Genomic DNA, 72,089 nt, shown 5'->3' with positions numbered 1-72,089 from the left:
TATATTTTGTTAATGTTTTTTTTCTTTTTTCTTTGTATGTATATATATTTATATATGTCTATCTATTTTGTTAATGTTAACTTGTTTTGTTTTCTGTATGTATATATATTTATATGTGCTTGTCCATTTTGTCAATGTTAATTTGTTTTGTTGCTATGTATGTATATATATTTATATGTGTGTCTATTTTGTTAATGTTGATTTGTTTAGTTCCTTTTTATGTATGTATATTTATATATCTCTATCTATTTTGTTAATGTTAATTTGTTTTGTTTCTTTGTATGTACATACATTCATTGATGGCTATCTATTTTGATAAATTTATTTTTTTTTGTTTCTTTGTATGTATATATATTTATATTTGTCTATCTATTTTGATAATTTTAATTTTTTTTGTACGTATATAAATTTATATTTGTCTATCTATTTTGATAATTTTAATTTTTTTGTTTTTTGTATGTATATATATTTATATATGTCTATTTATTTTTTAATGTTAATTTGTTTTTCTTTTTGTATGTATATATATTTCTAAATGTCTATCCAATTTTGTCAAAGTTAATTTGTTTTTTCTTTGTATGTATGTATATTTATATATATGTCTATCTATTTTGTTAATGTTAATTAATTTTATTTTTTGTATGTATATATATTCATATAGTTATATGTATTTTGTTAATGTTAATTTTTTTTATTTCTTTGTGTGTATATATCTTTACATATGTCTATCTATTTTGTTGATGTTTTTTCTTTCTACGTATATATATTTATATATGTTTGTCTACTCTGTCAATGTTAATTTGTTTTGTTTCTTTTTATGTTTCTATATTTATATATGTCTATCTATTTTGTTAATGTTATTTTGTTTTTTCTTTGCATGTATATATATATGTCTTCCTTTTTTGTAATTGTTAATTTGTTGTGTTTCTTTGTATGTATATGTACTTATATAAGTATATCTATTTTGTTAATGTTAATTTGCTTTGTGTCTTTGTATGTATATAAATTTATATTTGTCTATCTATTTTGATAATTTTAATTTTTTTTATGTATATAAATTTATATTTGTCTATCTATTTTGATAATTTTAATTTTTTTCGTTTTTTGTATGTATATATACTCATATAGTTATATGTATTTTGTTAATGTTAATTTGTTTTGTTTCTTTGTATGTATATATCTTTACATATATCTATCTATTTTGTAAATGTTAATTTGTTTTTCTCTGTTGTATGTATATGTATCTCTATGTATTTTGTTATTTTTAATTTGTTTTGTTTTTTGTTTGTATATATATTTAGAAATGTTTGTCTATTTTGTTAATGTTAATTTTGCTGTTTTTTCTATGTATATATATTTATTTATGACTATTTATTTTGTTAATATTATTTTTTTGTTTCTTTGTATGTATATATATTTACATATATACATTTCGATAATGGAGTACCTTAGTTTTAAGTTTCTTAGTGTGTCTGTTTTCACAGATACAATGGGAAAATATCTTCAGAATGTATTCGCTTAATAATTTTGATAAGTTATGACATTTTCACATACTTTATATTTCCAACTATGCTTCAAACACTATAATAACATTAATTCCATAGAATTTATAACACATTTTATTAATTAGTGGTTCATGCTATGACAGTAGAATATTATGTTTCACGAAATATCTTATTCTTTTTCTCACAGGAGTTCTAAAATATATTATTTAGACCACGTGTATTTCGTAACGAGTCAAAATCTACTGGTGTTTTTCTTTATTAATGTTCAAATAATACCGTTTCAAGTTTCCCGAATTCCTATTTTTCCAAATTTAAACATACATTTTAACCGATTCTACATGGAGTTTACACTAAATTATTCAACTTTTATAATATATTTTTACGTTGTAATGGAAAATCGTTCAAGAATATTTAAAGAAAATATATATATAATTTTTTGGTAAACAACCGTTTGGCATTTATAAACTCATGAATGTGGTGTTAAGCAACACAAGTATATAATATGTGTTGTTGTTTTTTTAAAGAAAGAACAGTTTAGTATTTCGTGCTTTCAGTTATGATGAACGGTGATGACAGTTAATAATTTCTTTACACACAAGATACTATATATTCAAATATGCCAACCATTATCTTGAAGTTAAAAAAGAAGTGTTCTTTGTCATATTTTATTTTTTGTCCTAGTTCAGAAGTAATAGCTTATGCTCACTATGTATAGGATGAATAAAGATTATTGACGACCCTTACTTACAAGGCCTTAAGTCACTAAGTAATGTTGGTTGTTGGATTGGCCTGTATCAGAAAGCCATTAGGTGTGAGAAACCACCGCATGCTATCAGCAAACATTGGCCAAATGACATGTTAGGCTATAAATATACGTTAGCTGTGATAATGTTGTTGTTTTTTTCAAGTTTATTAGAATATTACAAAATGTGTTTGTTCATAATACAGGTTTAAAAATACCTGCTTTCTTTCAGATTTACTACAGTATTTCATAATACGTCTGTTTATGGTACATTTTTAAAAGTATGTTGCTATATATACAAATTTCGCTTTCTTGTTTTATAAATATGATGGAATAGTTATATATGTAGAACCACTGCGTTATTTTATTATATAGATACCGCGCGTTATGGTTTGTGCAACAGCTTAAAGCATAAAACATGCAACTGAATATTTGTGTTAAATGTATATGGCCTTAATATCTTTGTGCAACATAATAAAAATGAAACAATTGCAGAGATTCCAACTATTTCAAATGACTGAGCGTAATGATTGTAGACAGAGCCCGTACAGATGTCGTACAACCACTGGATACTGTACAACCACTGTTAGTAAATATGCTTGAAATCATTTTGTCATCTTCACAACCCAACATTTGTACAATGGCTGTAGTTTTGGTTCTAACACAGCCATATTTTTCGCTATATCAGAGTCTGGGAACATTTTTCTGAATACATGTCCAACATGATCGGCTACAGCTAGGGTAACTTATGAGCAATGACGAATTGCGCGAACATCACTTCTGCATTTATGATTTCATATTCTGAATTCTTACTCATAAATATCGCTATCTGCATTGTTTTGTCTTTGCCTCAGCCTTTTGTTGGTGAGATGCCAATTTTGCATGTCTGGAACAATTGTTTATCTCACCATGCGCCACAGAAAAATCGATGTGACCAACTGTACAAAATGCACGACTGTCACTGACTTTTGATGCAATGACTGGATATTTCGCACTATACTCTTTCCTAAATTTTTGATTCACAGTTTTAGCCATTTTAGATTTGCCAGAAACAAGACAATCTGGTAAACGAGGCCACTTTTTTCCAACTTGTGAACGATCGCATTGGTACAGCTTAGGAAACGAGAAATACCCATCTACGCGAGCGCTGATTGGCTGACAAGCACTGATGACGTAACTATGGATTCCCAACTTACCCAGTATGGAGAAGCACCGCACTCAAACTATTGGTAGACGTCGGAGATACATATATTTTTTTATTATTTCAAGCACAAACATGATTATCGCAAGTAGCCATTTGGCCTATGTCTTTTATTTATTATCAAAATTTATTTGTATCTCACTAGAAATTTTCTTTTCACCCCTTTCAAGCCCTGGGGGAACAATTTATCACTTTATCGTAATTTATACACCAAAATCGTAATGATTACACTCAAATCGTAATGGTTGGCATCTCTGAAATTGCAGAAAAGTTTTAGCATAAAATTTAGACTAAACATAAATATATCGTCAGTGATTTATAACGATAACCTTGAATTTTACCAACCACTATAGAAAGAGAAGTTATAATTTATCTTAAGATTTTTAAGTTGTGTTTGATCAATCTCTTTGATTTTATGTAAGATTATGTTATTACTTATGCACTAATAATGAATATAGTCATTTACCATATATCCTTTTACCATTTTGATATTATATAGTATATAATAAACTAAAACTAACATATAACGATAGGTTTCATGCTAGTTTGAGCCAACTGATTCAAAATTATTCCAGTAAAACGTTCTATACTATGGGCGTGTTTGCTAATCGGTAGAAAAGTTTTGTATGATCTGGAGAAATACCTATAAAAAATTCCCTTACTTGTTTTTAATTAGGACAAGCATCAATCATACACACATAAATCATATTATAAACACAATACTGGTATTCTGTACCGATATTGATGTTTGGTTATTGAATATTTTTTATTCTTTTTATGTCTCAGTGTAGCTTGAAAAATACGTCTATCAATCAACGCATGTTATTACCATGAGATCAATACACCGATATCATTTTAAAGTTTCAAAAATGTTCAAGTTTCTGAAATATAGCTGAATAGTCTAAATATGATAAAATTGATGACAGTTCAACTCCTTTTGTTTTTAAACTAATAATATATTACAACTTTCCAAAACTAGCACGTAAGAACAACTGTCTTATAAAGCTTTTTATATTTCAAGCATCTACTAATGATTTAAAGGCAACGTGTAATTTAAGAACAATTACTAGGTTTTCACTGACTTTAGGTCCATAATGTTGTACTATTAATTAACAACTATAAATATTTAAATTCTTATCAGATATAAATGACTCAACTTAAAACTTACTATTCTTCATAGTACTATAAAAAGATTGTAAAGAAACATATTTAAAACTATTACTAGAACAATATTTTTACTGTTAGATAAGAACTCATTTTCATTCATTTTGGAGAAGTCAAACTGTAATATGAACTTTAAAAATTGCTAGGATTTGTTTGTTTTTGAATTTCGTGCAAAGCTACAAGAGAGTTATTTGCGCTAGCCGTCTCAAATTTAACAGTGTAAGACTAGAGGGAAGGCAGCTACTCATCACCACCCACCGCCAACTCTTTTATAAACGAATAGTAGAACTGACAGCACATAACAAATCTCCCACAGCTAAAAGGGCGAACATGTTTAGTGTGACGAGAATTCGAACCCACAATCCTCAGATTACGAGTCAAGCGTCCTCACTACCTGGTCATGCTTGGAAGGACAGTGATTCGAACCTGCGATCAACTTGTCGGGAGACGATTGTCCCAACCACGTAGTCAAGCGAGGCCATTGTTAGGAAATGTAATAATAATTAGGTTGATATAAAACCTAGTTTTCATTTAAAAACTTGCTGAGAAATAGATAACATACACTACCATTGCACCTTGAACATACTAGATGGTCCACATGTATATTCTGAAAAGAAACTCAGTGAGTATAAACGAACACATGAGATAAATTTATTAAACATTACGTTAACGTAAGAAAATGTCATAAGTGACATAAAACCGAAAGATGAGGATGGTATCCTATGGCGAAAAATCAGTTCTTCAACTAATCAAAATGTTTAATCTTTGACAAAATACCGTGCACGAAATCGTTAAAGAACATCAAAATTTGGTAGCAAAACGGCAAAAAACAACAACAACAAACAAACGGGTTGGTTGGCTACGTTGACCTGAGATCATGACACATGCTCTATTGTTGAAATTGGAAAAGAAAAAAAAATCGCGATAGATTTGCATTGCAACTATATATAAATGGATAAGTATGGATGTTTGGAGCTAAGCTACACAACAAGCTATCTCTGCTCTACCCCTCCTCTCACACACCCCTGTATCGAAACCTAGTTTGTTTGTTTTTGCGGTATGAGTCCAGAGACATACCACTGCACCACTGGGAAACATTAAATGAACAACTATTGTTAAGAATATTTGCAAAGTGTGCGAGACTGAAAGAGGGAATTGTATGTAAGAGCTGAAATATGTAAGAATATGTATAACAAATCTAACTTAACACTTACCCATTTTGTGCAGAGTGATTAAGAATTTTATAAAGTAGTCGGAATTGCTTTACTCAGTTTTAAAATGACAGTAAAGGGCTAAAGGCAAGCAAATAGATAATTTAAACCAGTCATGGCAACTTTGGTGGATCGTGATGATGTTATGATGTGAGCTTCTACAATGTGGGTGTGGTTTGCTAATTGTGATATGTCTGAATATAAATCTGGTCACAGATATTTTCATACTTTAAAATAAATCATTTCAGAGAGTAAAATAGAATTTTGTCTTCTTAGCACTATACCGTGTTGTTCTGTCTACCATAGGTATCGACACCTGTTAATAGCGGTGTAGTGTTTGTCGAGCAGAATAAAGCTCATTATATGTTTCCAAAGTCACAAGTAGAACATATTTGGTCGTTGATCCAACATAGCCAGACGGTTAGAGCACTCGACTCCTAATCTGAGAGCCACTGATTCGAATCCCCGTCACACCAAACATGCTCGCCCTTTGAGCCATGTGACGGTCAATCCCTCTATTTGTTGGTAAAAGACTAGCACAAGAGTTAGTGTTGGGTGGTGACGGCTAGCTGCTTTCCCTCTAGCCTTATACTGTAAAGTATGAACGCTAATGCAAATAGGCCGTCGTGTAGCTTTGCGCGAAATAAAAAAAAAAAAACAGTCATTGATCGGTCTTCATAAAAGGCAGAGCTTAACTTTAGGTAACGTCTTTGAAGCAATGAAGAGTCAGTTGGTAAAACGACAAAGTTCTATTTTATATGAATTGTTCGAGTTGTTGAAACAACTATGAATATAAATAGTAACGTCACGCATTTGTAATTTGTAAGAGTATGTCACCTTAACCTGATTGATAATTATTAATTAATTTATATTAATATTTATCATATAATAATCGCTTTCGTGTTACAGTTTGATCCACTTTATTCAGGTAAGTTCCATTGGAATGTTCTATGTTGAAACGTTTATTGTATAATAATAGTTTCGTGCAACTCAAGTAGATTCTACTGAAACGTTATACACTGAAACTAATATTCATCATATAATGATAGGTTTCGTGCTAGTTTGAACCAATTGATTCAAATCGATTCCAGAGAAAAGTTCTTTATCTTCTATATTATTAAAACCTATTTGTCACCCTGGGAAATAACCACTCCATAAAATATTTACCAAATTCACTTTAAAATATTATTTCCTCAGTAACTGTTTGTCATGATACATCTGAAAATTAACATGGCAATTTTATGTGATAGGTTATAAAAGTTTTCAAACTGTTAGTGAATCTTCGGTGTTATTATGATATTATTTTCGTAGTAATTAATTTAATTTTGTGTTTGACAACAATTTTCTATAATATCTTCTATATTCAATATTTTCATGCTCTAACTGTCTTTATATGATAAACATAGTTCACCTTCACTGTTTGTCTGCTATAGTATCACTGCTTTAACGATTCTAATCCTATCTCTGTCTGACTTACACGTGTAACATAAAAGTGCATTAGTAAATTAACATAATAAGCTGAAAGCTTATTCTTTGTATTCACAGGAAACGTGGTTATTCGAGCGAAAGGATAAAAGCTGATGTAATAAAGTCCACGCTATTGCAAATTACATAAAATTTTCTTAAAATTTTGAATGTGATTGTTAGAGTTTTTTGTTGTTTTTTGCCAGTGCTAGTCACTATTGCTTAGCATTTAATACTAAATCTTCAGTCTCTGTTGTCGAAACTTTCCTCTTTTCTAACAACTGTTGGTATTTGTTATACCTTTAACAGAAATTTATCATTATTGAGTCACAACACTAACTAAAATGTATATACGAGGGCTGTTAAAAAAATACGCGAACTGACGTCATAAAACAAAATGTACTTTAAAGTTACAGGTCTGGTACCCCTTCAAAGTACTCTTCTCCCCAACGCACACACTTATCCCAACGCTGTTTCCACTTGTTCAAACAGTCCTGGTACGCTGCTTTTGTAATGTTCTCCAGCTCCTTCGTCGCATTTGCCTTAATCTCGGGAATCGTCTTAAATCTTCTTCCTTTCAAGGGTCTTTTGAGTTTGGAAAACAAGAAAAAATTGCAAGGAGCAAGGTCAGGTGAGTAGGGGGGGGTGGGGAAGAACAGTGATCGAGTGTTTGGCCAAAAACGCACGAGTTCTGAGGCACAAATGTCGCAGCAACGCGGTGCATCTTCAATTTTCGGTCAAAATCTCGAAACAAGATCCAACTGATATCCCACACTCTTCAGCAAGCTTCCTGACAGTCAGACGTCGATTTGTCCGCACCAGGGTGTTGAATTTGTCGACGTGTGGGTCGTCAGTTGACGTGAAATGACGTCCAGGACGCTCATCATCTTCAATGGACTGTCGACCATCCTTAAAACGTTCATGCCACTTGAAACATGCCGTACGATTCATAGCAACATCACCGTAAGCCGAGTTAAGCATAGCAAAAGTTTCAGTCGCAGATTTTTCAAGCTTAACACAAACTTTCACAGCAAGTCGTTGCTCCTTCAGGTCATTCATTCTGAAATCCGCCAAACGAAAAAATCGCACTTCACTTAGCTTCACGTAGCTAATACACAAATGAAGATATCTGCAATCGGGAAATGGCGTCGTAATCAACTGATTTGTGCGAACCTAGCGACACCAAGCGGATTCCCCTGGAACCAACTGGAGCCGCGCAATTCAAACAGTCCGCGTATTTTTTGAACAGATCTCGTATGGATAGCTCTCAACCGGTACTGTACTGAAGTCACGCGTCTATCATTTAACCACACCCAATTAATTTCCTTCCAGCGACTGTCATAGATAAAATATTAATAAGAAAATAGTGATATAATTTATTTTATTTATAGAAATTCAGAAAAAATATCCATTTGTACAAACAAAATAAATATTTATTCGCTATTACTTACTAATTACGTTGATTCCCAATGAAGAGATCATTCATATATGAAGAAATCTAGAGCAACATCAATACACAAAAGAAGAATGGATTAACTATCTAGTTACATTTAAATTTATTAACTTTATATGATGCAAATAACCTTCTGTGTAAGCATAAGAAACATTTATAAATAATATTTGTATTTTTCAAAATATTCATAAACATAAAAATGAATAATCAATATATTGCACAATTGTTACAAAATCTATCAGTTACTTTAGTTATGGTTTTTATATAACCTATTGTATTAACTATTTTTCTAAAATTTTGGTTTAAAAAAAGAGAAATTTGTTAATTATAAAAAAATCCTTTCTGTTGATAAATCGAATATTTCTATAATTTGTGTAACATTAAGCTGGTAAATGAAACATATTTAAATTATGAATGATCTCTCTGACATAATCATAAAAACAAACATCATTTCACATTAACACATATTAGACTACTAAGCAAATACATAATATTTTAGTATAAAACCCTATATAAAGTGCAACTGATTTACTGTTATACATTTATTTCAATACCTGCGTTTGTTTTAGTTTGATGCATGTGCCGTATGTTGTGGGATATGTATTGTGCATGTACAGCCTGTTTTCTAACTTCGTAGAAGATTCTCAGGAGCAAGAATGAACAATATATGTTTTATGAAAATACTAGCGTGTTTTCGAATATTGTTGAACATTAGAGAATCTCGCCTAATGAGTATATAAATCGACGTACCAAAGAGACAAAATAGAATATTATTTGTTCGCTACAGTCGCTATAATTGTAATTAACGTTTATTAATCAGAATACTACATAATTTGACCAAAAACGTTTACAGATTTCGAACATTATAAACTGCTCAATTTCAGTGAATTCGCTTCGGACGATAGTATTTCTACAAGGACATTGAATATCTTCATCAGTAAAAAGTCAGATAGCAAGCGATGTGAGTCCAGCCAAAGAAGGACAGCTAGCTGTCTTAAGCGAGTTGTACAAATATCAACTCAAAATTAATTTGCTCGTCGTGGACTTGGACCATCGATAAAATATTCAGTTCCAGACCAGACAGAAGATTCAGCTACTTTGTAAGTATGTAAAAGTCTTGAATATAAACCAATATTTGTGATAACTATTTGTAACAACCGTTATTATAAATTGTATTCTCATTTATATATTAAAATTCATTTGTGTTAAGAAAGAAAATTTATGTATCAATCTTGTTGGAAAATATAAATTTGATACTTATTGAAATTCAGTTAACTTCTAAATTAACATTAAAATGTCAGACCATTTGAAATCCTAATACGTAACATAATAAATCGGAAACTCGTCCGAGATAGACCGTAATACATAACAAAATAAATATCTCTAGATAATGTTGTTGTTTTTTTTATATTTCCAGCAAAGTTACACGAGGACTACTTAGGATAGCCGTCCCTAATTTAGCAGTGTAAGACTAGAGGGAAAGCAGCTAGTAATCATCACCCACCGCCAACTCTTGAGCTACTCTTTTATCAACGAATAGTGGGATTGACCATCACATTATAACGCCCCTTTGGCTGAAAGGGCGAGCATGTTTGATGTGATACAGGTTCGAACCCGCGACCCTCAGATTGTGAGTCGAGCGCCTCAACTACTTGGCCATGCTGGGCTGTCTAGATAATGAGACATTCAGTTACTCGTAATTATCAATAAAGTTTATTTTTATTAATAATATTATTTATTTACATTTAAGTAAGTAGCGATTGTGTTTAGTAAAGGGGAAACATCTATCTTACATTAAATATAGTTTATTATTCACCATCTTCGATGGGATTTTACAGACAGTACACATAAAATTCACTTAACTAGTATGTAATGAACCTAAAATAATATTTAGAAGTGTTAGAATTTACCACATCCTTGATCGACATGTTACTTCCTTCAGACCCCAAACAGTGAAACATTTTGATCAAATTACCATATGATAATGAAATAAACCTTGTCTGGGTGTGATACGTTGGCTATGGAAAGTCTTCCGGCGACTTCACCCCTGACAGAGGCAAACACCATCCATGTATCAGTGAATATCACCCACGATAGTAATTCATTGCCAATTCTAAATAATGGAAAAAAAAGCAAGACAGATTTCCATCAACATTCTCTGGTCGACAAAAAGACAAATTGACATTTAGAAGCATTATCCTAAATGGGGAATATTTTTCAATAAAGCAGTAATGAAACCTCACGAACTCACTGTGCAATGAAAATATGGGTAAATACATTTTTGTTTGTGTTTAAACAATAGATTATATATCACTTACCTACCATGGATATATTGAACTTTGATTTTTAGTGTTATAAACCATCAAACTCATCGTGAGTGTAGAGCGATCAAGCAATGAGGTATTTTACAAAACTTAATAAATTTTAAAGCATCTTCCATGCTAGAAAACTGATATTTTTTACACGTAATTACAATAACGAAACTACTACTTTACAAACTACGGGTCGTCAACAAAAGTGATTTTACCATAAGTACCGTTTTAGTGATGTATATTACAAGAGTACTTTCCTGACATGTGTCTCAACAATTGTATTTTCCCATCAAAACTTGATCAGCTTAAAAAAAAGCAATAAATCTAATAATAAACGTTTTATTGTTTGTTGCTGAAGTTGAGAAATAGGCTGCCTCTATTGTGTTCATGAACCGAGTTATAAACCCTGAAGTTACTGCTGAGCTACTGCGAGTAAGACATAAAGTTCTCATTATTAAAATAGAACTTCAAGGAAAAGTCAGTCCGCGTGTTTGATTGAGTTAATTCGAAGTGTATGAAATTTCATTTCTTTCGCAACAACTCAAGTTAACTACACTACACCTTTACTCGTGTAATGGATTTACAAATTGGCGATTAGATTTAAATGATCGTAACGTAATGTTTTGTTTAGAACATTGAATCTTAGATTTATACATACATATGGGCCTGCTGTACCTATTGAAATAATACTGTCTTACAAAATATGTCTTTTGCAAAAAAACATTCGGCTTGGCATGGCCAGGTGGTTAAAGAACTCGACTCGTAATCCGAGAGTAGCAGGCTCGAATCCCCGTCACACCAAACATGCTCGCCCTTTCAGCCGTGGGGGCGTTATAATGTGACTGTCAATCCCACTATTCGTTGGTAAAAGAGTAGCCCAAGAGTTGGCGGTGGGTGGTAATGACTAACTGCCTTCCTTCTAGTCTTACACTTCTAAATTAGAAACGGCTAGCACAGATAGCCTGTGAGTAGCTTGGCGCGAGATTCAAATGATTCAAAAACATTCATCTTAACGCATTTTTCTGCTACCCTAGGTCACCAGTGTGACATATAAAACGATCCCCACAATCTATAATTTGCTTCCATATATTGTTTACAAATATAAAAAATATAATAAGAAAAAACCATTATCAAGTGTCTCTTTAGCTCGTAGACGGTAACATTTGCCTTATTTTTGTTTGCTTGTTTGTTTCTAGAGTAAAATCACGTTCAGCTATCTGCTGTGTCCTCTGCTGGGAATTAAACCTGATATTTTAGTGTTGTCAGTTCGTAGGCCTACCGTTATCCCACTAGGAAACAACTTGCTATTATAATAGACTTGAGTTGGACCAATTTATGCATCGTGTGTTCCAATGCATTTTCATTTCACTTATAGAACAAGCTAAATGTTTGTTCATGTTTGTTTTCTTTTGTTTTAATTTGTGCAAATTTTCCTTTACCTAACCTATTTGAAAAAGAAACAACTTGTAATTTTTTTCTTTTATAACTTCTTTGTATTTACAAAATTTGAAGGTCCATGTAATTTTCATTAAAAACAATAGGAACACCTTTGGGAACTCATAGTTACTTTTCAGAAAGTAAATCAATGTTTTTCTCAGGCAAGAGAAATGACGCCATTAATTTAATTTTTTATAATTAACCTAATGTTTCCATATTTTTTCATAATCTAATTACGGTGCACTGAAATAAAAATATATATCAGCTACAAAGGGCAACAATGCACTCTTTTACATAGCGGTCATTAAAATATGTATGATTAATAATTTAAAATAAAGTTATATTTCATGAAAACAATCAACCATCTAGTTGTATATTGAAAAAAAAAACATTTATATGGTTACATTTGGATGAGAAGTTAAACAACAAGCCGACCGTTTAAATTAAATATATCAGTACATCAAGTCATCCGTTTAGTTTGAATTTCACGCAATGCTACATGAAGGCTGTTTGCGCTAGCCGTCCCTAATTTAGCAATGTGAGACTAGAGGGAAAGAAGATAGTCAACGGCCAACTCTCGGGCTACTCTTTTACCAATGAATAGTGGAACTGGCCATAGCATTATAACGCCCCCACGGCTGAGAGGGCGAGCATGTTTGGTGCGACGGGGATTCGAACTCGCGACCTTCGGATTACGAGTCCAATACCTTAACCACCTTAACCAGACATTGTAGTTAAATAGCATTTATTACACATTTAGAAAGTTTATGAATCTATAAAAACGATTTTATTTGCAGATAACTAAGTCAAATATTTATTTTACCGATTAATATTGAATTCTTAGCAGTAAATTGTTCTTGTTTCACTATATTTACGCAATTAGTTTCTATATTAAACCAATTTACCGTTATAATAACTTGTATCGCAAGTGCTACATTTATTGGTTTCTTTTATCCTATAGTAAGATCCTCAACTTATGTAGAAAAGAGGTTAAACTTATTAAAGAAGGATACAATATGGCGAACAGACATAATGTGTGCTTAAAGATTCTCCTTTTAAAATTCTGATAAAAATGTTTCCTCAGCATGTTTACCTAGTTACCACCTGTTATTGAACGTTAACAACAAAAACAAACTCATAGACTCGTTTGATCACATGCGGCGCTTTATTCGAGAGAAGTAGGTAGACCGAAAGAAACTCGGTTCCTTTAGAAACATACTATACACTTACTGGTCACCAGACAGTCTTGTAAAGAATGAACGCACGTAAATGTGGACTTTAGGGTGTATGCGTGAAAAATTCATATGGTTCTTAATTCGCGATTACTTGCAAGAGTTAAAAAACCGTTTTTGGGTAACTTAGATCGTGAAAACAATACGAGTATTATATACAAGTTGTTGGTTGAGTCTAAGTTTAACAAGGTTTGTTTTTTTAAAACGACTGGAACATCAACTATGTTTTCTAAAGTCACTTTTATTCACAATAGCAGTTTAAGGGTAGTATTATAAACTTTGTTTAAAAACTAGAACTATCATTGGATGCAAACTTTTTCCCCCATTCAGTATCTCGACGATCCCATCATTAGCAAGTGAATAAATGGTTGTATAGATCAGCACATGTAATAATTCTACTACATTTGTGATAGAAAATCTCAAATCATGTGACATTTTAACCACTCTTTAATCACGAGTGAAAAAAAAATTTATTAGGCACATATTGCAAACAACGGTTGTTATTTGTTAAATCGTATCGCGAAGATGTGGAGAAGACGCTATTATTTGCATTATTTACGTGATGGGTAAGAGAAAAAACTTAAAAACGATAGAATCCATATGACAAATGATGATACGACAATCAACTGTTCTTGGGCTGGTGTCAATGCTGACGTTTTTCTGGAGGTAAAAAAAAAATTAATTAATGCCTTTCTGTTTTTGTGTGTTAACTTAATTTTAATATATTGTCTAATCTATACATAGGATTTAATAATCGAAAGCATTACATATATTTAGTTATGTATTTATGTGTTTATAAAAATTATTCATTTTAAGATAAGGACTTTGCGAAAAGTTTGGATATTATATGGATTTTTTTTAACCAGTTGGGTGAGCTCATGTTTTACAGAACATTCTAAATTCACGCATCTCAAACTTGTTGAAGTAATAAAGAAATTAACAATATTAAAGCTTAAAAGAATTATTGTGAGAATAGAAGCCAACATAGGCATAAATATTGGCTTGTCCATTCTGATGTTTCTCTCTCCTAACCAAGGAGTTTTTAAAAGCATTATCACTCAAATAAATATTCAACTTAATAGCTTAGTTTCACACTAGAGTGTAGAAGAAAAACATATGTGCATAATACAACAGTTATTCTAGGTAGGAACCTAAAACTATAAAATTTATTTGAGATTCTAAGCTGATATGTATAAAGCGGCGAATGGTAAACAAACAGCATATTCAAAGAAATATATAAGTACAGTTGATATTATACAAATCTTTATTCCTAGAATGCTTATGTAATATTTTGTAAATTTATATAACAAATATGTTGCGTGATAACTTCTTCGAAAGAAGGTAGTTGGAAACTTCTTAGTGTATCTTGAAATTTCTGCCTAGTTTGGTAGACCTATAATGTTACATCTTACCTCACTCTCCGGTTAGTTAGCGTTAAGTCTGAGAGCTTATTTCGCTAAGAATGTAATATTAAACCCCACTGCGAGCAAAGCACAGATAGCCCATCGTTTAACTTTGCATTTTAAAACATACAGACGAAAGTTAGATACTAATTTATGTGTGTGTGTTGTTTTTCTTTTTTTTTCCCTCAACATATTGTTAAAAGGAGGTATAGTAAATGCTATAATTTTTTTCATTTCTTTTTTCTCTTTGGGTATTATTATTGTGAATCGGAAGTTTAACAATGATATCAATTTAAAAAATGATATCGGAGTGAAAAGTTTTGTTGTTTTTGTTTATAATTAAGTAGCACAAAGCTACACAATGGGCTAGATGGGGTCTGCCCACTTCTGGTATCAAAACACGGTTTCTAGCAGTGTAAGTCCGCTGTGCCACTGGGGGGAGTGGAAAGTTAAAAATGTATGGCAACATACACAGCAGAATGTAGGTATGTGCCATGTTAGTGAGAAACTGTGAGTATACATAATTTATCGAGCAATGAAAACAATATAAAGTGAAATTTATACATTACATACGGATATTAAAATATTAATTGGAATTACAAGCCTCTTTCCTGTGCCCCAGAAGTAAGTCTAAAGGCTTATAACGTTAAAAGTGGACTTTGATACCTGTCGTAGTCAGCACAGATAGTTCATTGTGTAGTTTTGCACTTAACACCAAATAAAACAAAAGTAAGTCCCTTCCAGAGGTAATCTTAGCTGTTAGTAATACTGGCATTTGTATCGTTTCAGTATATCTAAGTTTATTCTAAAAGCAATTTTTAATGAGCGCATGTAAAGAGCTAAGTTTTGTTTACACACGAACAACCATGTTGGCTCTCTGTAACTATAAATATATTGTTAAAACATTACACGCAATTGACTAGCATAGCTCAAACCTATATTATGTTATATTTTTGCTTCCGTAGGCTGGCTGACAGGCATGCATCTCTACAAAATAGAGAAACAAGACGTAAATATGCGTCTAAATTATATCGATATACGTATATAATAAAATAACAGAAACACCGTATAAATCATCGGGCCAATAGAAAGCAATATCTCTTCTTGCATTTATGCTTTCACTGGGCGTGTCTGTGACCAGACATCTGCGTTTAAAAGTAAAAAAGGAAAACTGCAAAAAAGACATAAAAAGTGTTCGAAGATATTACATCAAATTTGAAGCCCTGAGCAATGTCCTTCGGGAATAGACCACAAAAGAGGAAATGTCTTTATTAAGAAGGTATATAATACAGTTATATAACAGAGGAAGCTCAGACACATAAGAATAAACCAGCTCATCAGGAACTCTTTTGAAAGAGGCAAGTCAAATAATGCAATTCCTCCAACTGCTGGACCTTTGCGTCATCACATTGAAAGAGATGCATACCCGTTTGGACACTGTTGTAGATTGGCATTTGTGTTTTCTCTCCTCAGATATATTGTCCAACTGAATGAGGACAGAAGAGAGGATCTATACAGACATGGGGGCTTTTGTTGTGCTACACTTAAACGAACACCTGAGTCCTGCCGCGAGCTTTTAAAGTGTAAGATACAAATTTGATAAGAAGGGTAGTGGACACTGCAAATGTGTGGGCGAGAAGATATTTTGTGTACAGCACTCTACAAATGTCAAGGAGGTTGTGAACACAAATAAGTATCGGAAGAACAAAATACTGAATTATAGAATTACAATTGAAACACTATACATAAAGACATGCTCCATTCCTCAGTAAAATGCACTGTTTATCAATCAGTTACGATAGTCAAGGACATTAATTTTATTTAAAAAAAGGGTAAAAGCTACAGAGGGATAATTATCATAGAGTCGCGTATGATAAACCGGAATTTTCCAAAAAAATCAAACTTCATAATTTTAGAAAAATAATTAGAATGAAATATGCATCTTTCTTATTCGTTATAATGACACTATGAAACAAAATTTTTAATTTTTCTTGTTCCTGGGCAGAAAGTATTATTTCCCAATTGCTTATGCCTAAAGTAAATGAAAAAGACCTATTTTTCTCTTCAAACTTTGCTTTTGTGACCTGGGTAATGAAATTTTCAATTTACCCATTTTCCAGAATATTCCAGGTAGATTCAATGCTGAGTAGCTGATAGAGAATTTTCTCGAACTTACAATAATTTTTAAGAATTTTTTAAAATGTTGTATAACTTACAAGAATTTTCAGTAATGTTGTAGAACTTACGAGAATGCTCAAGAACTTTCCATAGTAATATATATATATATATAGGGGCTCACCACTTCCGTTTAGTTCTAGCTGCCTAAGTGAACACATTGATCTATTTGATTTTATCAGAGATGGAATAAAGAAGATGCAAGTATTCTCCAGACGCACTCTGCTATGTATATGGTCAATTTATCAAGACAAGAGCGAAAAATTACTCTGTTAAAGAGGAATACAACAGCGTCAAAACCTTGCTAGAAGCCTTGAAGTATGGTGAGTATGGTTGGGAGGCTATCGGAGACTTCAAAATAGTGGCATTCCTGATGGATCTCCAAGGAGGCTTTACCAAGTTTCCCTGTTATCTTTGCCTTTGGGACAGCAGGGACACTGCAGCCCACTACAACAGGAAGCACTTGCCACAACGGACCAGGTTCTCTGTGGGGAGGCACAATGTCAAGTGTGAGTCACTTGTGAACCTCCAGAAGGTGTTGTTCCCACTATTGCACATAAAATTGGGTCTTATGAAACAATTTGTCACAGCTCTTGATAAGGAGTTTGCAGCCTTCAAATACCTTCGAGACTTCTTCCCTAAGCTGTCTGAGGCAAAGTGTCTTTGTTGGACCACAAATAAAGAAGATTCTGGAGTGCACAAAAATCCCCAAGAAGCTCAGTAGGAAGGGAAAAAAGCTTGGGGCAGCTTTGTTGCAATAGTTCGGGGCTTCTTAGGCAATCACAAGGCCGAAAATTATGTGGAACTGGTTGAGGCTTTGGAGAAGAACTGCGGCAAAATGGGCTGCAGGATGTCCCTGAAAATCATATGCTCATCTTGATAAATTAAAGGAGAACATTGGAGCATACTCAGAGGAGCAAGGCGAGAGCTTCCACTAAGATATACTGGACTTTGAACGCCGCTACTAAGGAGAGTATAACAAAAAAATGATGGGAGACTATATTTGAGGGCTGATGCAGTCGCAAATCTCGCTTGACAAACTACTCAGTTCTAAACATATTTGTATTAATTTAGTACAAATACATGTAAATCGTGATTCATATGTTGTTTTATTCAGACCTTATGAAAATGAAAATGTGCAAATTTGCCCGTTTCTACGTATAAAATAGGTTAATTTCTAAATTTCTTTACCAAGGTCACAAAAGCAAAGTTTGAAGGGAATAATGGCCATTTTCTTTAATTTTACAACATAAGCAATTAAGAAGTAACACATACCATCCAGGAACTATGTGTTGCATAGTGTAATCATTGCTTTGCATATATGCAGTGTCCATGTTGAAAATAATAAAATGTGTCAATGTCAACATTTTACCAACAGTTCATGATCACCTGTGTGACACTTTAAACCAAATTTGGAATCATTACTGGATTTAAAACCAAACCCGGAATCCTGAGAATGTATAGCGGCCATTTTGAAAACTTTAAATTGGGTGCATAAGTAATATTGGCAAGTAGGTCAAAACTCATACATGTGTCTCATTTGGACTACATCTTTAACTTGAGCCTACAAAGCACTTGTAACCACAAATGTTGTTTGTATAACAGTGTCTTACAATCGGCTATTTCTGAGCAAAATAAAAAAAATATGCGAAATAAGAGTATTTATATCTTTACCCTTAGAATCTTCTGTATCTGTCTCTGAAAGGCAGTAAAGACATTGTAAAAGTCACTCCAAATAAACAGAAATAGAATGTGGTTTATAATAATTGCCCAATTTTATCACTAGGAAAGATACGTGAAATTTAATATCGTCCACAGTTTTAATACAAGTAATATCACTGTTTCCCTCGGTTTAATAAGTACAGTACTAAATTAATTTGCAGTGCTACTGAATTATTTTAGCTTTGTCCAGTATTTAAATGACTACAATTTTGTATCATTACATTGCATATAAACTAACAAATAGTGCTGAGACACCGATTACACTCTTGTTCTACAAGTACAAATTGAGATTAGAATTACGAAAAAATAACTCTTGTAAGTTTTATACAGTGAATTAAAATCATAATTATGACAGTAATCGTTTAGCGATAAAACAAACATGTTCTATTTTTATTATATAACATTTCTCTCAACATAGATCGCAAAAGTAAACAAGTTATTAACAACATATGTGCAGAGTAATAACCATTTCAGTCACTGTTGTTATTTTTAGTTCAAAGCTGCAGACTGAGCTACAGACATGTGAAAAAGTTAAAACACCCTATGAGAGCCTGTGTATTTTTGTAACATTTGTGGATATATAGATATTTAATCTCAATTTTAACAATACTGAGAGATTATAGGAATATAACTAAACAATTAAACCTGAAGAAAAGACTTTTCAAGATCTTCTTTAAATGTAATTATACAAAAATGCATATTCTACCTGAGGAAAAAGTTAGGACGCCCCCACATTTATTCCCACTTAAAATGGCTCAACTCACACACAGGTGTATCACACCTGGTGCACATGATTAGAAGATCGTTACTCAGCATTGTGAAGAATGAGACTTGCCCTATTTAAACTTCAGACATTTAGTTTGGTGTGCTCCTGACTGTTGAAGTGAGAGTGAGCACCATGGTGAAAGCAAAAGAGCTGTCCGAGGCCTTCAGAAAGAAAATTGTAGCAGCTTATGAGTCTGGTAAGGGATGTAAAAACATCCCAAAAGATTTTGATATCAGCCATCCCACTGTCCGGAAAAATAGTCAACAAGTGGAGGGTTTTCAAAACAACTGCCAACATGCCTAGGTTTGGTCCTCCAAGCAAGTTCACCCCAAGAGCAGACCGCAAGATGCTAAAAGAGGCCTTCAAACATCCTAACATGTCATCACAGGCTCTGGCTACTGTCGATGTGAACGTGGATACCTCTACAATCAGAAAGAGACTGCACAAGTTAAACTTCCATGGGAGGTGTGCAAGAAGAAAACCTTTGCTCTCTAAGAGAAACATCAAGGCCAGACTGAAGTTTGCCAGAGAGAATGTAAACAAAGAACAGGACTTCTGGAATAATGTTTTCTGGACAGATGAGTCCAAAATTGAATTACTTGGACACCAGAACAGAGGACATGTTTGGCGTAAACCAAATACAGCATACCAGGAAAAGAACCTCATACCATCTGTGAAGCATGGAGGTGGAAGTGTCATGGCTTGGGGCAGCTTTGCTGCAGCAGGACCTGGACAGCTCACAATCATAGAATTTACCATGAATTCCACTGTGTATCAGAGGGTGCTTGAGAATCATGTGAGACCATCTGTAAGAAAATTAAAGCTAAAGCGGAACTGGACCCTGCAACACGACAATGACCCAAAACATACCAGTAATTCCACTGGCTGAAAACTAAGAAATGGAGAGTCCAGGAATGGCCGAGTCAAAACCCAGATTTTAATCCCATTGAGATGCTGTGGGGTGACTTGAAACGGGCTGTACATGCAAGAAATCCCTCAAACATCTCACAGCTGAAAATATTCTGCATTGAGGAGTGGGGCAAACTTTTTTCAGATCGATGTCAGAGACTAGTAGATGGCTACAAGAAGCGTCTCACTGCAGTTATTTCAGCCAAAGTGGGTAACTCTAGCTATTAGGGGCTAGGGTGTCCTAACTTTTTCCTCAGTTAGAATATGCATTTGTGTAGAATTACACTTACAGAAGATCTTGGGGCCCGGCATGGCCTAGCGCGTAAGGCGTGCGACTCGTAATCCGAGGGTCGCGGGTTCGCGCCCCAGTCGCGCTAAACATGCTCGCCCTCCCAGCCGTGGGGGTGTATAATGTGACGGTCAATCCCACTATTCGTTGGTAAAAGAGTAGTCCAAGAGTTGGCGGTGGGTGGTGATGACTAGCTGCCTTCCCTCTAGTCTTACACTGCTAAATTAGGGACGGCTAGCACAGATAGCCCTCGAGTAGCTTTGTGCGAAATTCCAAAACAAACAAACAAACAAACAGAAGATCTTGAAAAGTCTTTTCTTCAAGTTTGATTGTTTAGTTATCCATGTATTTTTATAATCTCTCAGTATTGTTAAAATTGAGATTAAATATCTATACACTCAAGAATGTTACAAAAATACACAGGCTTTCATAGATGTCCTAACTTTTTCACATGACTGTATATATGCTCTGATCACCATGAGAAATCGAACCTCGAATATTAAACTTATATGCCAGCAAACTTACCGTTGACCTACTAGAGGATTATATCAGTTACTATCCACTTGTGGGTAATTAATTCCAAATATTATTAGCAGTCAGAAACTTTGCACTTTTTTAACACTCCCTAAATCACTTGCTGCAAATCAATATAATCACAATATTATACGTGAACTAAAACTATTTTTCTTTGTTCATATATATACCTTCAGCCAGCGTTTGTCAAAGCACCAAACCAAACTTGGTCCCACCCTTAACTTTTACAAAGATAAACAGTCATTAAACTTAGAGCTTCCGCTTTGAAACTCTGTGCTGTGTTGGAATGGTGATGAAAAACCATTTGGAAGGTTGCCGATTCCAATACAATTGTCAAGAAGTGATAAGGACAAAATTCAGCTCTTTTCAAAGTATTTTGTTGTTGAACTTTGAAACAGAAACATCGTGAAATATTTTAAACAATATAGTTATAATAATTTAATATAACAATAAAAGTAATTTAGTTTTATAGATAAATCTAATAAAGTTTTTAATTCTTTCCAATATCTAGCCGCGAAAAACGCCGAATAAATAATCAAACCATTCCAATTTTTCTTTCAATGTTTTTATATCAGTTTACAGTGCAGTTGAGTTGAGTTCTGAATGCCCTGACACTAATAGAAATATGTAAAAAATAAGATTAATAAACTTAGTAAAAATAATAAAGCCATCAATACAGTACTAAAGAACGGTGTTTTATTTACTTGTAAATAGAATAACTGTTGCATTATAATGCTTGCATATAAGCACCTAAAATATCTCCTGAAAATATACTAATGTATAAACTTGAGAATTAATATATATGCATATATTAAAAGGTGTTTTAGGTTGTTTTAGAGAACATCAGTTTTACGTTTACAATTTTGTTATTATTATTCATAGTAATAAAAACAAGAGCGATGTTGGTCATAAAATTTTTATTGAAAATTTCGTTTTGCTACAAGTATGAAAATAGTCTTTACGCAGCTTTGCACGAAGATTTTAAAACATATATTCCAATTAGTATTTCAAATATATTTTACAATACAGCGTGTGTACTGATATATTCAAATATATAATATAAAATTTAATTCCATATTAAAATTGCATTTTTGAGTAACACTTGCTTTATTCGTCTACCTAAATTATGCAACCTAAAGGTTTGTTTTAACACAAAGCTATACAGTAGACTATATTCGCTGTCCACTGCGGGAACTGTATAATTCTAAAACGTTTTATTAGAAGCAAGCAATATTATATAATAACGCAATACCGACGGTACATTTGTCATATACATTACTTAAGAAGCCTTTCGTCCACTACCAGAGGTCATCAAGCTGGTTAGGATACAACAGGTAGTAAAAGTTGATACGCTATTTGTTATCAATTTCATGAACAAGAATGTTATGGTGTGAACTGTATTAAGTAAGCGAATAACAGTTATTGTCAGTTTTCATTAAAGTAATTTACCAGTTAAGATGAAGACAAGGACTAATATCACATTATTATTTACGTATTGATTTTAAACATCGATTGTTTTATTTGAATTAACTTTGCTATCTATCATTCAGAAAATGTCACGAACTAGCAAGCTACTCTTCTAGATAAATTATCCTAAGAACGTATAAGATAAATCAGAGAACTGTGTATTAATTAGGATTAAACCAAATATAACACTTAGTAACTTAGTATAAAATAGGAAGGTAGCCCACCAGTAATGATATAGCAGAGAAACGTACATTATGCTATACAGAAAATAACTCTATACTGTCTCTTTAACAATTAATTAAGCTGTAGTTGATATAGACTGTACTCATGAAGTTAATCAAACATGTAGTATAAGATTTGATATAATTTTGTTTTGAATTTCGCGCAAAGCTGCACGAAAGCCATCTGCGCTAGCGTCTCTAATTTAGCAGTGTAAGACTAGAGGGAAAGCAGTTGGTCATCACCACCCACCGCCAACTCGTGGGCTACTTTTTTACCAACGAATAGCGAGATTGACCGTGACATTATAACGCTCCCATAGCTGAAAGGAAGAGCATGTTTGGTGTGGCGGGAATCTGAACCTTTCACACTCAGATCACGAGTCGAGTTCCTTGACCATCTGGCCATGTTCGGCCGGACAGTATAAGAAGAGTGTAAAATATTTCTACATTTCAAGTGATTTATACACAGAATGTTACACAGCTTATGAAATAGTTTGTTAGTTTATTGTTAAACAAAAAATATACAAGGGCTTTTTGTGCTTTGCTTACTGCGGGTATTAAGACCCTAATATTAGCATTATAAGTTCTCAGACTTAAGCTGAGCCACTGGGGACATTGAAATACAACTCAGAACAAGTTAGTTTTTATTATTTATTTCTATTTGTTAGTTTTTTTTAATGAAAAAAGAAGTTATATTAAACTTGACCTGTAAACTATTAGGAACGAGTTTTAACACGAAAGCTTGTTTGTTTTAAATTTTGCGCAAAGCTTCTCGAGGGCTATCTGCACTAGCCTTCCCTAATTTAGCAGTGTAAGACTAGAGGGAAGGCAGCTAGTCATCACCACCCACCGCCAACAATTGGGCTACTCTTTTACCAACGAATAGTGAGATTGACCGTCACATTATAACACTCCCACGGCTGAAAGGGCGAGCATATTTGGTGCGACCGGGATTCGAACCCGCGACTCTTGCATTAAGAGTCGAACGCCTTAACACGCTTAGCCATACCGGGCCTTAACACGACAGTAAATACTTTTAATAGATGAAATTAATCAGTTATGCTCTTAATTGTTGGGCGTTTTTTTAATGCATATGCATGAAACACAAAAAAATGTCGTTCAATAAAACAGACTGCTTAACAACCTACTATAATTAAAGACTTTTGAATCGATAAGCTTCATGTGGTTCGAAGGGCATTTTCCCAGAGGCTTTTCACGCTTATTATTGGTTTGAACAATACTTTCGTACTCAGCTACTAACCTTATCTTAATAGTTTTAGACGTTTTTCATGTTAGTTCTCCTCTTAGCTACTAGTAAGTCACCATTATCATACTCTGTTTACAGTCAGTTATGCATTTCTACATACACATTCAACCGATATCAATATATAGGAGTAAATTACTTATTACTTCTATAAATTAGCGTTCTTTTCAGGATAGAATTCCATCCATTACCTTTGAATTTCTTTATAAAATTGTTTATTTATGTCTTTCTCCTTTTGACCTACAACACGTCTTTATTTATATAAATTTTAGTTCTCATAACTGAATTAATTTGGAAAAGTTTGTTCGTTTATTTATTTCAGAATGTTGCCGAAAGACACAGAAAGACTATCTATACATGGGTTATAGAGTCAGACGTTCCCATATTTTAACTTATAAACTACAACAAAGGAAACTAGCCAACAGCACCCACCGTCAACTTTTGTCTAATTAAAAAGCAAGATTTGACTCTCACTCTTGTAAGGCATCCTTCACCTCAAAATTCGGAGATAATAAATTCACTCACATTTTTAACAGCTTTTACCAAAATTCGTTCATTGATCGAAACAATCAGAAACAAAATTTCTTCTATCACAATCTTTATTGTGTTGTATTTGTTTATCTTTTTCGTGATTATAATAAATATTGTCTAGTTGTATTACAATAATTTTGTGGTCGAAGGGTTCTCGTTCATAAAAATAACTTCCACTTTGCGAAAAAAAAAGAAAAAAGATTTAGTCTGCATTGCCTTGGAATACGGTTTTGAAATATAATGCCGTCATAAATGTTACACAGAATAAGTGCTACTGCTTTCTTGAAGGATATTGTAGGTTTTTTTTTTCTCCTCTGCATTTGTTTACAGTCTTGATACAGGGATATGATAAAAAGACTGAGACACATTATCATGGTGATATTGTATCAATCATACGTTTATCATGGTGATATTGTACCAATCATACGTTTATCATGGTGATATTGTACCAATTACACGTTTATCATGGCGTTATTGCACCAATCATACGTTTATCATGGTAGTTTTGTGCTAACAAATGGTAAAGAAGTTGTCATGAACCAAACATAAAGCTGCCAATTATTTCGCCAATGACAATGTTGTTTACATTTATTGCACCAAATCATTTCATCGCTATATACAGATCGTTTTTATAAATTTTGGTCTGTTTTGTTTTGAATTTCATACAAAACTACGTTCCTAATTTAGCAGTGAAAGACTAAAAGGAAGGCAGTTAGTCATAATCACCTATCTCCAACCCACGGCTAAAAGGGAGAGCATGTTTGCAGGACGAAGATTCGACCTGTGGACCACAGATTTCGAGTCAAGCGCCCTAACCACCTGACCACGCCAAACCCTGTTCTTATAAAGGGTGATAAACCACTTGTGTTACCTTTTGAAATTCTAGTTTTAGATCTCCTGTAAATTAATATCTTAATATCAAAAATACCTGAGTAAAAAGCAGCTTACGATTAGCTTTTTACTCAAGTTTTTAGCTTGTAACATGGCCCACGACCACTGAAAGATATTTAAAACATATTAATACCATAAACAAAATCCATAGCCATCGAAACTGATGCCAGAGCGCCCAGTTTAGGAATATAAAAACGAAATGTGAATAATATCTGAAATAACTACATGGTGCATTTACGTCTTTAACACTTTCAACGTGGCTAAACGCCAGCCAGCACATTTTGAGAGGTTTAGTAATGTGTTGTCGTCAGATATAGGTACAGTAGAAGAGCTGTAAAACACACATCATACGTCACTCCTAAAAGCGCTCAGCACACAATTTACTTGATGTACTGGTTGTCAGAATACTGTAGTTTGATCAAGGTTTTCTTAGAGTGTTTATTGTAGCTTCAGACACTTTTAAAGTTATGTCTACATTTGAGACTGATAATAGACAAAAACAAACTGATGTTAGTAATGTCGTGCCATTTAGATTTGTGATGGAGCTGTTGTGGTTTGTACTTGAATTTTGTGAAACCAATCTATGTAATATTTAGATGTGTAAATACCCAGGGCTGTTAAAATATCTTAAAGAAATATTTTTTTTATGGTTTGTTGACGAGACGTTTATTGTCATAAGCTCAGTGAATCGAATATCAGGTTCTAAACAACAATATCGATGTTTTGAAATGGAAAACTCACAGTTGAGACTTACAGAAGTATATATGGAATCACATAATAGTAAAGAAGGCCATTTCACAGGATTCCAATTAATTATTATCAACTCTCAAAACATCGATGGGAACGACTTGAATCAGAGACACCAACTGAAACATAGTTAAGATTGTGCCTAACAGAATAGAAGCAGTTATTCAGACAAAGAATGATTAGAACAATTATTAACAGGATTTTTGCTTTTATGACTACTTGTCCAGATTTTTGATATGTTTAAAGTGTTCAGAATGTTTTTACTATAACCTTACTTACAGGTTTCATGTGTAAATAACTATCGTTGTATCTCTTTACCTTAATCTTCCATTTTAATGTTCTCAGTGTAGTCTCCGCAAGAAGCAACAGATCAGAATGTTCAAATGGCAAAAATCCGTTTAGATTTGAGTATGACCAGAGTGATCTTCCACCTTTGCCAGAGAATGGTTAGTTGAAATAACTTACATTATGTACTTTCAGAAATATAGAAAATAATGTATTGATAACTTTTGCATTAAACAAACAAAAGTGTACCTTTTTTAAAGTTTAATAAGTTATTTGATTTTTCCCTAACACTTTGAGCTACAATATATTTCTATACGTAAAATGTGTATTTTCTTAACACTGTGGTAAAATATAACATTGTACATAATCGTAGAAGAAAGCACCATATCTCTCAGTACTTAATAAATATTTTTCTTATTTTTTACTATTTATAGATTCGCTGGCGTTGTATATTTTCTTTCAATATATATTCACGGTTTAAACAGAAGAAGGAATTATGAGAATAAAAAACTTGTAGCACTGGCAACTTTATATTGAGGAATATGTGAAAAATGTTAGAATAATAAATATCTGTTAAGTGATTGTATAGAACAATAATAAGATATTACATTACATTGCATTTATAATGTGTGTTTACACATGAAAAATATTACCAATGCATATAATTGTATTACTTGTTAAAGAAAGATAAAACGTTTTGTTTAGTAATAATATAAACTTTTTTAAAATAATGATTAAAAATTCAATAAAGAGTAATGGAAGTGATTCATTACAGAAGTTTTCTACATAAACACCTAATTTCAAAATTCAACTCGTGTTAAACATATAATGAATATTACAGCAGAGAATATATGCAAGAAATTGAAAGGGAATATAAGTTAAATATTTTATAAATTCAAGCGAAAAGAAAAAAAACAGCGCAGTGGTTTCGTGTGTTTGTGTGTTTTTTTTATAGCAAAGCCACATAGGGCTATCTGCTCAGCCCACCGAGGGGAATCGAACCCCTAAATTTAGCGTTGTAAATCCGGAGACATACCGCTGTACTAGCGGGGGGCCCGCAGTGGTTTCAACCAAGGTAAAGCAACAGCAAAATTCTTTACTGGTTAAAAAATACAACAACTATAGGTGCACGTAAGTTCTGACTTGTTTTGAGGTGAAATTCAGTACTTCATTTGTAACGCTGTTCTTTCGCGTTTTTTTTTCGGTTTCATTTACAAAAAAAAAATTACATTATAAGTCTTTACGTATTTATCATAAGACATCTACCTCAATGGTTTTCGCATAGAGTGCGATAGTTACTCGTCTTTAAAATTCCGATATTCCTTAGCATATGGCCCGGCATGATCAGGTGGTTAAGGCACTCGACTTGTAATCCGAGGGTCGCGGATTCGAATCCCCGTCGCACCAAACATACTCGCCATTTTAGCCGTGGGGGCGTTACAATGTGACAGTCAATCCCACTATTCGTTGGTAAAAGAGTAGCCCAAGAGTTGGCGGTGGGTGGTGATGACTAGTAGCCTTCCCTCTAGTCTTACATTGCTAAATTAGCGCAGACAGCATTCGTGTAGCTTTGCGCGAAATTCAAAATAAACCAAACCCTTCCGAAGAAGGGTGTTCCTATAGAAAAATCGAATTGAAATATTTGTAAATCTTGGAAAACAACAGTGTCAAGAAAGATTGTTTGGAGAACAGAAAACGGCAGTGGTAAGAAGACTGACACACCCATAGAAGGGAAGAAAAACACGTGAACAATATTCTACCAAATCAGAGGTTTTACTGTCATTCCCACGGCCTGGCATGGCCAAGCGTGTTAAGGCGTGCGACTCGTAATCTGAGGATCGCGGGTTTGCATCCCGGTCGCGCCAAACATGCTCGCCCTTTCAGGCGTGGGGACGTTATAATGTGACTGTCAATTCCACTATTCGTTGGTAAAAGAGTAACCCAAGAGTTGGCGGTGGGTGGTGATGACTAGTTGCCTTCCCTCTAGTCTTACACTACTAAATTAGGGACGGCTAGCACAGATAGCCCTCGAGTAGCTTTGTGCGAAATTCAAAAACAAACAAACAAACAAACAAGTCATTCCCACAGTTTGAAGATTGGTCCTTCATAAAAAGACTTCCCCACCCAGAAAGTGGTTATTCGCAAACTACAGAAATCTCAACTATCAAAGATTCTTCCTTTGTAAAAAACCAAAAACAACTAATGCACAATTTTTTTCTCTCGAGAACGCTTGGTGAGAGAAATACAATATATGTAAAACAAAGAACACAAAAATATTGTTATAAGAATATGGAAACTTGTTACAATAATAGACAAACGGTGAATGTACTTCAACTATGGGGAAAAATGGGCAGTTTTCCATCGACTACGGAGCATCACAGACTTCCCAATGTGGTACAGATAATGTAAAGAAAGTCTTCTCTCAAAAACAAACAAACAAACCTTAAGCATATAACATAACATGTATATTACAAGTTGTATTTTTAATGAACATATCTTAGTGCGACTATTCTATTTAAAGTTGATAACCCGATACAAGTAATCTGATATTTTATATGTTAAAATACATACAGCAGACAGGCTGAATAGATATTTTAAGAGAAATTTTCGACACGTTGTAACTTTGCATCAAGAAAGAATTATGAATTCTATTTAGTAATAAAGCTTGTAAAATATAAAAATAGATAGTCTTTCCCACGAGTATTCGACGTTTTTTCTTATATAGTACCTATTTCAACAAGGACTAGTTTAATGGGATGTAAAAAAAATGCTTACATATTCGCGAGTCTGTTGTAAGACTGTCTCTTTAAATAAGGCAGATTTTTAATTATTTTGTTTATTATGACGTTAAATGAGCAATGTGGACTGATTTATAAACATTATAATCGTTGGTTTGCAACTTTAGGCATAAAGAATTTTACAATAACATGTAAATTAAATTCACAGTGACTTTTCTACATCATTCGAGTCCCATCACGTGAGCGTTACCTATAAAGTGTATAAAGCTTGCTTTCTATAACACAGCATTAGACACTTGACAATCAGTTGAGCATTTTATACAGTTATGAGAGTTGCTTTATCCAGTTTGGAAATGATGGCTAAACATTTGTCTGGAAGTAGGCAACTGGACACTTCAACTATGATTGTATTGTTTCAACTGTAAAATATTGTGGTTGAGAAATTATGGTATTGGCTACCGTCTGCACCTTATGCGTCAAAACTATTTGTGAAATGACTTTACCTCAAAATACAAATGAATATTACGATATCACCTATGAATAAATCCCAGAAGAAATTATGTATTCGTTTTATGAGCAAGACAATGTTTCCTGCCACAAAACATGTTTACCCGTTGCGTAGTTTCAAAGAAATAACATGAAAATCACGAAAATGCTCGTTTAAAGCCTAAATATTTACACTATAGAATGTATCTGAGACCAATTAGAACTGCTAATTCGACAGGTTAGAGCATATATTTCCATTCGTCATAAACTAGTTAAGGCTATCAAGCAACAATCTCGCCAGTCAATGTAGGAACAAGAGCAGTTGTTCAAACATGTAACATTTGGACACGTGCAACACCTAACCCAAAAAAACAAACAGTTTTCAGAAGGTATATCTTTCTTCTTTAGAACAGTTAATCACTTTGGTTCCTCTGATCTAGAAAAACATGTCCGGATACTGCTTGTAGATAGTGTATCTTAATAAAACTAATTGATTAAAAGGAAGACAGTAATGACTGTTGAAAAAGAGATAATTGTCTACATATCAAATGTATGTTAAGTTCATAAGAAAACATGAGGTAGTTCATTGTGGTATTACAAGATTTGACTTAAAATATGTTAAAACAAATATCTCTCAGCGGTTTTTCCGTAAGTGAAATTTAGTTGGTTGTTATTAAGAACAAAGCTACACAATGGGCTCTCTTGGGTATACTACCACGATTATGAAAATGCGATTTATTTATTTTTTTATTTTAAAAGCTTGAACACTTATCGATGAGCCACTGGGTAACTACATGTAAATTAAAAAAAGGACGATAAAACAATTAAAATTACTTAAATGAGTGTCATCTATTATGAAATTCAATTTTGAAAACATTTTATTTGCTTCATGAGGTTAGAATAATATGTTTTTCAATGCGTTTCTTTTCCACTATTATGCGAATCAAACGTACAGTAGCTTCATAAATATTTTAATATTTCGTATTCAAAATAGGACCTCTTCGTATCAAGACGCAGTTGTATGTTGAAGACATCAATTCCATTAACGCTTTGGACATGGTAAGTATTTCACACGATTGCTATGTTGTTGGTGCACTTGTGATAACGTATTTCTAGATAATTTAAGCTGAAAATATATTAAATATAGCACACAAAGATTGGTATTAACATACACTACAGACAGAAAATATTTAGTTTAATTTCGAATAGTCTGAAAATATCTTTATGTTCACCTGAAGAGCAGTTAATTTTAAAACATATTTTGTGCCCAGTTTTCTGTTTATTTATTTGTTAATAAGCAAAAATCTACACAATTCCCACTATCCCACCACGGGTGTTGAAACCATGTTTTAGGGTATGAGCATTCAGACATGTTGTTGAGTCACTAAGGGATTACCTTGTAATGTGAAAAAACAAAATGGACACAAGTTAGTCTTGTATAGATCTAAATATCGGAACTTTCAAGCCGGATTCGAATTTGCGCGATGTCAAAAAATACTCTTCACATTTTAAGCTGTGAGCGCGTTCTAAGATTAATGCTCACTCAATTAACGTTAACAGTGGACGCTAGAGTGCTACTGAGCGGTTATCTTCCCTTTGGTCAATGGATTAAATTTGGGACTTTAACAAACAGTAATTAGTAGCTTTATCACGCTTTAAAATATTCTATGCAACTTTACACAAAATTTTGTGACACCTTGCTTCCATAGTTATTTATGTAAGGTTACGTGTTCTGATGTTTACACTCAATTATGTACATCAAGATACCAGCAACTGTTGTAACTGCAGACATCCAATATTTTCAAGCATACTTAAGTATAGAAAGGTATTCAGCCATGTATTTCAATCAAGGCAGAGATAAAAACGTAGTATGGAATTTTGTATACTTCCAAGAATGCATGTATAAAGCAATTTGTTCAAGATCTATTTAGCAATACAAAAAAATAAAAGCCAAAACCACTGTTATAAACTTCAAGTGGAAATAACAAAACAGTTAAATATCCAAGTTTGAAAGGTAGAAAAAATATTCAATTAGTTCATGATAAAACAACTGTTAATTGTAGCAAATACAAAATTATCACTGCTTAAACAGCAACGAAGTTCCAAAATGTAAAAATATTTAGGGTTCACTGGAAATTATGCAGCATTTTTCTAACAGTATAATGTATACTTTTTCCACCTTGAGAAGTACAGTGTTTGTTTATTTACACTTATACTAAAAGTTTCTCATGGATTAAAGTTTCATATATTGACAAAAAATTATACATCACAATCAACATTTTTAAACTCTGCAATTGCACCTAGAGTGTAGTACAAATAAGTATGAATAAATGAAATTACCTTTAACTATCTTTAGATGTGATAAAAAACACTTTTTAACAGGTCTAGGATACTACCAAAGAGTATGTGTGTGTTTCTTTTCCTCTTCTTTACACCTCCCCTTCCAGCGAAATGTCTGCTGAATTACAACGCTAAAATCAAGTAATTCCAGGATCCCCTTCCTGCGAAGGGGCGTTATCAATACTAACTATCATACATATTGCAATGTACAATTGACAAGTAGCTTATTGAAGGCTTATCAGTTTCGATACATATTTCTACGTAGTAACTACAACGCCAAACTAAATATCTTTAGTGATATTTCTCTATTTAATACGTACTAATTATTACTCAGACTCGATAATTCATGATAACATGTGGTGTGAGCTTGTATAAGAGTTTATTTCGCATTAGTATAATTTGATATCATTCCATAAGATCTTTTTCTGCAAGTTGCACAGTGAAAGATAACTAAAACAAATCTACTTTAAGGGACAATATTAATAATATGATGGCCCCATTATTACCGTTTTGGAAAAAAAAAAAAAAATGTTTCGTCATACAACTTAGACGTATAAGCTTATATATGCATTACTTGCACTCTTATGTATAAGGCAGGATGCAAATAAAAAACACAGAATTATAATGTTAACAAAAGCTTTCTGGTGATAAAACATGTACTAAGTTTGTCTGAAGACGTTTATTGGCTGTATTTTCTTTGTTCGAAGTTTCTAATAAAATGTCTTAGATACACAACAAATGGGTATTTGATATTTTTAATAACTATGACATTTAACCTTCATAATGCGGGTAACCATTAAGGACGTGAGTGAATGAAAGCACTAAGACGCTTTCGCTCATAATGATAACTAGATATGTGTAAATAGTAAATATTTATGGTCTAATCAATGTTATTATCGTAACAAAAATTGTTTTTATGCATTTAATAAACATTAACGTTAACATGATATTGTTAACACGAACCATACAGTTGGCGAGAAAGTCAGGTTATTCTTTGTACTTTCCTTTTTCTGTTAAATAAAAGTCACTTTGTTTCTTCATAATTCGAGTAGCTAATATCTAAAAGATTATGCTTTCAACTTTTAATGTGTATATTGTGTTAAGTATAAAATAGTAAAGCTGTCACTATTCAGTGAATGAGACGAGAAACTGTTTTTTTTTTTACACGCAAATAGCTTCAGTTCTTTGGAGAAATCAGAGTCTGTTGTTAAATGTGTAGCTGAAAAATGTAAATTAGATTCGATCACTTCGACCAAAATATTTACATACATGTAAACGTAAATGCACTCTAAAAGCGAGCTACAAATCCAATTACTTCAGTTTTAGTTATTTTTTATGGTATAATCCTTAAAAAATCGACAACGATGTCAACGAAGTCAAGGGTGTGATAATATTAGTTGAATGCAGTATAAAAAGTGACATTCTACTGACTGGATACAGTATAAAAAGTGACATTCTACTGACTAGATACAGTATAAAAAGTGACATTCTACTGACTAGATACGCCGCTAGACAGATCCATCATGTGCAAAGTTTTCTATGGTTGGAGTGTGTGTTTAAAGTTAAGCACGAAGCTACACAATGGGCTATCTGTGTTCTACCACCACGGGTATTGAAACCCGGTTTCTAGCACTGTAAGTCCGCAGACATACAACAGTGCCATTGGGGGCCTGTGATTGGATGATGTAAGGAAGTGTGATATATAGCAGCGTTAGTAAGAGCACTCAATAAAATTACTCAAAATATTCGTAAAATGAAATACTTTTTTCTTACAGTCCATATACATATAAATGTTTTTCATATTGACCCACACTATCTTGAACCGAAGAATGTTTGTTTTTTGAATTTCGCGCAAAGCTACTTGAGGGCTATCTGCGCTAGTCGTCCCTAATTTAGCAGTGTAAGACTTGAGGAAAGGCAGCTAGTCACCACCACCCACAGCTAACGCTTTTACCAACGAATAGTGGGATTGACCGTAATATTATAACGCCCCCACGGCTGAAAGGGCGAGCATGTTTGGTGCGACGGGGATTCGAACCCGCGACCCTCAGATTATGAGTCGAACACCTTAACTCGCCTTCTCTCTAGTCTTACATTGCTAAATTAGGGACGGCTAGCGCGGATAGCCTCGTGTAGCGTTGCACGAAATTCAAAACCAAACCAATCCATTTCGGGTTCAGCATAGCCAGGTGGTTAAGGCGTTCCACTCACAATCTGAGAATCGTGAGTTCGAATCCACGTTACCCTAAATACGTTCGTCCCTTCAGTTGTAGGGACGTTATAATGTGACATAAATCCCATTATTCTTTAGTAAAAGAGTAACCCATGAGTTGCCGGTGAGTGGTGATGACTATCTGCCTTCCCTCTTGTTTTACACTGCTAAATTAGAGACGGCTAGCGTAGATAGTTCTCGTGTGGATTTTTTTGAAATTCAAAACAAACTTTCCATTTTGTCCTATTTCGGCGTTTGTCGTCCATAACATCTTCCTCTTGATTTTTCATGCTCTTCTTTGCCCTGTTATTTATACTGCTCGCGTGTTCTCTTTTACTAGCGTTAGTCTTGTCTTATGTACTGCCAATTTCCATTTAGTCTCACCAAAAATCTTGATAATATATTTTATCTTTGTTTTTCTCTAACAATCGTTTTGATATTTTGTCTTTTAATGTATTGTTGGCATTTTTCTCTTACCTTTCCTCAAGTGATCCTTAATTTACTTTATGTTGTATCTAACATGGAGTGGTGTAGAGACAATACTTTTAAGGTACTGTTAATTACGAAAAAACAATAACTATATTTATTCAAAATTTACGACTTTTAAAGGCATAAATATATTTCTTCAAAATCTCCGAGTTTAACACATGTAAACCATTTTCGTCTAACGCCTCTCTCTTTAACTGAAATACACCTACGATTTTGTTCAAATTTTCTGACGCTGTATTTTTTTTCTCAATTTCAGGACTTTAGATTGGATTTCTTTATATGGCATGGCTGGAACGCAACTAAATCAATGTGCTGTACTTACAGAAACAGTCTGGAAAATCTGGGTATTTTAGATGTGAAAACAAGCGAATTCGACTATGCTATCATATCGAAAAATCATTTCAAGTTCTTCTGGATTCCAGACACGTACGTAGTCAACGCTAAAAAGGTAAACATGCCATCCAAAGCATCATCAACTGAAGTTCTGAAGGTAAAAGCTGGAGAGAGTAGAGAGTGTCAACTGGAGTATACTGTGAGGTGAACCTCTCATCCTTTTTACCCTAATTTCTAGTATTTTAACACAATACAAACCATAAAGACTTATTTATGTTCATTCATATGTTTTACAATGTTACATAATTTCATGATGGGAACTTTCGTATATTCTGACACTTTTTTGTCATTTATGTAGTGCTTTATTTCGATATTTAATTGATATGCGAGTGAGTAATGAAACCAAAAACCTTTGCTGAAGTTACACCTTTAATTATTTTTATTATATAGGCTTAAAACCATAAAAACTAAAAATAACAAAATGTGGGATTCATAGAATTTTGAAATGAAAGTGCTTATTTGTTAAAGTCGAACGTCAACAAAATTCTTAGAAACGCTAAGATAGTAATAATAATAACTGCTTACTTTCCTCTATTCATTCTAGATTAAGCTTTTTTGGCAACGATATATACTAAGCCTATTTGGTATATATTTTATATACGTATGTGGCAACGAGAAATGCTAAACCTACTTGGTGAAACCCACATGATAGCGAAAAATGCTAAGCCTACTTGGTAAAAATATGTGGTAGCCTATTTAGTGATGAAGGTAGTGAAGAAAAAAACTGCACATACAAAACTAGTTGTACTAACAGAGGCAGCAGAACCGAAGGTGCTGTGATGCCCTCACTTTTTAACATATCTAATTTATCTAGCAACTGCAAAGTTTATTATAATATTAATTTTCTGGGGTTAAAATGCCCTTAGACACCCCTAGATTGAGCACAGCAGTTCCTTAAACTTTCAGTGTCTCTCTGTATAGATATATGTTGTACATATATATGTACATTAAAGATTTCTTTTGTATCAGACGAGGTATCTTTAACACACATATACCATCATTAAACAGCTCCTTCACTGTATATCATCGAATAATGAATTCAAAGAAATGTTATAAAATCATTTACATACCTAAAGCAATTTAGGTTACTATATTTTAAAGTAAAATGGCTCAAAACTCCACAGATATTATATACATCAACATTATAAGAGGCTTAATAGAAGTTCTTTAATTTGCTGACTCAAACTGTGCTGATGAGCTTTGAATAAGCAAAATTACAGTCCACAGCAGAGGATATAGAGGATTAAAGAATGCATTAAGCCTTTACGACGTAGATTCTCGTTTTATTTTTACCTCTGATGGAAAAGGAAAGAAATCTTTAACATATATATACACATGTAGAAACAACATTGTTATTGTCACAACTTATCAGTAAAAGTGAAAAAAAAGAATACATATAACAATATTTTACCCATTCTACACTTGCCATATCCAGTGCCAATAAACAGGACTCATCAATTCGACTAAGAAACGTCATACTCATAATGGGTTAGTAAATTTATTATTATAATTTGCGATATTGGGTATACATGTGCATCTTCGCGTTGAAGAATTTCTTTTTTCAATATCCTATTTAAAACATTTTTGCGAGATAGATGTGTTAATAAGACTTAAGGCCTGGTTTTGCCGACCAGTAATATTTGTTAATGGATGTAGCTACTGAAAGGGTGGATGTAATTACGTTTAGCTTTTATAAAGGTTTACAATTATTTGAATTTTTCATAAACATTTCCGCTGTCGTAATATGCCAGTTATTATCGGTCTGTTTAGCAGACTTCGAATGAAAATCAAGATATGTATTTTCCACTTTTAAGATTAATGGTTAAAATTATGTCATGTTTCTTAAACATTCTGCAATCAATGAAAACAACACTTTCAATTTTGCTCTAATAAAGATTAAACGTTTTGGAATTTTGAAGACTAGCATGTCATAACAATGAAACGAAAATGTGAAATCCTTAATTTTTGATGCATTTACTTGTATTTTTATACTAGCTGCAAATCAAGGTAGGTTTACGCAAGATGTCTATATCATGTCCAGGTAACACTGGATGTTTTACCTAAAGCTCTTTTCCGTTTTGATTTTGATTTTTTAATTATTTTAATCACAAAATTTGTTACTTGGCTCTTTATCCTGATATAACCATATCTTTTGACAAACTTTCCACACAATGCAGGTATTTCATTTCGTATATAATTTTTATCACTCTTTTCGTGATAGTAACTAGAATTCATCTTTACTCTACTTTGCACTTTATGAAGCTTAACTTTTTCATTGTATGAGAAGTCTGAAGCAACCCGCATAACACCCGACAGACAACTTTCTTTGCATTATCTGTATCATATTGGAAAGTCTATGCCTCGTGGTCGATAGAAAATTCTCCTTTTTTGCCATAGTTCTAGTACATCCAGCGTTTGTCCATTATTGCAACAAGTTTCTATATTCTTATTACAACAGTTTTGTATCTCGAGAAAAATTATGAATTAGTTGTTTGTGCTTTTTTTGTTAGTTGAAATTCCTGTAATTTGCTAATAACCACTTTCTGGGTAGAGAAATCTTTTTGTGAAAAACCAACCTTCAGACTTTGGGAACGACAATAAAACCTCTGATTTGGTAGAATATTTTTTGCGTGTGTGTGGGTGTTTTAGTCTTCTTGCTACTACCCCAAACAATATTCTTTGAAACTGTTGTTTTTCAACAATTACAAATATTTTTATTCGATTTTTCTATACGAATACCCTCCTTCGGAAGGGATTGGTTTGTTTTTTATTTTCGCGAAGGCTATCTGCACTAGTTGTCCCTAATTTAGCATTTTAAGACTAGATGGAAGGCAACTAGTCATCACCACTCACCGCCAATTCCTGGACTACTCTTTTATCAAGGAATAGAGGGATTGATGGTAACGTTATAACGCCCAAAAGGCCGAAAGAGCGAGCACATTTAGTGGGAGGGGGATTTAAGCCAGCGACCCATAAATTACAAGTCGAGTGCCTTAACCAACTGGTCATGCAGGGCCTTCGGAAGGGAATGACACAAAATTTCTGGCTATAAGTCTTTCCATAGCGGCATGATACATTTCTTGAATGGTCAGAATTTGATAAAAAAACAAATGCATAGAGCTAAACATGTTGCTCGTGCATCGTATTTTCCATTGCAGCGGTATGTTTAAAGGTTTACCTCTGGGTCGATTTCCTTACCTCAGCTACATTTGCTGAAATACTTAAATTATTCAGAACAATTATGGGACAATATGGTTGTTCAGAAAACTGTATAAAACGTAGACAAATAATATCTAATTGTTGATTATTATTATCTGCCAAATTTTAGGTTGTTGTTGTTTTAACTTAAATTGATATGTGATTTTTATTATTACATTCACCGTTGGGAAACGGTTACACCTTTCGTACAGTTCTTGATATCGGAACTGGCGAGTTATATTCGATCGTTTTGTCAAACAAGAACGGCCACAAGAACTGTCAATAGATGCTATTGATAAGCTGCTCTGTATCTACTCTATGGTTGTAGAATTAAGGATGGTTGTACGCAGATATTTCTTTGTGTAATTTTTCGTGAAAACACTGAAACAAGTAAACCTAACAAACACATTCAGAACAAATAAACAATACATAACACGTGCACACGAGAACAAAACAGCTGTCGTTTGATAATATTAGTATCAAAGAGACACCACATTATAAAATATTTTTTTAAATAAGCTGTAACTTTCAGTGAAATAGATAAAAATAGAATAACATAAAAAGCGATTAAATATCCTGAAGCTAAAAGTTAAACAATAAGCATATATGTGCACATCCTACACATAGGTACACAGGAAAAAAAGAAGAAGAAGAAAATTCAGTTCTGAACGTCACGTTCGATCGTAATAAATTTAGTTTATATTCGGTCCAATTAAACTTTTGTTTATCTAATCACTTCAACACGGCCCCTAGTGATACAGCGCTATGTTTGTGGACTTAACGCAATAAACCGGGTTTCGATAACTGTGGTAGACAGAACACTTATAGCCCTTTATGTAGCTTTATACTTAGCTATAAAAAATCAACAATCAACCAAACATAAATGTAAAAAACGTACCGAGTACGTTGGTAGCGATAATGTTATTTGTTTTTGTTTATTTGTTCTGAATTTCGCGCAAAGCTACTCGAGGGCTATCTTAGCTAGCCGTCCCTAATTTAGCAGTGTAAAGCAGCTAGTCATCACCACCCACCGGCAACTCTTGGGCTACTCTTTTACCAACGAATAGTCGCATTATAATGCCCCCACGGCTGAAAGGGCGAGTGTGGTTGGTGCGACGAGAATTCAAACCCGCCACCCTCGGATTACGAGTCGAACGACTTAACACGCTTGGCCATGCCGGGACCATGTTATTTGTAAAAGATATTATTTAATATTATCTTCACCTTCAAAATGCCACATAGTTAATTTAAGTGAGATGACAAAGGTTTAAATGACGTGAATGTACAACAACTAGATGAAATCTGAAAATAAATGTTGATTTTACGTTATTATTTATATACACTAATAAAGATTAACGTATACATTCTAGTTAGGACAGTGTGCACCTATTATTTAAAAACATAAGTGGCTTTATTCAATTCATTTTATACAAAACAAGAGTCAGGTGACAAGTCACAAGATCTAACATCAAATGCCCGCTTTTAAAAACCATGATCACAAACGCTCATTCAGTACTTCACATTTTTCAGCCGTATAAATGACTAGAAAGCGATTATTGTAATAGCGATCTCAAAGTCCGATACTATTAACCACACTTCAAAGTTGTAGCTATTCTGCAACAACATCCTGTATCTAACCAACTTCTAGTCAACTTATTTCTCTCTAGATGAAGGAAATATCTTCTGTGGCTTCTCAACAAATGTTCCACTATCTATCTCTGCATCTACTGCTCAGTACTACTAACCGAGAACACACATTGTGCTTCTCTCAATTCTATGCACCACTGAAATTTGTATGTCAGATCCCATAACATTTACTTTTCACAAAAGGGAATTTAGAGGTGCTGTTAGCATTATTAAATAGTAGTATATTTGAGCCTTTATTGTAGAATACATACAAATTCCATTATTCCTGTGTTGTTTTCATAGAGTATTTGTACACATTTACAAACATACGCATAGAATTAGGTAAAAGCTAAAAAAATGTAAGAAAGAGAATACATAAAAAGAAGGATACCGTGAGTCTTACGCAGCATATACAAACTGTATATTAAACACAATTAAATATAAATTCAAGAAAAAAAATCGCAGTCTTAATACAAACATCCAACACCGAGGTACAAATCATATGATGGGTCATCATGTAATGTGCCCTTGGTTTTAGAGTTAACGAGGAAAGCCAGACTCAAATTGCGTTGAGAGTGCAATTTAACATCAACTTCGCCAGTCTTACATGCTTAGCAAAAATAAAATAAAAAGGAAAGAAGTAGCTCAAACGCTTGAAGTTTGTTTGTTTTTGAATTTCGTGCACAGCTACTCGAGGGCTATCTGTGCTAGCCGTCTCTAATTTAGCAGTGCGACCGGTATTCGAACCCACGACCCTCAGAGTAGGAGTCGAGCGCCTTAACCCACCTGGCCATGCCGGGCCTAACTTTTTAAGTCTTACATCGTCATCATGTTTCGCTGTCTGCAGCCAGATGTTGCAAGATGATTGCTAAAAAAAAGTATACAGATTTACAACACGAAAATCAGGGGTTCGATTCCCTTCGGTGAACTCAACAGATAGCCTGATGTGGCTTTGCTATAAAAAATACACACACACAATAAAAACAGCAAGAAATGATAGAATACAATATATCAATAGGGAAGAGCAAAACTTTTCTTGAAGTTAGCATTACTGCCCCTAATATGATGTTTGGATATAAATGCTGAGAGTCCAACCAATATTTTTGGTGCAGTTTCCATCGACTACTTTTCCACACATTATTAGGTCTGGTAATTCAGCTATGTAACACATGATACAGGATGTTCGGAAAGTCACTGTGCAGTTTTGTAATCATATTTTATTCAGTCTATTTCAAGCCAGCAACTGATAGCGATATTTAGAAACAAAATAAGAAGGATTCAGGCCTGTATTGATGCCAACGGGGGCCACTTTCAACATTGTTTATAATTGTAATTCATATTTACCTCCTGTATTCTATATTGAAACATGTCTGTTAATAAATATATAAGAGCACAGTGACTTTCTGAACACCCTGTATATATTGTACAAGTAACTCCAATAATTTTCCCTACAATAAATTTTAAAAATTATTTTAATTGTGCATAAAATTGTAAAATAATTTAACACATTTAATGATCAAATGTTTCTTCTCTAAATAATTAAAATTAATCTATCTACTAATATATTACAACAAAATTTACAATACCTAAAAAGCTATGAATGTCTAATGCTCTGTATGTTGTTTATTGAGTACGTAATGTGTTTTCTGGCCCGGCATGGCCGAGCGCGTTAAGGCATGCGACTCGTAATCTGAGGGTCGCGGGTTCGCGTTTGCATCGCGCTAAACATGCTCGCCCTCCTAGCCGTGGGGGCGTTATAATGTGACGGTCAATCCCACTATTCGTTGGTAAAAGAGTAGCCCAAGAGTTGGCGGTGGGTGGTGATGACTAGCTGCCTTCCCTCTAGTCTTACACTGCTAAATTAGAGACGGCTCGGTGCAGTGGGCTAACAACCTACTCACTTAAACACATGTTACTGAAACCGCAAGTGATTGAGGACCTATGTTCCTTCATGGAATTGAGTGGCAGATGATGACGATGATGAATGTGTTTTCTACGTGAGTGCACATCTTTTTATACGAAAAACACATAAATCAACTTGCACATACTTGCGCACATGCGCATCTTTTTAATTAGCCAAGCTAGCGAAAAAAACTCATAGAAAAGAAGTGATTCTTTATATTACAAATAGAAATCACAAACAGGCACGTACGTGTGTGCGCGTGGGTGTCTGTGTATGTGTGACCTGCATAGTTCCAAAAGAAATACCTAGAAACCTGAAATTTTGCACCCATACTAAATGGGCCCTGAGGGTGTGCACCTGGATATTACTTATCCGTATGCGTGTGCGTGTGCGCATATTACACTAGATTTTTCTAAATTTTACTACTATTTTCTCAGTTTCTCATGCTCTTACAAATAAACAATACATTTTCTAAGAATTTTAAACTTTATACATTGATTTATTCATTACTGGAAGTTATAACAATAATTATAGTCAAAATGTAGCACTAATAATAAATTTTTCTGTATTATTTTTTTAATATTTGTTAATTTTCTGGTAGTTTTAAAATCCATTTAGTGTGAAGTTTATTGTAATAAGCTTTAGCGTAACGTTTTCGAAAGTAAAATCTAACTGTATTAAATGTAAATTTGGTAGCGTTGTTTGACTTAATTTGTATCTAAAATTACGTCGTCGTGTTTTTAAAGTATTATGTAACGAAGCTGACTGAATTTTTAAAGAACTAATATGCATTTTTCGTGAGTGTATAAGTTTCTATATTACCTAGTATAAATAACGTGAACGTAGCATTTGATTTACGAATTCGAGTAAAGTTAATATCTGCTTAGTTATATGTTTACACATTAAACATATTCAATACAATTAAATCTTGGTTAAGAGATAAACATGTATAAACCTAGTCTGGTCCACTTCAGTTTATACAAACACCATAAGAATAATAAGTCTAATTTTACGTGTAATAAATCTAATTCTATACGGCCGTATTTTCTGACAAACGAATGTAGTTGATAGTGTCCATGTTCTCACGTTATACTGCTAAAGTTCCTAGAAATAACGTAAAACCTCTTTCTTATGAAATAATTATTTTGAAATGTCGTAGTTAACACTATATTTCATTGGCTCTAAACACGTTTTTGCTTGCAGAATTTATTTCAGCAAGTCTGAGATGATATATAAAATGCATGTTTAATATTATTGATACCTTTATTTTTGTATTAGAAAACGTGCATCATTTTCTCATAACAAAGTTGACAAAAGAATAACCTTTACATCTTTCTATCAAGATTTAATGTGTAGAAGGTGGGGCTTTAGGTGATGCTTCACCAATGGTTATAAAAGGACTGTTGACATAGCAATGTACTTTTTATTTATAGAATATAGCAAACGCTGAAGAATATTGGGTTGTTATTATTGTTTTTTTTTTTATTTTTATTTCATAAAACCTGTACTAACCGCGTTGTAATTGCTATTTTACTGCGTAAAGTATGATAACAAAATATAGAATAATATTAAAGCTTTCACAGTTTTTCAGGCGTAACTAATATATATATAGAACCCAAACACAATTATAACTGTTGTCTTTTCATGAACTATACATGTCGTTCATTCAGAGTACTGGACATATGAATTGTAGAACAATGTTTCGTCTAACCGAAAATCGATCTCATGAGGATATGGTGTTTATCTTCTTTTTTTTTTTTTTTTATCAAAGCGAGCTTCTTACCTAGATGAGAACCAAAAATAAATAAATAATTATACAATGCCTGTTTGAAGTTAAAAGCACAAAGCTACACAATAAGCTATCTATGCTCTGCTCACCATGGGTCCTGAATCCCAGTTTGTAGCGTTATAAGCCCGCAGGGATAGTGCTGTGCCACTAGAAGCAGGAGCATATATACTGCCTTCACCTTTTATTTGTACTGATTGAAAATTTTAAATTATAAATAAAAAAATCCAAGTGGCTTACAACAGAGTATGAAGTACTTCATGTATGATTTTCGTTTCTAAAGAGAACTACGTTTTGGATGTGGCGACATTTACACTATAATGTTTTCCTAGATGTGTTTAGGGTTTGATTAAATTTCCTTTATAATTAAGGCATTAACTAACGTTTCTTACATTCCATCTCAGAGTTTAAAAACGTTGCTAGAAAAATAAGTGTTATCTTCTTTTCGCAATTTCAAACATTTTTCAAATGTTTAGCCAAACATATTATAGGATAACGTGTTGTGTTAAATTAATGTTTTTTACTTACGTGTTTTTCTAACATTATGAATACATAGTCGATTCTTTTTTACATGTCGTACAAACCTTTAAGCAAATTTGTTCAAGTTTAAACCATTTAATTATAGCATGTTTTTACAACACTGGTTTATACTTTTCCAAACTTTGCAAATCAAAAATAACATTTATTTCTCGATAACCTAATACATATATATATTACAGAATTTCGTCGCTGGCTTGGTTACATTACTTTTTGTTACTTATCTTAATCATCATGTATTTTATTATTCTTATTTCCTTTCACAGTATATACAAGTACATTATGTTTTCTTTATTGTTCTTAAGTCAATTGCGTTTTAATTACAGTGTCAGTATTACTGCTGTTTATAACACGATTCGACGGTTAATATAACATGTAATTTATCATTATTTGTTAATTTGTAATTTCATGAGCATTGTGAAATCAATATTGTCTGTCCTCCTGAGGCCAGATGGTTAGGGAACTTGACTCATAATCTGAGGGTTGCAGGTTTGAATTCCCTTAACACCAAACATGCTCGCCCTTTCAGCCGTGGTAGCGTTATTATGTGACAGTAAATCCCTCTATTTGTTTGTAAAAGAATAGCCCAAGAGTTGGCCGTGGTTGATCATCACTAGTAGCCTTCCCTCTGGTATTACACGGCTAAACTAAGGCCGGCTAGTTCATATAACTCTCGTGTAGCTTTACAGAAAATTCCAAACAAACTAAAACTGTCCTCTTGACCGACTCTATAACTGGTGAATAGCATATAACATAGTATTTTTATTAAAGCAAGTAATACAAATTTTAAAAGTTTAACCAATAAACATCCGTTTAACCAGTTGTAATTGAATGAAACTGTGATAAAGTATATTGTCAGTTGCATAATCTAAAGTACATTAACAGTCTACTTCTTGTGTTTTCCGTACCATAAAGACTTTTACGAGATCCTTACATCTTTTTAGTGTTATTCTATTCATAATATGAAACATTAATTTGATTTCCAGTCGCTTCCCCTTTTCTAAGAACTTCGTTTCTCTTCAATCAGATAGTCATTCATTTTCACTAGAAACCAAGCAAATGGAGTCAGAGAAAAAAAACGAATATTAGTACTAAATTCTAGAGCATATTCTCTCAGTCACGACATTTCTGTCATCCAGCGGATCAGCAATCAAAATATGATGTATTTATTGATGAACACTTTTCAAAACCCGCAAATAAAGGAAAACGTCATGTTTCATACTTGTCTTCAAATGTTTGTGACAAATTCACAGAAGTCCTACTCAAAGAAGTTTTCATTGCCATTATTCATGAAATCAAAACATCCAGTATTACTCACTTTTTGTTGTATTCCAAACATATCCCATACCGATCAACTGACAATAGTCTTCAGATATGTTCTAGATGGTGGCCCTCTAGAGAAATTTGCCGCATTGTTATATTTAAGCAATCACACAGGAGCAGATCTTTCTAGAAATAATAATCAGTGACGACGAGAAACCCACTTGTTGAGAAATTTATATGCAAAAACGGCTCGTTTGGGCTGAGAAAACACTTTACATAGAAGAGCGAACAAAATTTTCTCAGCCCAAACGAGCCGTTTTTGCATATAAAGATCTTTCTAGAGTTCTCATTAATTTCTTTGAAAAGAATTATATAAGAATTCAATACTTCCATGGGCTATATACTGACCATACATCCAATATGAGCAGCAAAAATGTTGGCATGCAAGCTTAGATCAAAGAGAAGAACATCCCTAACAAACTACGGTCCCTTATGTAGTCATTTGCTCATTTTGTTAGACAATGCACTGTGGACTGCTATACTTAAACGTGTATGTTCTTTGCCTTTGTGCAAAAGTTTTAGGTGATTTCTTCAGCTTCGACCCACCTGTATAGTACCTATATGACGTGTTTGTAAAACTAGTATTTCAGACGATAAAGAGATTATCAGTTACGAGATGACGCACTCATTCAGATGAAATGGAAGCCTTAAAAATAGATTACAAAGTCATAACGCAAAGCTTCGCTTCCATTGAGGACAACGACTCTGAAAAGCCCCAAGTTTTCTAAAAGTAAAAAAGCCTTTATGCTATAGTTGGAACTAGAAACAAGTATAATCATCACAGAATTATGAATTGTTTTCTGGGGAGATTTTGCAAGACAAGTAATTCATTACAAAACTCCCAAATGGATGTCATCTGCTAAAATCTCTCAAGATATTCGTGCAGGAATTACATGATTAATTTTGCGTATATGAGGAAAGGGCCAACAACTGCCTAAGAACTTGGAGAGTTACACAGAAGTAGAAATTATTTAATTTACCGCCCTCTGCAAGGCAGGATTGGTTGAGAAACCTCCAGAATCCAAGGACTGTTTGTTTAGTTTATCTTGAATTTCACACAAAACTATACGAGAGATATTTGCACTAGCCGTTCATACTTAAAACATGTACAAAAATCTAGAACTTTACTGTGGCCATGTTAAAGATTTAGTATTTCAAAAATGATACAGAACATGTCTCGAAAGCTTTACCATGAAGGTTATTGGGTTACAAGTTACAGATATAACGGTAAGTTAAAAAATTGGAAAGTTAAGGAAATGCAAATGACTGCATACTATAAGGTTAATGCATTGGCATCACTTTACTGCAAGAAAATGCAATATTTGCAAGGACTCTATGTCAGTAAGGTGCAGCTTCATAAAAACAAAACACCCATCTACAAGTTCAAGTCAGTAAGCTAGCTTCTATGCAAGATCCAAGTGTAAACCTGAAAGCTTGATGTAAGTTTCGCAGCCATCTTTTACAATACATAATTAATGTTTCATACACTGTTGATAGTCTTTGTAAAGGTATGAAAGTGGAAAGGGAGCAACAATGGCCACAAAAACTTCGGCAAGAAGAACTGATATTACATAGAACACAACCAGTAATATAATAAGAAACTGTAAAGCCTATGTAGTCACCGTTGTCATACAAGGTGAAAACTTTTTATTTAATTATATATGTATAATTAAACATTAGTTCTCATTCAGTTTAGAGCAAATTATAATTTTACCGTTTACACTACCGAAAAATAGCATGAGATTATTACAATGATTTGATCTAATTTTGCAGATAAAATATTTTTTTTATAATGATAGACACTCAAACTGATCTTTTCATTCAAATTAATATTCATCCAGTGACATTAGAGATATTAATATGTATGTATTATTAAAAATAAAAATTTTGTTTGTTTGGAATTCAGCACAAAGCTACACGTTTGTGTGTTGTTGTTGTTTTTTTAATTTCGCACAAAGCTACTCGAGAGCTATCTGTGCTGGCCGTCCCTAATTTAGTAGTGTAAGACTAGAGGGAAGACAGCTAGTCATTACCACCCACCGCCAACTCTTGGGCTACTCTTTCACCAACGAATAGTGGGATTGACCGTCACATTATAACGCCACCGCGGCTGAAAGGGCGAGCGTATTTAGTGCGACGGGGGTTCGAACCCGCGATCCTCAGATTACGAGTCGAACGCCTTAACCCACTTAGCCATGCCGGGCCGTCAAAGCTATACAATGGGCTATCTGTGCTCTGCCCACCACCGTTATCGAAACCCGGTTTGTAGCGGTGTGAGTCTGAAGACATACCGCTTTGCCAATGGGATCGAAAAGTAAAAAATATAGCATTGTGAAATATTTTGTTTAAATTTGCATTTGAAAGTTTTTATAAAGCATCTTTTTGAAAATGTCAAGTAATATTCATTTTTTTATATTTAAAGGTTATATCTGTATAAGTATAATAGTACTGTATGTTGTCTAATCATGATTGTTATCATAATTGGTAGGAAGGTTCATTAGGCCCATGCGAGGTACATATAAATTTTCAGTTTTGCATTTTGCGATTTTTATGGTGTTTTTATTTTATACAATCTCACTTTCTGTGGATGAATCTTAACCAGATTTGTTATGGGTGTTGCACTATAGGAAGCATGAGAAATAAATGTTAATATTACACTGTGTTAAGTCTTGAAAACCAACAAATTATGATTAGAGAATATATCAGACTGTTCTATGTTTACTAGTTTGTTTTCTTAGATTATTGAGTTGAGTGAGCAGTATATAATGTAAAACGCCAATATAACTTTAGGTTTTACAAAAACAAAACAAATAATAAAAAATAAAACAGTCTCATACCTCTATCTGTGTTATCGACATATTTGTGAGTTGTGATCTAAGATATTGTAGGCCGAGCATGGCCAAGTGATTAGGGTGCTCAACTCATAATCTGAGGGTCGTGAGTTCGAATCCCAAGAAACAAAACATGCCCGCCCTTTTTAGCTGTAGGGGTGTTATGTGACTATCAATCCCACTACTCGTTGGTAAAAAGAGTAGTCCAAGAGTTGGCAGTGGGTGGTGATGACTAGCTGCCTTTTCTCTAGTCTTAAACTCCTAAATTAGGGTCAGCTAGCGCAGATAGCCTTCGAGTAGCTTTGCGCGAAATTCAAAAACAAAGAAACAGTAATGGCTACAATGCTCGTCATAGCATGGCAACGATTACTGTAATTCCGTTTTGTTTGTCGTTGCTATAAGATTTCTTTAAGAAGAATATGTGGAAGAAACCATATTTTCACGAAGAAATTATATTTTCTTGGTTTGTATGTAATAACAAAGACTTATTAATATATAAAAGTAATAGTTCAAAGCTGGTTCTTTTTTTTTTTTTTTAGTTGAGCTAAGATATGATATTTTTCTAATAGAAATTACATTTTATTGAGAACTAGTTTCCATCAACGTAAGTGCTTAGCTAGATTTCTTCGATATGGAATACACATAATATTATAAACAATACAAAGAGTATCCTCTCATAACTAGAAGCAAAACGAGAGTTATATGCAAATATCCTGATCAATAAGGCAAATATAAAATGCGGACTTAGAGAAAAACTTTAATTTTAAAGCAAAATTTTTATGTACGTCTTAATGAGCACAACACGCAACGAAACATTGCATGCCCATTTAAACTTGCAAGATTCATTATAAACCCGTTACAGAGTAATACAGAATATTAAACTACAACAGAAATAAAAAAGGGTGTATTTCGAGAATACAGTTTAAGGCTGTTTTATAAGTGTGTGTACATGCTTGTATATATACAATTTAATTATTTCTTGCAGATTGGCTGCTGTTGTTGGATGTCAAATGGAATTTAGGCACTATCCAGTGGACATTCAAGTGTGTCCCTTCACGCTGCGTAGTTGTACGTACTTCTTTGAGCAGTGATATAAAAAACTGAAATAAAATTGATATTTTGACTTTTTTATTTGCAGTACTTGTTTTTCTACTATCATTAACACTACGTTGTTAAAGCTAAATATCGTATGTTACAGTTAAACCACTTCAAAATAGTTTGATAGCCAAATCTTTATTTTTAAGGGGTTTATTTTAATCTGAATGATAAAGCAAATAGTATCGTAATTAAAGTGTTCTACCCTTCTGTACTGTTATTTCATATTGTACTAACTTCAGATAATTAATTTCCTTTAAATAAGTTTATATGCAAAAACGGCTCGTTTGGGCTGAGAAAACACTTTTACATAGAAGAGCGAACAACGTTTCGACCTTCTTCGGTCATCGTCAGGTTCACAAAGAAAGAGGTAACTGACCGGAAGCTGACCACATGTTTGAAAGGGGTTGTGTAACTGTGTGTCGAAATGTAGAGAGCGGTATTAGATGTTTCAATATATTATTTTATTTATTTTATTTTATTAATATAGGTATAAAGGCGTTCCTTTATATTGGTTTATTTTGGGTTTAAGTTGTTGTATAAGTAAGGCTTCTTTAATTTTGCGTTTGTTTATGTTTGTTTCTTTATTTAGTATTTGAGTGTTTTCTATGGTTATGTTGTGTTTATTTGATTTGCAGTGTTCGAAAACGTGTGAAGGTGACATTCCAGTTAATACCAAATTTATTCAAAAACCAGGCACAAAACTGAGGTTTATACTATGTAAAAACTACACTGACAAACACCACACCAACATTATTTATAAAATACAATGTGATAACTGCCACGACTTCTATATTGGAGAAACAAGTAGAAAAATGGAAACCAGATTCAAAGAACATAAAAAGTCACCTTCACACGTTTTCGAACACTGCAAGTCAAATAAACACAACATAACCATAGAAAACACTCAAATACTAAATAAAGAAACAAACATAAACAAACGCAAAATTAAAGAAGCCTTACTTATACAACAACTTAAACCCAAAATAAACCAATATAAAGGAACGCCTTTATACCTATATTAATAAAATAAAATAAATAAAATTATATATTGAAACATCTAATACCGCTCTCTACATTTCGACACACAGTTACACAACCCCTTTCAAACATGTGGTCAGCTTCCGGTCAGTTACCTCTTTCTTTGTGAACCTGACGATGACCGAAGAAGGTCGAAACGTTGTTCGCTCTTCTATGTAAAAGTGTTTTCTCAGCCCAAACGAGCCGTTTTTGCATATAAATTTCTCAACAAGTGGGTTTCTCGTCATCACTGATTTAAATAAGTTTATTTCACAGTTTCTGGTAAATGTGCAAGCAATATATATAACCAACGATCGTGAAGTTTTATGGGAAACAGTTTCATGATTTTCTTTGCAACAAGAGTACAAATATAATTTCAATACATGATCTTTTAAATATAATCCTATTCTTCTTGTGGAATTTTAAACATTTTTTACGATCTTAGAACTTCATACTAAATAAAATTACAATGAATTGAACTTGTTGCTTGTTGTTGTTAAGTATTTTTAAATAACAGAAAGGACAATTTAAAACAAGGTGGGAAATCTAAGTAATTACACGCTTCAGTAAATTTTCTAGAATAGTTTTATAGAGGATCTCCTCAGCTGGACAGATTACTGTCTGGCATTTATTTTGATGACATAAAGTGTTTAAGAATCATTCGTCCGATATACAAAAACCAGAAAAATACATATATATGTATATTAAACTTCTGTATTCTAAACGCTATGCATGAGTTTCTTTAATATATTCACCTGTGCGTGTATGTTTCTTAGATTCTTATCCCGATAATATTGTTGACTACGAATGGGTCGACGAAGACAAACAACCTGATGTCAACCAAGACCTAAAGCTGTTACAGCATAACTTCTATCTTCGAAAAGGTAGTTCAAAACTCACTACACTCAAAGGTAAGTAAACATAGCGGTTAGTTCATGCATGCCAAAGATAAATGATGCAGAATCATATGGAAGAATGTTGTTTATTATATAATCTTTTAATATTTCAAATACACGTGTATTTCAAACATTGATATCTAAAATAGTCATTAGAAAATTATTTTGCGATATCTTGACTTGAGAACAAAAAATATTTGGGTTAAATAAGTAAATACGACCATAATAAAAGCTTGCATGTTTGTTATTCATAGCAGCATGTACTTAGTAATTACTTTTTAAACTATATTTTATTTTTCCAGTCATTCTCCAATGGTACAGCATTAAGTCATTGGACTTCCAACGCTAAAATACGGTGTTACATTCTACATGGTACACTTACCCTATTGGTGTTTTGCTATGAATAAACAAACAAATGTTTGGAGTCATAAAAAGCTACGTATGAAATCAACCCAAGAATCCTTTAAAAAAACCATAAAATTTTCCATGGTGTATTTAAAAAACATATTGTTTTAATTTTTACATAAGGAATCAAAAATACATATAATTTTCAATCTTTGGACTGTTGTTGTAGCCACATTTTAGTAGTTCTTTTTTTTTGGGGAATGTCTTTTTAAAATCCCGTAATTTTCCACGGGTATGAACTTCTTTAAGAAAGACCTTCTTCTTCATTTATTTTATATTCAGTGACATATTCAACGATTGCAGTTAACTTCACCTTTGAGAGACAAATCGCACACCATGTGGTACAGGTATTTGCCCCCAGCGCACTGATCGTCATGTTGTCATGGTTTTCTTTCTGGATGGGTTTGGACGCTATACCTGGACGAGTTACGTTATGTGTTACAAGCCTCTTGTCTCTTTTCACACAATTTTCAGGAATTCGGAACGACCTTCCTGCAGCCTCGTACATAAATGTAAGTATTTCAGAACAACTTAAATCAATTCGAAAAACTATTCCTTTTAAGCGAATTAAACTTTCTCCCATTTTTTGCATCCAATTACGAATTTGGAACGTACTCTGTAGTTGCTTTTTTCCAAAAACTATTTTCAATCAACCTACAATAATTATTTACTATATGTAATAACAACTTCTTTAAACGTAACATTATGTATTTTTTGTCTTGTAGAATTATTTCATAATCATAAATGTTTGAGTGCTATTTTTATGAATTTCTCTATTTCTTTAGTTTTCCTTCTTAATCCAAACTGTGAATGGAACACTTGCCAGTAAAAATATTCGCTTAATATCAGAAAGCAACAATATCCACACAATAGCTGAACAATATGAACATAAATGTACCATAAAGCTACAACGGTCAACTTCTTAAACATTACTATTGCAAATAATCTGGTTGATGAACTGAAAAAAAAATCTTATATTAATCCTCTTAGTTGCATTTGTTTGATGACTGAATTTCCTGATTGATAACAAATAAACACGATATAGTAAAATGATCAGGTAAGTTCAGGTGGATAAGACACTTGACTCCCAATCTGAGGTCCACGGGTTCGAATCTCCGTCACACCAAACATGCTTACCCTTTCAGCCGTGGGGATGTTATAACGTGATAGTAAGTCCCACTCTTCGTTAGTGAAAGAGTAGACCTAGAATTGACTATGGGTGGTGATGACTAGCTGCCTTCCCTCTAGTCTTACCCTGCTAAATTAGTAACAGCTAGTGCGGATAGTCCTGTTGTAGCTTTGCTCGAAATTCAAAAACAAACTTCTGTTTAAGAAGTATTTATAGGAAAGTGTGAAAGTTGTTGAGAGCAATTATTAGTTTTCTAATTCTCAGCCTTATAAAATGTTTCTAAAACTATTGTACATTTTTGTATATTCATGTATTGAATATTTCTTTTAATACACACCCTACCGTAAGTGTCTTTCATTAATTATTTTATTTTTATGTTTCTTATATACTGACAAGTAGATGCTAGTTCCTGATAAATGTAAGTCACCAGTTGGTAAAGAATTAACCCTCCTTTGTAAAAGTTGATTGTAGATACGCTAACAGTATATTTAATGACATATTTAATTAAATTTTGTTTCAGATAGAGAAAGTTTTGACACTTTTTAGTACATCATTATACGCCTACCTTACGTTTATATGTTCTTCTATCACAAAAAAGTTGCAAAAATTAATATTTTGTGCATCTCCAGTGGCTCAGCAATAACTCTGAAGACTTGTAACCCTAAAAAAACAAAAAATAGTTCCAATACTCGTAATGAGCACATGACAGATAGCCCAATGTGTAACTTTGCGCTTAAGAACAAACAAGCAAATTAGTCGTTTTTGCGAGAGCCCTTATTTAAAATCCTCTAAAATCAAAATTCATCTTCATGTCTCTATATTTGAACAATTTAACTGCACTCGCCACTGCATCAAAAGTAGTAACAGAAACACAGAGAACGTGTCTATTTTTATGTTATGTGTCTATTCGATTATCAGTCAAAAATATTGTAAACAAGACAGATAGAAAGAAATAATCACTCATTTTTGGGAATGCACGAAACAAAAAGGGAACAACTTATTAGTCAAAAACATTGAGACCTTTGAACCAGAATGGAGTTAGATGTATAGAGATAACCACTACTAGACATGAAGTATAAATATATACTGTTTATGAAGAAAATGCATAATCTCTATACCTTGTCTAAATTCCCATTTTTAATGAGTTTGTTTTGTTTGTTTGTTTGTTTTGGAATTTCGCACAAAGCTACTCGAGGGCTATCTGTGCTAGCCGTCCCTAATTTAGCAGTGTAAGACTAGAGGGAAGGCAGCTAGTCATCACCACCCACCGCCAACTCTTGGGCTACTCTTTTACCAACGAATAGTGGGATTGACCGTCACATTATAACGCCCCCACGGCTGGGAGGGCGAGCATGTTTGGCGCGACTCGGGCGCGAACCCGCGACCCTCAGATTTTAATGAGAAAAATCTATTTACTTATTAGTATTACGCCATCACTCATTCAGCTGGGATTCGAAGACTACAGCATACAGTATAATTAATCTTAGCAATCTTCATGACATACATTTATCAAAGTACGTATTTTTGTTCTCTTTGAAACAAAAGATTGAAGTTTCATAAATGTTAACGACATTTTACTCATTATATATGTAGAGTTTTTAAACGCACACATAACTGGAGATACTTTTGTGATTAAGTTTGAAATAGTTTGGTCGTGATTAAGTGAACAACACCTATAAAAGTTTCATATCGTATCAGAGAGAAAACAAAACAAAAAGCCATGGATGGCTATTCGCGCGAAATGTGTTTTACTGAGCTACCAGTTATGGTGTTTTGTACTTTTGAGCGATATGGATCTAAAAAAATAAAAACATATGTTTTTGTTCTCTTTCTTCCATATTTGATACTATTTTTATCATGTCTGGATATTCCGAACTGAAAATGCATATTGGTTACGTACTAAATGAATGTAAGTTGAGAACAAGAATAAAGAAAATATTTGGACATAACCAATGTCAAGCAAAACATAACAAACTATTATGAGTTTATTTCAAAACTCTAACTATCAAGTAGGCTTTTAGAAGAGCTTAAGTTTTAGTTTAAAAAACATCGTTAAAACTGTTTCAATTCAGTTATCATTATTTACATTGTACATCAACACATTATAAATAAACACTAATTTTTATCTGAACTTTAGTGTAAATGGACTTGCGCGTGTTTTTCTCATAGAAAAGCGACATCGGGTTACCTGCTGTGTCCACCGACTGGAATCGAACCCATAATTTTAAGCTTTCTAAATGCGAAGACTTACCGTTTTCTCACCGGGGGACGTTTCATAACTTAATCTTTAAGTAAAAATTATTAAGAGAAAATACTAAACACTGCCGTTAAAATTAGTAAAATATAAAGATACGTTCATATATATGCTAAAATTCCAATATTTTTCAAATATGTTATTCACGTACCATTTAAGATGATTTAAAATCATTTCTCAATGAAGTCAGGACAAGGTATTTTTAAAAAAAGTTAGTTTGTTAGCACAGAGATACACCATGGGGTATCAGTGGTCTGCTCGCCGCTGGTATAGAGACCCTATTTTTTATTATAAGCCCTCGGACTTTCTGCTGAGCCATTCTAGGGGTGGGATTGAAAAGAAATTACAAAAGCTTTAATTAAATTCATAAAAATTAATTAAAACTTATTAAAACTTAGTAACCTTTAATTACATACTGATGAAATAGTTTCTGAGTAAAATACAAAAAATGTGAGGACTGCAGAACATGGTTTAGAGTTCGAGATGTTGGCCTTGAACACACGTCGCACTTTCAGCTGTAGAAGCGAAACAGGAATTGCAACTGATATCGTTATTTGGTGATCCTGCATGGCCATGCGTGTTAAGGCGTGCGACTCGTAATGTGAGAGTCGCGGGCTCGCATCCCCGTCGCACTAAACATGCTCACCTTTTCAGCCGTGGGGGCGTTATAATGTGACGGTCAATCCCACTATTCATTGGTAAAACAGTAGCCCGAGAGTTGGCGATGGGTGGTGTTGACTAGTTTTCTTTCCTCTAGTTTTACAGTGCTATATCAGGGACGGATAGCGCAGATAGCCCTCGAGTAGCTTTGAGCGAAATTCAGAAAAACAAACAAACGCTGTTTGGTTTATAGAGTCGAACAAAGTCATTGTGGTGGGAGATGCTGCTGGATAACCAGTCTATATCAACAAACCAATGAGTTAAAGTGCCATAGTTTTAGGCCGCTTTATTACAAAGAAAAAACGACATTAAATATAAAATAATGAAGTTAAATAAAGATTAAATCCTTACAGCCAATATATCAAACCATTAATAAAAAAACTTTTTACTGCGAGAGCACACTATTAATTCACATTATTAATTCAACATATCTATCTATCTACTCTGTTTTGTAAACGAACTTTGCTGAGCTGTGATGATATTTATTTTTACAGGGAATTGATATATGGATGGCAACATGCATGTTATTTGTTTTTGCAACCTTGATGGAATTCATCATCATAAAATTCTTGGATAAGCAGCGACAGATATATTTCCGAAAACAGGTGAAGAGTACGTTATTTAGAAGCGATGCTCAGGTAAATAGCTTTCTAGATCTAATTCTGTTTTTATTTAATCTGTATTATCTATTTGTATGACTCACTTAACGCTCTCATTTTTGTTATCCGACTAGATGGATTTATCTACGTATGACATAGAAAACGGTTCCATGAGAAATTTTTCTGCATCTTCTCCAATGCCAAAAATGGCTTGGAATGTTGGAGCTGTGTCTCACCGTTGGTTCAAACCTCCTTCTTGGTCACTGGACTGGGTGGTCAAAATAGACCACGCATCACGAGCTATCTTTCCTGTTGCTTTTCTTGTATTCAACACTCTTTATTGGCCGATTCTTTTAACACGACAGTTATAAAAGTAATATCTTAATTGTACTTTCAGATAACTTTTGAAGTTTTAAAAAGTGATTTTGAAACAAGCAGATTCATAATTCTAAAACTGAACATTTTTTTGTACTTAAGATATTTCTTCAAAGCTAACTTAAGTACATTTTTTTCTCCCTACGATGAGAATGATTAAATATAGTATATGTTTCAATGCACCTTAAAATCATGTTTGTATGTATATATATATATATATATATATATGTATACACAGAAAGAGAAAGAGAATAGTACTTCTTCGTAAGGATGAATAATTGATTCCAATAAATACGTTGGTGAGCAAACTTCGTGTATTTCAGTATCTTTTTTTCAGTCGTTGAGCCCTCGAACCTCAGTGGCACAGTGAGATGTCTGTGGACTCACAGTGCTTCAAACTACGTTTCGATACCCGTAGGGGCAGAGAAGAGATAGCTCCTTATGAAGCTTTGTATTTTATTCCGAACAAATAAAACTTTGAACCCTTATATGTATTTTAGCTTCCGAGTTTTCTAATCATTAAACGATCGAACTGGTAATTGCTACCAATTCTTATTTATTAAAATATCTAAGTGAAAGTGTTTTAGTGAGATATTTCATTTAAACTTGATGATATTCAATGCCATAATTTTCCATAACACTTGGCAGCTTGTTAATAATTTTATGCAATTATACTGTGCATGTTTGTGCAAATATTTTAATTGTGACATATTATGTCTATTTGAACAGACTCAAAGAAGTACTATTTCCTTTCTATAACCACATTCGATCAGTATATGGTAATTTTAATAATGCATATTTCCAGTGAATTAGAAAACTACATTACTTAACATTTATGTTTCCCTTTTGACAGTCTTATGAATGGAAAATAACAGTTAACATTTCTATGTCTCCAACGTAGAACTCATGTTTCTGTTGTATGTACTATTGTTTTTTTCACATTCACACTAAATAAGGATGGGTCAGAGTTCGTATGTCACGATCCCTTTACAATTACGTTCAAAATTTGATTAAGTTAATTTATTACCAACGTATATTAATAAAAGTAATGTCAAAATGATGTAATTTACAATATCTTACTTTCACAAAAAATATTTAAATAAATTTTCAATCTTGATTTCTCTGTGTTTGCGACTTGTCCATTTAAGTTCCTAACTAAATCATGAACACTTATGGGGGTTGCTCGTGGTAATCAGAGCAGAGATAACCCATTGTGTAGCTTAACTACAAACAAATAAGCTCAGAAAAAGCATCGTAACTTTACGTATAAATCTTTAGTAAAAATACTTTATAGAAACATATGATATTTTGTGTAGTATAGACTCGTAATGTTTACTATAAGCTACTAATTTCGTGAGGATACTATATGTACATTCAGAGTTATATTTTATAATTTTTAACGTTGATCAAAAAAGATAAAGTCCTCATATGTAGTGTTCTTGCTATAAATCAAACATTTTTTTAATTTCATAAAGTTAATCGAATGTTGTTTTTTTCAGTAAGGCATTTGTATAGCTAAATCTTACCTTTCTTATTTGTATTTTTTTAAAGATTCGTTTACTTCTTTTTTGTTTGTGTTCTTCTTTATAATAATTATTTATTCATTGGCTGAAACTTCTTTTATTGTTTATATTTTAGTATTCGGCTGGTGAGATGTTCATGGTAATCGTAAATTCTAAATATTCTTTTCAGATATATTTGATCTTTCCACGTTTTAATCGTCCGAAAGCTTATTTCTAAGTTTTTCATTCTTTCAATTCTAAATATTGGGTCTTAGCTTTCTATTCTTAAGAAATAATCAAAAACGGAATTTTCTCTTGGCTTCACCTTTCACTGGTAACTTTAATGAAAGGATCGTGAGGCATAGATATATGTAAGTGTGCCAGCGAAGTTCCCTCTCTTACTTACAAAATTTTGTAACTTTCTTCTCAGTTTTGGATTTTGCTTTGAATCCTGGAAGAATTCTGTTATTTTACTCTTTCTAACATTTAACTATCTCTTACAACAACTATTGGTTGTTATTGTTAAATCATTTTTTTTACTCATGTTCTTATTAAAATATTCTCACACTTAACTTCCGAGCTCTTTTTGTGTACCCAAACTCAGTTTCATCCACTGCTAAAGATTGTGAACTATATTCTAAGACTATCAGACCCTAGTGCCAATAATTTTAACACCAACAGTCGTTCGCGTTTGCAACTTTTTAAATTTTCGAACGAGCTGTTCATTTTATGTGGCACGGTGAAATTTAACGACACTACTTGCCAACATTCGAATTACTACCTCAATTTTATGAGACAGAGGTGCAACTACTTCTCTTGAAAGACTTAAAGACTGTCTCTAGATCCTTTTTATTTTAGTTCCTCAAGACTCCATTTTATGACTTCTAATGTACATCTTTTATGTTTGATATACCTCAGTTGACATATCTTGTTCAATTATACTGTTGCGCCAATGATACTACTCTTATGGGTACCTGTAACGCTGTGTTTACTCCCATCACCTTTAAAGCCACAAAAACAAGAGCAATTCTCTTTGGTGATAGAAATAGAAAGTTTTGTCCATGTCACAGCACATTGTTACTTTATGTCAACATCAAGAATATACCCAGTCAGCTCTCCAGCACAGTTAAATATCTAGGTGCTATTTTCGATAAACATCTCACTTTCCAAACCCAAATGGCGGGTTTAAATTATAGACGTCTCAACCTGTTAATATGCTTAACAGGAACTTCCTGAAGTTTATAAAAAGTCCTTTCTTAATCCAAATATAATTATATATGTACTTTGCTCGAGCCTGTATCACATATAATTAAACTGCGTGAATTTTTGCTTCTCGTACCTTTTGTACTCTTCTTATGGTTTTGGTATGACATTACTATGGATAGCTTTCAACTTCACCTTTTGTAGTCCTACGAAGGAGCTGTATGATAAAATCGTTTTTCCTCCTACATTATAAAAACTTCATACCACTTGCGTTAAACGATGTTTTCTCTCCAAAAATGTAATATTTTATGAATGTCAGAATGTTCATCCTTCAAGAAAAGCCCACCTCCTTAGTGGCATGGTGGTATGTTTTGATACCCGTGGTTGGTGAGGATAATAACAAACAACAACAGCTTTGAAAAACTCTCGCTGCCAGCTGTCCATCTTTAAATTTGTATGTTATGCTGTTTCCAGTCAATTAATTTAGTCATCTGATTATTGCAGATTTCAAGTCGAGTGGGCCCGGCATGGCCAGGTGAGTTAAGACGTTCAATTCATAATCTGAGGGTCATGTTTTCGAATCCCCGTCGCACCAAACATGTTCGACCTTTCAGTCGTGCGGACGTTATAATGTGACGGTCAATCCGACAATTCGTTGGTAAAAGAGTAACCCAAGAGTTGGCAGTGGGTGATGATGACAAGTTGTCTTCCCTCTAGTCTTGCACTATTAAATTAGGGACGGCTAGCGCAGATAGCCCTTTTGTAGCTTTGCGCGAAATTCCAAAACAAACAAAGATTCAAGTCGAGTTCCCTAATCGCCTGGTCATACCAGACTTTTAACAGCAGCCAGTTTCATTTCCCGGATTTTTTTCGTATAAATTCATACGGGTTCTCAAATTTTTTCGTTGCATTGCATAGTTGGTCTCACAAACTAAGCATATCAACATATAAATAAAATTTTTGGATAACGGACAAAATAGCGAAGTGTATTAAATAGTTATATATATTTTTAAACATTTAATTCCTGAAGTAATATCTAAGTTGTTATAACGAATAAACTGACATTTATCATCAATGCAACACTCTTTTACCATTTGCTTGTTTAATATCACTTACAACTGCTCGAGATCTATTTACACACACTGTTCTTAATTTTGAGGAGATAGAGATAGACTAAACAAAGGACAGGTAATTACCAACAGCCATAGCAAACTCTTGGGCCACTTTCCACAAAGAAAAAATAGGATTGACTATGCATTTTAACGTACCCCTCGACTTAAATAGAGAGCATGCACAGCGGTGACTTTCGATGGGTCGATTAAACAATTGCTAGTCAAGCGTTCTAACCATTAGACCATGCCAAACTATTTTAATTCCTTACCAATATTTTTATTATTGACAGTAAAACATTTTAAAATATTTTTAAGAGACATTATGCAATAGCATGGTATGTACAAAAGGTAATGAGAGTAATTGAAATAATAAACAAAATTACAATGTACTGATGGTTACATTAAATCGGTAATAAAAGAGGGTTATTTTGTTTAAATTAAAAAAGACAAATTTATGTTAATAAATCCAAACTTCTGCCGTTTTATTGATATATTAAATTGATCAATTATATAATGAAAAATAAAAATACATTTTTTGTATAAATATATACGTCCCCAGTGGCACAACAGTATGTCTACGGACTTACAACGATACAAAAGAGGGCTAAGATACTCGTGCTGGGCAGAGCACATATAGCCCATTATGTAACTTTATGCTTAATTTAAAACAACAACAATATATACATACATGGTGGTCCATAATTATCTTTCCTGTTAAGTAACAAAAGAAATACGTCTATACAGTTTTAACATTTTGTAACCAAATAGCCTAAATGAAATAAATTTTATTTACATGTCAGTATACTTCAACTTAGTAGCTCTCAACACGTCTAACAGATACTCTATTTCAGTTTATGTTCACTGCAACATGTCCACGGTTACAGTGCACATAGCATCTGTTATCTTAGTCTTCAGCTCAGTAACGTTTCCTATAGGTGTGCGATACACAATTTTCTTAACATACCTCCTAAAGAAAGAAGTCTAGTGGAGTGATGTCTGACGAACGTGCCCAGCCCGAAAAATTAATCTCATGGAGCCTTTTATCGCAAAGTCTCAGTTTTACTGGCTAACACCATTCAGTGGAGTGAAAATCAATAAAAAAACTGTTTCAGTTTGACTACAAGACTTTGAAAAATGCATAGTTGTATCTCTTTAGTAATTTAATTATTGAATTTTAGGAAAGATAATTTTGCCTGCGTTAATTTATCAAATAAAATCTGACGATCGAATTTTTATAAGAATTATAATAAATATTATTCCATCATAAAGGGCACTTGGTGTTTCAGCAACAAGTCTGAGGACTTATAATGTTAAAATCGGGTTTCGATACCCGTGATAAGAAAAGCACACGTAGCCCAATGTGTAACTTTATTTTTAACAATAAACATAGAAATCCATCGTGATCAATATAACTTTTGAAAAATTACAGTATCAAGAAAGCTGTATATTTAATGTTATATTACTACTCTTAATATATAAAGGATTAAGTACCTATTATTCGATACTTTTCAGATCGTCTAAGAAGTAAATAACTGATACTTTGCTACAAATCATTCGTTGTAAATTACATGAAAATTTTTTTGTATAAGATCAGTAACATATGTTATTAGAAGAAAGTGAGGTTATTTAGCGTTGTTTGCATAGAGGAGGACATCCAAGAACACAGTTGTACTCACACACAGGTCGAATTTATACAATAATTGTATAACATTCAGCTTAAATCTACAATCCGCAGCTAAGAAAAATAAAATATACGTAGAAAGGTACAGATTTTAACTTTTCTTATGCCTATAGTAAGGCATCGACCTTCTACACAAAAGCTATATTTAAATTTCTAGTTTCACTCAACCAAGATGTGAATTGCTCTTGTGATAGAACTCTAACCTTCGGAATTGGAAAGTGTGGTTGTGGCATCATACGGATGCCACAAAGTATTCTTTGCACTTTAAACTTTGGATACGTTATAAGAGTAGGTGTCAAAGGGTATGTTAAAATAATAATTATTAATCCCTTAGAAAGTTGCTCGGATGCAACTTGATGGATTTCCTCTGTTCAGTAGCTCAAAATTAGCAAAGGCAACAAATAGGCTTATTAGCTTTACCACAAATACAAAAGTAGAAATATAAATCCAATCTACCACAGTTCCAAGATTAAGATTCTACTGATATATAACGGCTGACTCTCACAATAATGGAACCCTTCCCCCCAAAAGAGTTGTTTTAGGCCGTACATCTAAAACCCAGGGAAATTAAAGTACTGATAAAAGAGTAGTTTAAAGAGTTGGCGGTTGGTGGCGATAACTGGCTGCCTTTCCTCTAGTCTTACACTAGTAAATTAGGGAAGGCTAGCACAGATAGCCCTCATGTAACTCTACGTGAAATTAAAAAAAACAAACCAAACAAACTTTTCTTTTAGCAAAGCTACATCGAGGTATTTCCTGTGTTCATCGTAAGGAAACGATCCTCTTAGTTTAGTGCTGTAAATCAGAAAACTTAACACTGTCCCAACGGACAAACATTCTCTTACTACACTTTAACTTTTCGGTTAATTTTAATAGACACATACATATATATATATATATATACATTAAATTTTGCAGTTTTAATTTCCCACCTTTCATTTAAAATCATGTCGTGAAGAACTAACGTAGATCTCGTAACTTAATAACAGTAATTGTATTATTCTGTAAGGCTATAATCATTTGTTAAATTTGATAATTTGCTATTTTATAATGAGTTTGACAATTTTTGATGACGAGAAACCAACTTGAAATAAAAATGTTTCTCAAAACGGCGGGTATGAGTATTAACACTTGTTGATAAGGAGAGAACAACGTTTCGACCTTCCTAGGTCATCTTCAGGTTAAGAAGGAAAGGGTTTGAAAGTGACCGTTGCCGAACACACGTCTTAGGGACGAGAGTATAAATGGGTACGCGTTGCAGGTGGATGTTAGGTTATTAATTAGTATAGGTATAAAGGTGTTCCTTTATATTGGTTTAATTTCGGTTTCAGTTTATGTGTAAGTAGGGATTCTTTAATTTTGCGTTTGTTTATACTTGTTTCCCTACTTAATATCTGGGTGTTTTCTATGGATTATACATTCCATGGGACTTAGCACATGAAACAAAACAAAACCTCAACAAATTAAGAAACCAAATAAACACAAAACTATGTTCACCCAATAAAATTAACGATGAAATCAACAAAATAAAACAACACTTTATCAACATCAAGAAATTTCCTGAAAAAACCATGGAAAAAATTATACACACACAGCTAGACCAACAACAAACAAACAACAATAAATCCCAAGATACAACAAACTTCAAACAAAGCCTTATACTGCTGTATACCATATGTTCCCGACATCAGCGACAAAATAACCAACATTTGGAAAAAAACTTATAATAAAACACAACATTCCAGTAAACACCAGATTTATTCAAAAATCAGGTACAAAACTATGTAAAAACTACACTGACAAACACAACACCAACATAATTTATAAAATGCAATGTAACAACTGCCGCGACATCTATACTGGAGAAACAAGCAGAAAAATTGAAAATAGATTCAAAAAACACAAAAAACACCTTCACACGTTTTTGAACACTGCAAACCAAATAAACACAACATAACCATAGCAAACACCCAGATAATAAATAAGTAGGGAAACAAATATAAACAAACGCAAAATCAAAGAAGCAGTACTAATTGATAACCTAGCATCCAACTGCAACGCCCCCTACATTCCCGTACCCTTTTATACTCTCATCCCTAAGACGTGTGTCCGGCAACGATCATTTTTAAACTCTCTGTTTCTTAACCTGAAGATGGCCTAGAAAGGTCGAAACGTTGTTCTCTCAATTTCAATAAGTGTTAATACCCATACCAGTAGTTCTGAGATACAAGTTTGAGAATTACGCAACACTTCAATTTTTTTTCAATACGTACGCATTTACTCCAATCCAAACTTAAGGTTATGAAATTTAAAAAAATAATAATATTTTCATGCATTTAAAGTTAAACATTTAGAATATCTAAAATCCTAAATGAAATATAAAACAATACAGTGAATGCTTGTTTGTTTCGTAAAAACAAACAGACTTATGGTTTGTAACGTTGTATGCCCGCAGACAAACCGCTTGGCCAGTAGGATAGGAGAAGTTAGAACTTTTTTCCTGTTAAGGGTATTTTTTACATCTGTTACTAACTGTCTTAGGGATATGTACTTTTGAAATTTTACAATGTATTTATTTATTTAACTGCTGATACATCGCTCGTGCTTGCTATATGCAATAAAAGCTGATATATAAAGACAGAAACGGTTATCTGTTGTTGATAAGAGAACTAGAACTGTTTGTTCATTAGTATATTTAAACTTCACGTTATTTCGAACTAAAGTATGTACATTTTGTTTTTCCTAATACACTCCAAATCTTTAAATAAAACAAAAAAATAAAAACCTGCAAAATATGTTTGTGGTTTTACGAATTGGAAGTTCTAAAACATCGTCTTGGTGTATTTTATAAACTAATACAAACTTGTTTTTTGGTTACTGAATATGTAAACTAGTGGATGAATAGAAACTCCTTTTTAAAAATCTGCTTAAGCCTGCATTTGTAAAATAAAACACTTTAAGTTCTTAAATACATTAGGTGCTTACTAAGTTTATTTACTATACTTGCTTTGCTGGCTATATAATGCTAAGGACCGAATAATGACTAATGACAGTTTATCTTCACTTCATCTATCTAGCATATAGGCTGTTTTCGTATTGACAATAAAGCATGTTCACATCAACAATATATTTGACACCTTAGGTTCACTGGGTTCTCGGACTTTCGATACCCTTTTCTGGACGTATGTTGATCGATATTTTGTTTGAAGGGAAATTATTATCCCCTAACATATAATTCAAATTTACTCTGAACACTATCCCACATTCAATTAGTCCATGTGTTGCTCTGGTAATATCGTCTTTCGTTTAAATTCTTCTAAGTAACCCACTCAAGATTGAAAAAGATGATTACATCAATTCTGAACTTGTTAAGCAAAAAGTGGGAATTTGAAAAAAAATGATAACCTCCTGGGTTAAATAATATCTACTCAAGTGTTTTTTTTTTTTTTAAAGCTTAAGTATTAAATATTGAGCCACTTGTTACTAGTCGTTAAAGGTGGGCAAGTGCCGTGAGATAGAAATTTGGTTAATGTAACTCTACTTTTCAAGGTAAATTAAAAGAAATATTTCAATAATTGTAGTCTATTAGTCTTGCATCAGTGGTAAGAACATTTCTTGAACGTCTGATAAAAGATGCATTGTCAGTTAACAAAATTTAAATTTTTTGTAAAATAGTTGATGTGGTGTCGCTAGGTGAAAGTCTTGCTTCATTAATCTCTTGACTGTTTAAGTTTGTAATGGTATGTGTTTGGATTTGGTGTATTTGGATTTTCAAAAATAATTTGAAAGGTTTTAAAAAACATTGTCTCTGTGGGTGTGGAAAATAAGTTAGCTCATTGGCTGGATGGAAGAAATTAGAGAATTTCATGAATGGAGCTAGTCAAACTGGATTAAGGTCGCAAGCTGGGTACCTCAGAGCTTGATGTTATGACCTTGTCACTTTTTCATTTACACATAGGTGAAGCAATGGTCAATTGATTATTTAAATTTGCTGATGATATTAAATTTTAGGATGTTGCTGATTGCGAGGATAATGCTATTGCTTTAAAAAGGATATGAATCATTTGGTGAGTTGGGCAAAAATGACAGATCAAGTTTAATTATAATGCGGGATATCGCAATTTGAATTATAAAGTATAATTTTGATGAAAATGACCTTAACAGTGTTATGGAAGAAAAATATCTTAGTGTTCTTGTTCTTCAGTCTCTTAATTAAACTATAGAAATAATGTTGATAGTGGCAGTAAAACTAGATTTTATGCTGTATGTACAGAAATAATGAGCGCAAGTCAGACCACAACTGAAGTTCTGTGTTCAGTACTAAGTTCCTTACAGTAGAAAGGACTACAAATTGTTAGGAAAGTCTTAGAAAGAAGGCTGCTAGATGTTGGATGTGATTGAAAGGTTGTTATATGAGGATAGGTTAAAATATCTGAACTTGTTTGCTTTTTAAAAAAAAAGAGTTAGAGAGGATTTGATTGAAATATTTAATATTGTTAAAGAAACTGATAGTGTTGAAGCATCATCATCATCTTTTTGTGTATTTAATGGTGAAAGTGGTAAGACTAGGGACACAAATATAAATTTTGGCAAGGTATGAATTATCTTAATCTAAGACAGCTTTATTTTTCTAACATGGTGATTTGCCTTTGGAACAATTTGCTCTAAAATGTGGTAGATGAAGTTAATTTAAGGAAATCTAAAGGTAAATTTGTTGAGTATTTAAAAGTTAATGGCTGGCTTTGAGTTTTTCAACGTTTAGTTTAATTTAGAGAATATCACAGTTTTTTCTTGTCTTGTAATGTTATATTCTTGCTCAGAGTGCACCCATGGTATGACAACAGTTTAAAGATTTTCAAGTTATCTCACTTCAGTCTAAAATTACTTTACATTCATATTTAGATAAAACGTTTATTGTTTACTTTTGATACTGTTCAGGGTTCGAAATTAGTAGTAGCAATTAGCACATTTTGCAATGTAGAATGAAAGATTAATACATACAGATTTTTCTATACGCTATTTTAGAATTCGTCTGAGCTCACTGATGCTTAAAAATTGAAAATAATTCAACTGCAGGATCTCTATAACAAATTCCCCACAAGAGTTACATCATTCTGTAATTCTTCTGAAGAATAACAATTTCATTTGTATTAATTGAAACAATTCTTTGCTTCCAGTCTACAAATTAATAAAAACAAATGGAATTAACAATTTATATTGAATATTTTATGCGCTATTTTGTGAGAATGAGCAGAAACTGTTTTTTACTTTTGTTCTTCACTATACCATGTGAGAACATAAGCAGAAATACTTAATTCCAGGCATAAATAATTTGCATGACTGTATTCAAACAATTCCAAAACTTAATAGATGCATATTATATGGTTCTCTTGGAAATAATACCATCACAGTTTCAATAAAAAAACAAGGCAATAGCAAATAAAAACAAGCAAAGATGGACCTAAGTATTGTTTAATCATTAGTAACTAATGAAGCAAGAACTCGGGTTATAGGAGGTACAGTCACGTGAAAAAGTTAAGACACCCTATAAAAGCCTGTGTATTTTTGTAGCATGTTTGGATATATAAATATTTAATCTCAATTTCAACAATACTGAGAGAATATAGGAATACAACTAAACAATTAAAACTGAAGAAAAGACTTTTCAAGATCTTCTGTAAATGTAATTCTACACAAATGCATATTCTAACCGAGGAAAAGTTAAGACACCCTACCCCCTATTAGTTAGTGTTACCCCCTTTGGCTGAAATAACTTCAGTAAAACGCTTCTTGTGGCCTACCAGTCTCTGACATCGGTCTGAAGAAAGTTTGCCCCATTCTTCAATGCAGAATTTTTTCAGCTGTGAGATGTTTGAGGGGTTTCTTGAATGTACAGCCCGTTTCAAGTCACCCCACAGCATCTCAATCGGATTAAAATCTAGGCTTTGACTCGGCCATTCCAGGACTGTCCATTTCTTAGTTTTCAGCCAGTGGATTTACTGGTATGTTTTGGATCATTGTCGTGTTGCAGGGTCCAGTTCCGCTTCAGCTTTAATTTTCGTACAGATGGTCTCACATGATCCTCAAGCACCCTCTGATACACAATAGAATTTATGGTGGATTCTATGATTGTGAGCTGTCCAGGTCCTGCTGCAGCAAAGCAGCCCCAAACCATGACACTTCCACCTCCATGCTTCACAGATGGTATGAGGTTCTTTTCCTGGAATGCTGTATTTGATTGTAGAGACATGCACTTTCACATCGACAGTAGCCAGAGCCTGCTGTAGGTCCTGTGATGACATGTTAGGGTGTTTGGAGACCTCTTTTAGCATCTTGCGGTGTACTCTCGGGGTGAACTTGCTCAAACGACCAGACCTGGGCATGTTGGCAGTTGTTTTGAAAGCCCTCCACTTGTTGACTATTTTTCGGACAGTGGAATGGCTGATTTCAAAATATTTTGGGATCTTTTTAAATCCCTTACCAGACTCATAAGCTGCTACAATTTTCTTTATGAAGGCCTCAGACAGCTCTTTTGCTCTCACCATGGTGCTCACTCTCACTTCAACAGTCAGGAGCACACCAAACTAAATGTCTGAGGTTTAAATAGGGCAAGCCTCATTCCAAATGCTGAGTAACGATCTTCTAATCACGTGCACCTGATGTGAAACACCTATATGTGAGTTGAGCCATTTTAAGTGGGAATAAATGTGGGGGTGTCCTAACTTTTTCCTCAGGTAGAATATGCATTTTTGTAGAATTACATTTACAGAGATCTTGAAAAGTCTTTTCTTCAGGTTTAATTGTTTAGTTATATTCCTATAATCTCTCAGTATTGTTAAAATTGAGATTAAATATCTGTATATCCAAAAATGTTACAAAAATACACAGGCTTTCATATGGTGTCCTAAATTTTTCACATGACTGTATAATAGTCTAAACCTGTAGATCTAGTAGACTTGTTTGACAGAAAAGTCGTAAATCCAGATCTAGATAATAATAATATTAATAGTTTCTCATCCTTTTAATTAATTTACTTTTCTAATGTCTTTTTTACTGAATTTCACAATATTTGAAAAGTTTAAAGGAAATCCATATCTACATTCTTAAAACCTCATTTTGTTGATTAATAATAAATTTTAAAGGTCTATGTTTATTCTCTTTGTTTATTGTGTGTCAATTCTTTTTGAACTGTTGTAAATACAAATCTGCGGCTCTACTGCTTATATAGCTTTGACTTTTTTCCATTATTCATAATAAAAAGAAAAGGCAAAACTCAATACCATATGGATCACGTTTCTAGTAAAAACTAGTTATTGGTGAGTTGGTGAGTAAATTTTGATGTGAAATGTATATTTAAGTAAGGAAAATGTTAACTTTTGAGCAGGTAACAAAATTTTATACCTCCCAAATTTTTAAACAGAAACTGGCTTAACTTAGTTAGCAAAATTTTGTTACCTGCTCAAAAGTTAACATTTTCCTTACTTAAATATACATTTCACATCAAAATTTATATCTATACACTGCTAAAAGTGTGATGGATTGCTGTGCCACATTTAGTTTAATACTTGCGTCTGTTTTAGTTTAACGGATGTGATGTACATTGTTAAATGTGAATTGCGCAAGTCCCACCTGTTTTCTAGATTTGTAAAAGATTCTCGAGTGTAAGAATCAACAGTTTGATTGCCATTATTGTTGCCAATTGAAATTTGTGGAACCTCGCTATAAAGTTTACAAATCAACGCACCAAGTTACAGTAAGAATACAAAACGTCTCGGAAGCTATAATTGTGGCTAACGCTTCTTTATCGAAAATTTCAGAATTTAACCAGGAACATTTATGAATTTTGAACATTACAAATGTTCAACTTCAGTGTGTGTGTGTTTTCTTATAGCAAAGCCACATTGGGCTAACTGCTGAGCCTACATAGGGAAATCGAGCCCCTGATTTTAGCATTGTAAATCAGTAGACTTACTCCTGTACTAGCGGGGGCCCAACTTCAGTCAATTAACTTTGGACGTTATTCTTTTTACGAAGACATTAAATATCGTCGTCTGTAAAAAGTCATCTTGTAAGTCAGCCAACCAAGAGCTATTAACTTTTATGCAAATGCCATTTCCTGTTCATACAACAAGCCTTGAACAATCTTCCATCCTTGCATGTATAGAACCAGCCTATGATGTGATCATCTTAATCTTGTAATTCTTCGGATTTACAACGCTAAAATTAGGGATTCGATTCCCCTTGCTGGCACAGCAGATAGCCGGATGTGACATTGCTAAAAGAAAACACACACAAACACACACAGTTCTCTACCAATATAAGGAAGACACGACTTCCAGGCGCGAATCTCATAAGCAATATCACATTGAGTGATTGTTTGTTTGTATTTTAGAACTTCGCGCAAAGCTGCACGACGACTATCTGCACTAGCCGTCTCTTATTTAGCAGTATTAGACTAGAGGGAAGACAGTTAGTCACCCCACCCACCACCAACTCCTAGACCACTCTTTTACCAGCAAATAATGGTTTGGAACTGGAGAAGTACGGGTTCTCCAAACTTGATTAGAAGAACATGCAGTGGGGGAAAGAACATAAAGAGAACACCAGAGTATAAGTGGACATTGGTAGGCACTGAGTATAGATAGATGAGTTTAATGTTTGCTGTTCTTTTACTCTCGATGCAGACTTTAGGTAAGTATTCCCTGTGAGACAATACAAGACATTAAATGGGTTCTTTTTTATATCTGTGTCTTTTACACCTTGCTTTCATCTCTTCATGGATTCCTTTCTAACTAGGTGAGGTTAAATTCAGGACAGGATCATTTTCAGTATTTGACTTCCTGTCTTTCACATTGAACAGTTCAACAAGCTTAGCACTATCTTTTGTTAGGCTGTCTAAAAATTCCGTTTCATCTCTTTTGAAAACTGTTGTCATTCCTTACATCAACTGGCAGGATGGTATTATATCTTGTGAGCCATGTTTTTTTGTTCTCATGGTACTTTTTAAGTCCCACGATAGTATCCAGTTCTTTGTCTTTCATGTTCTGGAAACTTTTAATTTAGTGGCAGTTTAGTTGTCTCAAAGTCCAAATCTTACTGACAGAGTGGTCCTTACGTTTGTTATTTCTGTGAATTTGCCGTCACTCAATATGTCCCATTAAGATTGCCTCCCTCCTAAGGTATTTCTGTTCTACTCTTTAACTTCTCTCATTCAGAACATTCCTTAACAGGTTCAGCTCATTTCTTCTCTCTAACTAACTCAACAGTGGTTTCTGTTCCTTCACATTTTCTACAATCCTGAAACTTCTTTCTGAGTTCTCTTTCATATCAGTTTCAGACGTACATCTTTTACCATGCTGATTCATGCCTTC

At 33.3% G+C, this 72,089-nt stretch overlaps 1 protein-coding gene across 1 annotated transcript; it reads left to right on the top strand.

Annotated features, from left to right (window-relative positions):
• The first annotated feature begins 13,726 nt into the window (after nucleotides 1-13,726).
• Nucleotides 13,727-58,213, top strand: LOC143254617 (glycine receptor subunit alpha-2-like). The gene is made up of 9 exons (XM_076509768.1): nucleotides 13,727-14,387; nucleotides 26,986-27,086; nucleotides 31,144-31,208; nucleotides 35,447-35,727; nucleotides 49,773-49,855; nucleotides 51,679-51,813; nucleotides 52,486-52,715; nucleotides 56,741-56,884; nucleotides 56,980-58,213. Exons 1-9 carry the CDS (start codon nucleotides 14,329-14,331, stop codon nucleotides 57,214-57,216), a joined length of 1,335 nt encoding a protein of 444 aa, XP_076365883.1. The 5' UTR covers nucleotides 13,727-14,328; the 3' UTR covers nucleotides 57,217-58,213.
• Nucleotides 58,214-72,089: the final 13,876 nt, after the last annotated feature.

The sequence above is a fragment of the Tachypleus tridentatus genome, chromosome 6 (genome assembly GCF_004210375.1).
Source record: "Tachypleus tridentatus isolate NWPU-2018 chromosome 6, ASM421037v1, whole genome shotgun sequence".
Taxonomy (NCBI): Eukaryota; Metazoa; Arthropoda; class Merostomata; order Xiphosura; family Limulidae; genus Tachypleus; species Tachypleus tridentatus.
The sequence above is the reverse complement of the archived record's forward strand: the minus strand, read 5'-3'. Positions and strand labels throughout refer to the sequence as shown.

What these genes read in the sequence shown, in the direction of transcription:
- LOC143254617 (XM_076509768.1), top strand. Translation starts at nt 14,329, where the DNA reads ATGATGATACGACAATCAACTGTTCTTGGGCTGGTGTCAATGCTGACG. An exon ending in ATGCTGACGTTTTTCTGGAG is followed by an intron (nt 14,388 to 26,985) that starts GTAAAAAAAAAA and finishes TAATGTTCTCAG; the next exon opens with TGTAGTCTCCGCAAGAAGCA. An exon ending in CAACTGGAGTATACTGTGAG is followed by an intron (nt 35,728 to 49,772) that starts GTGAACCTCTCA and finishes TATTTCTTGCAG; the next exon opens with ATTGGCTGCTGTTGTTGGAT.